Source organism: Vigna unguiculata, chromosome 1 (assembly GCF_037176805.1).
Source record: "Vigna unguiculata cultivar grain cowpea cultivar isolate G323 ecotype 2 chromosome 1, ASM3717680v1, whole genome shotgun sequence".
NCBI lineage: Eukaryota > Viridiplantae > Streptophyta > Magnoliopsida > Fabales > Fabaceae > Vigna > Vigna unguiculata.
This window is the reverse complement of record NC_140792.1, coordinates 8,127,916-8,200,004: the sequence shown is the minus strand read 5'-3', so window position 1 is coordinate 8,200,004 and position 72,089 is coordinate 8,127,916. Positions and strand designations below refer to the sequence as shown.

The window sequence follows — 72,089 nt, the reverse complement described above, 5'->3', positions numbered from 1 at the left end:
AGCAACGCAATTACAACAGCACGATCTAGTGACTGTCATCTTGTAGCAGCCGCTAATAACCATGGAGCTGGCATCATTTTCGCGCATTTGAACCTTTCGATTCAGATTAAATCACCACCGTGTGTGAGCCTCATCGAAAGTGTAGTTCGGAGCTATCGTAAACCACCTACGGCAGCCCGCCACCATCGCAACAGTCGTCAACCATGGAAGAACTCATGGAGAAACCCTAATGGAGAGAGAGACTTCCTTGACACATGGGAGTCTCTAAATGAGCTATCAAAAAGTCAAGACTGGTCAACCAGTCAACTCTGGGCAAAGGCGGTCAACAGTGGTCAAATTGTCTATTTTACGCATAATTAAATTAATCAACGCATGAAATTACCCTATTTAGCATGCCATTCAAATTTAAAATAAAGTTAACGCGTAAAGCTCCCCTAACCTGGTCTCTTTTGCTTAGAACTTTGAAAATTATCATTTGATCACCAATGGCGCTCCTTGGTTCTTCTCAATTCAGCCCCAAGCTCCCTTTAACACTCTCAATCCTCACAAACACTCAATTTTTCGTTCTCCCTTCTGCAACCACAATAACAGCCCACCAAAACCCTTTTTCTTACCTCTAATTAGCCTTTTAAAAGTGGTCTTAATGTGGTTTAATGGTCTAAAACGAAAATGCAATTAGACCATGGTTAATGTCATTTAATTGGTTGTCTCATGATGGTTTTCCATCCCTCCTTGGCTGCCCGGGTTTTTCCTCTACCCTTTCATATTCAAGCCAAAACTAAAATAGCCAAAAATAAAGTTTAATTTAGGTTCTCCAAGGCTTAAACCCATAACCACACCTATGCCACATCAATGCTAAACCATCATGCCAATTCATGTTTCTTGCTAACTAATATAATTCACGTATTATATCATTTCAACATGCTCAAACATATTATTAAAACAATAGTAATTAAATAACACATAAATGGCACACATAGGACTTAAACCCAAGTCCTATCACACAATAAAGTACTCTCAACCACTTGAGCTAGTACTTTTCCACATCATATAAATCAGAATTTAATGCCATAAAGGCTTTTACTACTCCCATTTATTAATTAATTATTTATTTAATTAATTAAATTTTACGGGTCTTACATAAAGTGCAGGACAAGATATTTTTTCTTTAAAGGTTGAGGGTAAAAGAATGAAACAATTAAGCTCAAAGAAGGTAATAACAAATAATTAACTGTTAGGTTGGATATTTGGCTAATTGGCTTAAACATACCAAACAAATGTATTTATCCTTTCTAACCAATTATGTGATTTTGTTAACAAGAATCAAGAAAAAATCAATTTCATGGCAATACCCCATACATCTCTCAACATACAAGCTCACAACACTCAAATATTCAAAATTCTGGTCTTACTCTCATGTTTGAAAACTGGCTAATTTCATGTAATAATACCAAATTATCCCTCATTCAAAGTATTCCACAAGATGGTCCAACTGTATGCACAATCAAAATATAAGAAAGTCAATGCTCAATAACATTTCACCACAATTGACATGAAAATAGTTAAATGCACATTTATTACTATGAGAACATGTTTAGCATAAGTTTAAGATGATGACAATGGTAGTCACAAATTAACATTATTACTAAATGAAATAATAAAGAAAAAGTAAACGTACTCAAAGAAAGTAAAAAAAAAAACTGGTTTGCCTCCTAGTAAATGCTTTTTTAATGTTTGTTAGTTTGAGTTTGGTATATTTTTGAAATCTTTGATGGCTATTGGACTGCTTATACTATTCTAGGATAACATAATTGTCAACACTCAATTTCATCCGGATTAATAAATTTATTTTTTAAAAAAATATTTTCTAGTTAATGGTAAATAAACAAAGGTGAAATAAAATTTTCTTCAAAGATTTTCAAACTTTTAGAAAAAAAAAAGAAAAAAAAAAGAGAGTTGAAAAAAAAAGAAAAAAAAAAGAAGGAACAGCCAAATTTGTTTTTAATTATCACACTCCTTTTCATGAGCCCAACAACCCAACGTATTTTATACTCTTCCTATTAGAGAAAATAGTGATATGATTCTAATAATTAGAAACAATATCTCTTCTAATTATTAGAATCAATATTAATATTACTGATGATTATTGATATTGTGTTATGATTTGCTACGATTTGATTATCGTAATGTGCTGCTATCATGACCAATTTCTTCCTTATATTGTTCATTACAATTAAGGGTGAGATTGCATTGATATTACAATTTGTGAATATAAATACGTACTCTGTCATATGAAATGGGATCGAAAAATCGAAAAAAAGAAGAAGAAAACATTCTCCACACTTTCTCTTTTCTTTCTCATCACCTCCCACATAGACACTTCTCATTTTTATCTCTCTTGATAGAAAAAAAAACACAAAAATATTAGAAAAGGAGGCAAGAAAAAGAAAAGAGAAAAGGTGAGGAGATATTGAAAATTTTTGAAGCTACGTCACTACTAGTTTCTTTTTTCTTTTAATTTATTTTTTTCAATTTTCATTATATTTTTTTAAATCATCAAAAAATATTTTTCTCCTTTCTTTAGTGTTTGTCTGGCCGCTCGCGTTGCAAAACATCAATTTAGACTTTTGCTTTTTTTCTAAAAAATATATATAGATCTAAAAGTAAAAAAATAGCTTTCTTTGTTTACTCTTTGATATTTATCAAGTTGCTCATGTCACAATGACATTCACATCCACTTTTAAATAACTTAAAAAAAATATTGAAAATTTATAAAAGATTAAAAAAATGAAGAAATAAAGCTTAAAAAAAGAATTTATTTCCAATGTTTATCCGGCCACTCCCGTCGCGTGACACCAATTTTAAAATAATTCAAAATACTAAAAAATTAAGTAAAAAGGTTTTCAAAATTATAAAAAAAAACAAATGATTTTTCAAATAGTTTTCTGAATTGTTTTCTCATTAAAGAACTATGTAACCCTGATTCTCCATTGTACATGGAGATACGTAGGAGCGAGGATTAATCCTTGATGGGCCCAGAAAACCAAAAAATTATTTTTGTTCCTTTTGTAAATTCATTTATTATTATTTTCGGGAAAAATAAATATTTTGGAAAACCACATGCTTTTGCATGTTTAATTAAAGGTCGTGTGTTAGGACGGACATTGTGTGGTGCTAATACCTTCCCCACACGTAACTGATTCTCGGACCCAAAATATGTTTTTTTTTCATACCTTGTCTTATCTTTTTGGTTTTTCTATAGTTTTCCAAGATAAATTATGGTGGCAACTCCAAACTCTATTTTTTGCAAATTTTATTTTTGGTTCGTCGTCGCCTCATGATTTTGGTTGCGAAAATAATTATGTGGAATCGGCTTCTGTAGAATTATGTAGACTCGCTAGTCGAGTAGATGCTCGCTAAGCGAATCCAAAGTTAGGGAGCCTCTAACTTTGTAGCCACTGGTGAATATGTGCTTGTTGAGAAAATACAAAGTTAGAGAGTTTATTGTCTTTGCAGTCCTTGGTTGAGTGAGTTTCAGTGATTCACTCGTTGAGCAAGTCATCTAGTCATTGGACGAGTGGGGTCTATAGGCACTACTCGTTGAGCGAATGGATGATTTTGCTGAGCGAAAGCATCAGAGTTTAGTATTGATTCTTATGCTCAATTTTGGTGTATTTTGTCAAATGTAGGTTATTGCTTAGGAAATGGTTGATGTATGAGATTGAATTGAGATTGGGTTTATGAGGTTTGATTTGAGATTGGTTGGTACTAATTCAAAGGGGATTAATAATGATTTACAGTAGTGTATGAATTGGTATATGGATTTAGTTTGGAAGTTATTCTGACGTTCTAATAACCATTCAATTTTCAAGTACAAAAGGATAGGTATGTGGTGAGAGGAGAACGAGGTCCTAGTCTAGAGCCTTTACCTTGGACAAAAATGTTAACGAACTAACCTTGTGTGTGATAGGGTGAAACCCATTGGCGCCAAATTGTTTTGCAGTTGGGAGAGCTTTCACCCTCCAATAAGCATTAAACATACTATTATTTTTCCCGCTTGGATTGTATTGTAGTGTGAAATAAGTTGGTTTGACTGAAAAATTACCTTCTTCATCACCTTTCCATACCCATATGTCCTATTTTCCTCTTTTGAATTGTTTACCTTTTATCATATGCATTAATTCTTGTTCTTGTGCAATTTCTCATGCCATTTGTCTCCTCCTCCATACTAGTTTTCATTCCCAATTATTTTCTTTCCATTCTCCAAGCTCCTCTATTGTTTTGTTCCTACAATTTGATATAGCAAATAACCTAGGGAATCTATGGCTGAGTGGTAAATCTCCAACCCATTTGTCCTCCCAAAACTTAATTGTAGTTCTTGTTCCCACCGTCCAATCAATGTTATTATCAAACCAATTATTTTGTTGCCTTCCCCAAATACCATACATAAATCACTCCACTTGTTATTATCCTCCTTCATTGTTTTAGTGGAATTAAGAGTCCTCTATGATCCGTACTTTGGATCTAATACTTCCTTCCAAAATCCTTTTTTTCCACCGCAAATCTTCATTTCCATTTCGCCAATAGAGATGTGTTAAACTATTCTATATCTCTCATGCCCAATCCCCCGTCTACCTTTAACTTACGTAAGGTTTCCCATTTTATCCAAACCACTTTTCTTTCATCATACCCTCATTGCCAAAGAAAATTTCTCTGAATTTTTATCAACATATTACAAACAATTTTTGGCATTTTTAGTTGATGTTAGGTATAAGGTAAAATAGATGACTATTATTAAAAGTGGGAGAGTAGATAATTAATGTTGAAAATGTGACCACTAGACAACTCCTATGAATGAAGTAGACAACTAGGGGAATAGGAAACTTTTGTGAGTAGATGGCCTTGGAAATTGAGTGAGTATACAATATAAGCATTAGACAACTAGGAGTAGACGATATAAGCATTATGTGACGCCCATACTACTATATTAAATAATTATTATTTGATAAAAAGATATAGAATTAATTTTTTTTTTGTACAATAAGATTTTCCTTGAGAGAACATTAATAATAACATAACTTCATATTCATATATAAATAGTTTACATCTCTGTAATTGTTCATGAAATATTACAAAAATATATTTGTATAATATTAAGAGTCCTACATCAGAATAGAAGATTATTTATATTTTCAATATCTCCTAAAGATATTAATAGAAATTATCCATGAGTCAATCTTGAGAAAATCCACAAATAATATCCCGAACAACTCTCACTGAACAGGTTCCTCTTTTGCTCATGCAACAAGTACATATGAAAGAAAAATATGAAAGGAGTAAGGTCTTTATAAGCCTTAAATATCAATCTTAATAAACTCAACAAACAATACAGACACTAGGGGACTGAATTGGACCTAGAACCACAAAACTTGATCTTGTTTTATCAGATATATGGATCCATATTCCACTTTTGATGATCCATTATGAACATTAAAAGTTACTTTGGGAAGTGATTAGGTAATTGAGTATTTCTCATAAAACATTGGTACAATCATAATTATTTCTTTCTCGAGAATATTAGCCATTTATAGGCCCATAAAGAGATATATACTCACTACTTAACCTTGGGGATGTCGAGCAGGTATCGGATAGTCCCAAGTTTGGCCTATGAATATCCTAGTCCAGTACGCTATTCTGAACTATCCAGATATTCACCTACTTGGTAAAACTTCCTTAGACCCCACCATGGTCCCAGCCTTTCATCCCGTAGTGTACCAAACTGTGACTTCCCAAATACAAACACTCAGACACTGGTTTAATCTCAACTTATTGAAACCAGACTTAATTCTTACTTAATTGACATACTCTTGGATATTTTCAAAGTTCATAAAATGTGATGACTATCAATCATGTCATTGTATAAACTGTACACAAAGATTATAAAATAACAATAAAATGTACATGTGATTTTCTTCTATCCAAGCTCACTAAATAAATTAATATTTCCTTTTACTTTATTTTATTATTATTTTTTTATTATAAAATAATGATAAAATAAGGATCAAAGCAAGAACTTTAAATAGATAATTAGATAAGGATTAGAACGTTATAAATAAATATAATAACAAAAATATAAATTAAACAAGACCAGTGCATAACTAGAAATATATGAAATGAAATAAATAGGACCAGTACATAACTAGAGACTAAATAAAATAAATAAACATGACTAGTGCATAATTGGAGATAAATTAAATAAAATAAATAAATAGGACCAACGCATAACTAGAGATAAATTAAATAAAATAAATAAACAATACTAGTGCATAACTGGAGATAAATTAAATAAAATAAATAAACAGGACCGATGCATAACTAGAGATAAATAAAATAAAATAAATAAATAGGGTCGGTGCATAACTAGAGATAAATAAAATAAAATAAATAAAAAGGACTAGTGCATAACTGGATATAAATTAAATAAAATAAATAAACAAGACTAGTGCATAATTGGAGATAAATAAAATAAAATAAATAAATAAATAGATTAGTGCATAACTAGAGATTAAATAAATTAAATAAAAGAAGGGAAGAGGACTAGTGCATAAATTAAATAAATTAACTAAACAAGATCATCAGTGCATAACTGGAGATAAATTAAATAAATTAAATGAACAGGATCATTAGTGTGTAACTAAAGATAAATTAAATAAAATAAAGGAACAGATCAATGCATAACTAGAGATAAATTAAATAAACATAAGAGGATAATAAATGAGAATAAGTTAAATGGAAGTAAACATAATAATATATGATTCAAAAATAAAGAAATGATTAATATAAAACCCATGAGCTTACCAATATTAATATAAAAGAGCTTAACCTCAGTCTCCCTTACCTTATTAGTTGGAGGAACACACTAGTAATACTTCTAGAGGACCAAGGTCTCTTTCAAATCTTTTTCTCCAACTTTTTCTCTCTTTCTCTCTCTTTCCTTCTTTCTTTCTCACTTAACTCACCTTTCCTTTCATTCTTTCTACATTTTTCTCTTTCATTCCATCCTTTTATAAGCAAACCATGTGCAAATTTAATTAATGCAAAGATTCTCTTCATTAATGAAGAGATAAGCTTCATGCCTTTTTTTTTCTCTTACGTAATCACCCTTTCCTCATTTTTTTCTCTTTCCTATCACATTCACACATACTTAGCTTCAAAGTGATAATTGCATGCATTAAATTTAATTTTATCACTTATTATTCTCATGTTCCTATATTCTTATCTTCTTCTTTTTACTTAATTTTTTTTCTTTCTTATCTCTTATTGTAGTCATTTATTATTATTTTTATTTTACTTATTCTTAATGTTTCTTAAAAAACTACTTAATTTCTTTCTCAATGTTCAAACTATATTTAGATATAATACAAAACACTAATAAAAACGCAGGATTTTCTAAGTCTTATATTTAGAGTAAAGATAAAGTAAATAATATAATTTATTAAAAGTAGGGATGTTACACATTAGACGATTGAGGAGTAGACGATGTGAGCATTAGACGATTGAGGAGTAGACAATGTGAGCATTAGACTATTGGAAGAGTAGACGATATGAGCATTAAATGACCTTAATAATAGAAGGACTAAGCAACATAAGTGTTAGACGATACTAATGACTAAAAGGAGTAGATGATACAATTTTGTTGGACAAGGCATAACAAATTTTAATAAGATTATCTTTTCAAAGCTTATCTGATGAATCCATTCTAAGCCCATTCAAAGGCCCAATTCCAAATCAAGGCCCAAGCCCATTAAAAGGCCCAATTACTAGAAGTATGATGAGAAAGATACAAGAGGGCCTATACCAACAAGAGTTCAATAAGCTTCATGGGCTTCACATGCTATTCTCTTGGGCTAAAGAAGATATTAAAATATGATGGACTTCAATTAAATTAGTAGCATAGTTTTTTTTCAATTGGGCCAAATGCTAGGCTTTGCTTTCCAAAATAAATGGCAAAAGTACATTGTTTCTAGCTTACAAATTGGGCCAATCCAAGCCCACTTTGGAAGCTTGGCTGAGAGCTACTTTGAGTGCACCTTTCTCACATTTACATGGTGGAAAAGCTAGGAAAGCATGACTTGTCACATGTCATTACATCCATAACTCACGAATCTAGATGCATGTACCTTGCCTAGCTCATGCATTTCCATTCCATTCTAACGTGCATTTGCATTACATTTGAGGAGGTTCTCTCTATTATAAATGGGAGATTCCTAGACTTGTATCTGGTTACTCTTGATTGAATGGTGAATGCCTTGATGTTGAGAACACTCCACAGATTTGCCTTATTGAGAGTCATGGCTAGGTTCTACTTAGTTTCCTCTATCCACCTTCATCTAGGATAAAATTTCATTCCTATACTTCTACTTTCACCTCTCCACACCATTGCTAGAAGGGCCTTCAACCTTGATTCCAATCCACTCTGCTACCTTCTATGGAGATTCTCCATCAATTTCTTATCTAAGGAGCTTCGTCAAGTAGTATCTTGAGTCACTCAACCCTTATTCGTCCATTTATCTCGGGTTTGAGTAAGTTTCTTGATCCATTCTAGTGTTTTGTGTGATTTTCGTGTTGTTTCTCTTCAACTTTCATGCCTTCTTCAAGTTGTCCTTCATTTCAACTGATTATCTTTGAGTCTACATGAATCGCATTGATTCAAATTGTAGATCTTCGTGGATAATGGGTTTACACTTATTATAGAATTCAAACTATTTTTGTAGCACCTTTGCTTGTGTTCTTTGATGATTTTAATCATTTAAATCGGTGAATATTCTTTGTTTTGCGTCTAATTTTTAGTTTTATCATATTTCCATGTTTTCTAGTCATGTATATTGCTTTGCTTGTCCTTAATTCTCAGTTTACACAGTCCAATTTTGTTTTTGAGTGTTGAACTCACGTTGCAACATCTCACAATAAGCAATGATCATTTCAATGAAGCTTGTGGATGTTTAAGCACAATTTTAGTCATTTGTTTGCATTTTCACCAATTGAATTGTGTGTTTTAGTGTCTTAGATGTTCTTACGTGGTTCATACTTGAAGTTAGATCAATTTCAAGTTCATAATATTCATTTTCACTCAAGAACATCTATGTTTCCCGAAACCATTTCAGTGCACCAGTTTTGATACATTTATACTGTATGCACACTTGCTATTTGTGATTTATCCTACACACATGCCTAGACCAAATCATATGTTGAGTAGGGTCTCTTTTACTTAAGATTTGGACGAAACAAACATAAAAAAAAGAATCATTCAAAAATGTTAAAAATTGAAATCATGATAAATCAATGAAGTAGAGGCTACTGTTCACGTTTTCTGGTCTGTCATTGTTTCAAAATCACTTTTCAAGTGCAGTTTGTGATGTTTTGGTGCATTGTTTTGTGCTCTTTTGAGTGAACAATTGAGTAAGTAGCAAAGTAACCTTGAAATGGACAAGTCTTGGTACTTAAAAAGTTCAAATAACTCATCTCGCTTACTTAGAGGTGAAATTGTGAAAGTTTACTTGCTACACTCTTTTGTCAAAGTTCTTAAATTGTTAAGATCACCATGAGCACCAAGCCTCCACAAGGAATAGGGTTACTCACCAAAGTGCCCAAAACCTTCTAAGAGATTAAAATGATAACCATGACCTTCCTCCAATGTAGATGACGAGGTTGAAGTCAATCCTCAAGTTCTTCATAATCTCTCTCAAGAGGTTAAGGACATTAAAGCTCAAATGGCCGATATGCAAGCTAATCTTCAAGTACTTGCTAATCAACTTTGACCACAACGTACACAACATGCCTCTCCTAGACCTTTTCGAGCTTCAACTAGACATGACTTTGTTCATGATGAAGAAGAAAAGGATGTAGATGGAAATTATTATAGGCGATCACCTCATGTTAAAAGGCAAAGACGCATCCTACCTCATCCCAAAGAAGTTAAGAAAGACTTGCCTCATTTTCATGGTAGGGACAATGTGGAGGCATATCTAGATTGGGTGACCAAATTTGAACAACTTTTTGAGAGTCATGTTGCCAACACCCAATTTTGTCCGGGTAAATGCATTTGTTTTGTTAAAAAATAATAATAAAAATAATAATAAAATAATAAAAAATATGCTTTTAATTGATGGTAGTTTTTTTTAATTTTGTACCATGAAAAAAAAAGGAAAAGAAGGGAGAATCTAATTTGTTATCACACCCTTTTCATGAGCCCAAATGTTTTGTACATACTTCCACCCACTGTTTGTTATTTACACTCCAAACATGACATTTCAGAAAAGGACATTTTATAATCTCTATTTGTTAGAAAAGGGTATAATATTAGGAGCAATTTTCTTCATAATAATTAGAATAAATATCTTGAATTTAGGCTTAAGTGATGTGTCTCATTTTTTTTAGTCAGAGAAGATATTATTTTAATAATTAGAAGCAAATATTTCCGATAATAATACTTTTAGAGAATGGTACGATTTTAATAATTGGAAGAAAATATTCCTGGTAATAATTAGAATCAATTATAATTTGATTAGGATCTTCATGTACCAGAAAATATATTATTTTAGTAATTACAGGCAATATTTTGTTAATAATTATAATCAATACACTGTATATTATGCGACCATTTAATTTCTATAATATGTTTCATCGGGACCAATTCCTTCCTCATATATTTAGTATAATTAAAGACTAGGATTTCAGTGGTACCCCAAGGTGCCTATAAAAGCACAAAACTTCTTCAATGCAAGACAGAAAAATTTGAAAAACCTCTCTTCTTTTTATTACCAAAGCACACACACAAAAGGGGGTCACCTTACTATCCTTTCAGTCGGTTTTGGTCTATTCGTGACCCTGAAAGGTAAATTCCTTTTGCTCCTAATGTTATTCATGTACTACTCAGATTCTCTTATAATATCAAATGTATGAGATTGACCTGTTCTATGACTAAATGTGTGTGGGGTTCGAACGTTAGATGATTTGGGTTTGGGTTTGTCATTGATATGTTCAACCCTTCTCTTTCCTTTTATTTGGAATGCCATTATCTTGGTAATTAGAAAGGTTTTTTTCGCAGGCCTTAATTCTCTCTAAAAAAAATAATAAATAAATAAATAATTATATTATTTCTTTTATAAGTATTGAATACTATGTCAAGTCTCGGACTTGCTTGATAATCAAAACACTCCTTCATAGGCTTTTAATTCTTTTTTTTAAATTAATAATAATAAAAAATAAAAATTATAAAATTATTTTTTGAATATCATGTCAAGTCTCGGATTTGCTTGATAACTAAATCTTTTATCATGTAGAATCTCGGATTCTCTTGATATATATAAATCTAAAATTTAGAAAATAATAATAATATCAAACAACTTTTTAAAGAACTACGTTATCCCTGATTTTACAAATGAAAATACGTAGGAGCGAGGTACAATCCTCGTTGGGCCAAAAAATTAAAAAAATAAATTTTGTTTTAATCTTTAATCTTTTTGTATGTGTTTATTTTTATTTTGTTTGATTTTTTGGGAATAACAAATATTCTAAACATCAAAATTCTACCTTGCACACTTAATTAAAGAGGGAACTGTCTTAAGACGTGCGTTGTGGGGTGATAATACCTTCCCTACACGTAATCGACTCCCGAATCCAAATTTGGTTTCAAAGACCATTTCTTTAAGGTTTTTCTATAATTTTCCATAATAAACTACGGTGGCGACTCCTCTGTACCTTTTAAATTATTTTTGCCGTTCCGCCGCGATCTTGGTTGCGACACATGTGATGGAAGAGGAAATGCATGTCTCCTTAGTAACCCTTAGCTTTCAAAGGCATGCTTTGAAGTGGTGGAATTCTTTAGTCCCACAAAGAAGGCGAAAAGGGCTTCATGATATTGACTATTGGTTTGATGATATTGACTATTGGTTTGATCATAAAGAAGCCTTTCATGCACGTCATGTTCCTTCTTATTACAAAAGAGAGCTCATGGATAAATTTCAAAGGCTCCAACAAAGGTCTATGACAGTATAGGAATATAGACAAAAAATGGAGTTGTATATATTGCGAGCTAGCATTAAGGAAGTTGAGGAAATTTCCTTGGCTAGATTCTTGAGTGTTCTGAACTATGCTATAAGAGATAAAGTTGAATTGCTCCCTTACAGTAGGTTGGATGACTTAGTTAAAATGTGCATCAAGGTTGAGCAAGAACTTTTAAGAAAACCTTCTCATAACGATTCCTCTATCTGATCCCAAAAATGATTTCAAAAGCATTTCAAAAGGGATTCTTCCAAAGCAAAGATGGCACTCACAAGAATCAAGCAAAGGTAAATGAACTTTCCAAAGGCGAGACCTCAAACAACAGAGGCAGTGAGATTAAATGCTTCAAGTGTCTAGGCCAAGGTCATATGGCAGCCCAATGTCCCACAAAAAGAACTATTGTGTTAAAGGGCCATGACCTCAGTAGTAGTCAAGATGAGTCTTCTTCTAGTGACTCTGAAAGTTCTCATTCATAAGGCTCTTCCAAAGAAGATGTTTATCCTAATGAAGGACACCTTGTCATTATTAGGATACTTCTCAATAATCAACCTAGTGTTCTTCTTAATGATTAAAGAGAAAATATCTTTCATACAAGATGTGATGTTTTGAAAAATACTTGTTCTTTTATCATTGACAATGGGTCGTGTTGCAATTGTTGTAGCACAAGGTTAGCAGAGAGGTTGAACTTAACTTTAATACCTCATCCCAAACCTTATAAATTTCATTGGCTTAATGAAGATGGGGATCTTAAAGTCAAGGATCAAGTAGACATAAAGTTTTTCATTGGTAAGTACAAAGATAGAGTTTTATGTGATGTCATTCTAATGGAAGCTTGTCATATTCTCTTGGAACGACCATGGAAATTTGACCGCAAAACTAGGCACAATGGTCATACACATGAGGTCACTTTCCTTCATAATATCAAGAAATTTGTGCTTCATCCTCTTTCTCATACTCAAGTGGCCAAGGACCAAGCTCAATTGAGAGCTAGGAGAGATGAAGACAAAACCAAAAGTTCCACTTTGATAGCCAAGAGTGAGGTAGGGGATACCCATGTTTCATGTCCCATGGTCATTCCTCGTGAAGTACTCTTAACTCAAAAGTCTTTATTCCATATGCTTCATGAAGAACAACCTTCATATCTCGTTTTGTGTCAAGAGACACTCACCAGTAGTTCAAGTGACTCTTCATTTAAGGATCTACCTCCTTGCATTGTTACTCATTTACAATTATTTGATGATGTATTTCCTAAAGATGGACCCCATGGGCTCTCTCCTATTAGGGGCATTGAACATCAAATTGATTTTGTACCTAGGGCTAGTCTACCAATAGACTAGCCTATAGGACAAATCCCATAGAAAAAAAGGAGATAGAGTCTCAAGTGCAAGACCTATTGGATAAAGGTTTAGTGCAAAAGAGTTTAAGCCCTTGTGATGTTATGGTGTTGTTGGTTCCCAAAAAAGATGGCAAATGGCGTATATGTTGTGATTGTAGAGCCATCAACAACATCACCATCAAATATAAACATCCCATCCTAAGACTTGATAATATGTTGGATGAATTACATGGAGCAAATATTTTCTCCAAAATGGGTATTTGTTTAAAGAAGGAAGAATTTGTATTCCTCGTGGTTCACATAGAAAACTTCTTATTCAAGAAATGCATGAAGGGGGACTTATGAGACATTATGGGGTAGCAAAAATTTTGATCATGCTTAAAGAAAAATTCTTTTGGCCTTATGTGAGGAAAGAGGTTTAAAGACATTGCTCTAGTTGTCTTACATATTTACATGCCAAATCTAATACAATGTCTTCTGTCCTTTATACTCCTTTGCCTATTGCTTCCACCCCTTGGGAGGATATTATGAACTTTGTCCTAGGACTTCCAAGAACTTCTAGGGGTGTTGATTCTATCTTTATTGTTGTGGATCGTTTTTAAAAAATGGCTCATTTTATACCATGCTGCAAAGTAGATGATGCTAGTAATATTGCGAAGTTATTCTTCAAAGAGTTGGTTTGTCTTCATGGTCTTCCCAAGACAATTGTGTCTAATAGAGATACGAAGTTCCTTAGTCATTTTTAGAGAACCTTATGGTCTCGACTAGGAACTAAACTTTTCTTTTCTACTACTTGTCACCCACAAACTGATGGGCAAACTTAAATAGATCTCTATCCACTTTGTTAAGGGTAGTCTTGAAAGGTAATCATAAATCTTGGGATGAGTATCTTCTTGACATTGAGTTTGCCTATAATCGTGTGGTTCATCGCACCAACAAGCTTTCTCCTTTTGAGGTTGTTTATAGTTTCAATCCTATCACACCTTTGGATTTAATACCTTTTCCATCTTCTTTTGATTTTGTTCATAAAGAAGAGGTATCTAAATCCAAGTTCGTTAAAAATTTACATGAAAAGGTGAGAAACCAAATTCAAACTCAAAATGACAAGTATGCCAAATACAACAAAAAAGGCAAGAAAGCTAGGATTTTCAATGAAGGAGATATAGTTTGGTTACATTTGAGAAAAGAAAAAGAAAGGTTTCCATATTTGCAAAAATCCAAACTTAATCCCTGAGGTGATGGTCCTTTTCAAATACACAAGAAGATTAATGATAATACTTATAAATTAGATCTTCCTTCCAAGTATGATGTTCATTCCACTTTCAATGTCACTGATTTGATTCCTTTTATAGGTATTGTGGATGATGATGATGATGATGAACATCAAGATTTGAGGCCAAATCCTTTCCAAAGGGGAGGAGACGATGAAATCGGCCCAAGTCCATTCCAAGGCCCAATTCCAAATTAAGGCTCAACTCCAAATCAAGGACCAAGCTCATTAAAAGGCCCAATTACTAGAAATATGATGAGAAAAATACAAGAGGGTCAAGATCAACATGAGTCCAATAAGTTGCACGAACTTCACATGTTATTCTCTTGGGCTAAAGAAGATATCAAAATATAATGGGATTCAATTAAATTAATAGCATAGTTTTTTTCAATTTGGCCAAATGTTAAGCTTTGCTTTCCAAAATAAATGGCCAAAGTACATTGTTTTCTAGCTTCCAAATTGGACCATCGTTGTTCAACTATTTATTTAGTACCGTAGAAGAAATCAATTAAATTAGTAAATATATAATTATGTATACATAGTTATAAAAGCACCTCAAAAGAGCATGTTAAATGCCATTTATCCTTCCTTATAAAAGGTAAGTATCCTTCTTCAAACATATTTAAAAGTTAACGTATCCTGAATATAAAATATTTTTTTCTTCAATTAAACACAATAGTCAAATTTACCTATAGCCTATTGAAAAATATAAAGACATTTGAAGTAAGACAAAGGCTTAATTAGTCGAATAGTACCCACTCTCGTTCAGAAGTTTTAGTTTGGTACCCACTTTTAAAAAAGTTTCAATTTCATCCCAAATTTTGAAAAAATGTTTTAATTAAGTCCTTTTTAGAAAAAAATTATTAATGCCGTTAATGGCGTGCTGTAACATCCTATTTAATAGCTTTTGTACTACTAAATAAAATATCATATCATGATAACCCAAAGCAGATAGTAAGAGAGGAGACTGATCTATGAGTATAATACCAATACAATCATCCAAAATTAACTATACCCGAACTAGTTATATTACAGCTGATACTAGTAAAAAGGGGTTAACAAAACACCAAAGTTCAACGGAACATAAGGTAGCAACTATTACTAGATATCCACGACCACAGATCAACTCCTATCAAGGATAGGAGTATCTTCGCCTGCACTTGTGTCTGGTCACACCAAAAAGGTGATCATAAAAAAGAGAGAAAAACACAGAGGAAACAAACATAGACAAGAAAGGGTAAGCTAACTTAATTAAGAGAAATCATGCAATTTAATAATAAGCATAAATCAGAACTTTCCACCTCCATCATAATCAATTAGGTTCTCATAATACAGTATAATACACACGACTCTAGACTAAAAATTCGGACTATGTAAGGAACATTAGAGCTCTTGGTGGCTTGCACCTATGACGGTTCCCAAACTCTACAGAGTATGGACACAAGGGGTTATCACGACCATTCACAAGGTAAGTCCCTTTCGCGTCTAAAACTTGATCAAGTCTAGAGACTAGGACCTCCTGCTACTCCTCACGACATAATCCATTATGCTCTAATTGAGCGTGAATGATTATTGGAGTTTCAGGATACCAACCAATTTAGGAGTCCGCATGTACTTACATACAATAACTTATTCTCTAGAATTTCCCTTGAATTCTAGTGCTACCACACATTCTGATTTCATACAGTCCCACTACATGTTCTACTAGTCACAGGAATTCAAGCATAGTACAACAAACATCACACTATATTATTCATGTTAGCTCCCAATAATTTAAAACAGAGGAAAAATCACAATTCTGCAGGGGAACTCGCTCAAGCTAGAAGGTCTCGCTTGGGCGAGAGGGTCACCCTCGCTTAGGCGGGTCACTCTCGCCTGAGCGAGACTCAAACAGTGGACAAATTTAAAACTGGGCGAATTCTCGCTCAGGCTAAGCTGTTTCGCTTAAACGAGAGAGTCTCTCTCGCTTAGGCGAACCCAGCTCGCCTAGACGAGACCTCGCGCAGTTCCAGGGGTGAATTCCTGGTGTTTTCGCTCAGGCGAGAACTACTCGCCCAAGCGAAAATACCAGGTTCCCAATCTGTTTCAACATGCAAAAACACAAGATTTTTGCACAATCCACTCATACATTCAATCATACCGATCAAACATTCATACAACACTAAGTCATGAACTTTCAAACCATTAGAAAGACTTCTATGCAAAAATTAGAGAAAATTGGCTAGCTTCCCTTACCTTATGAAATCCCCAAGAAGCAAAACGTTTTCAACAAAGGAACCCCTCAATCGCACATCCTAGGAAGTTAGAATGTATGAATTTAGAGTGAGAATACGACTTCAGTTAGGACTTTAAAGAAGGAGATGCTCCATCGTTCAAATTTGTAGAGAAAAGAGAAAGACTTGAAGTGAACTTACAAGAATGGGAGGGAAGAACAGCTTGAGTGAGAAATGCAACAAGAAGAGAGGGTGGATCAAAATGAGAATTTGCAGTTTTCTGGTTGGAGAGGATTGGAAAATTCTGAAGGTTGATGCAGAGTGTTAGTATTTAAGAGAGCATAGTTTCTATGTATGGGCAGTGGAGAGAAGAAAAGGGAAATAAAAGGGGTTTCACACGTGCCATATGTCAGCCTCTATTTTTTTAATTTTTTTAATTTTTTTTAATTTTTTTTAATTTTTTTTAATTTTTTTTAATTTTTTTTAATTTTTTTTAATGTTTTTAATTTTTTTAATTTTTTTAATTTTTTTAATTTTTTAATTTTTTTAATTTTTTTTTAATTTTTAATTTTTATTTTTTGAATTTTTTTTTTAAAAAATTGCCAAGTGTGAAATCCTTAGTGTGACACGTGACATTGTCAGTGCCACGTGGTAAGGTACCGCCACGTGGCAGGGTACATGCAAAGTGTCATTTCTTGATTTTAACTTAATCCTCGCATATGCCTATTCGTTTCAATTTAGTACTCATATATGTTTATTTGTTTCAATTTACTCTGCGCTCTATTTGTTTCAATTTTGTTCAAATATGTTTTTTTTCAAAATAGAAAAATATTCTCTCTCTTTTAAGACAAAATTTATTATTTATATAAATGTTATATTAATATTTGTTACTAAAAATGTCTTATAAAATTAAGTATTGAAATTTATATTAAAGTTTAGTGGTATAAGTCATGAATAACAAATTTATGTTTTGTTATATTGATATTTGTTTGGTAAATTTGTTATTCATGACTTTTATCACTAAACTTTAATATAAATTTCAATACTTAATTTATAAATCATTTTTAGTAACAAATATAAATATAACAATTATATAAATAATAAATTTGGTCTTAAGGGAGAGACAATATTTCTCTATTTTGTAAAAAAATATTTGGACAAAATTGAAACAAATAGAGTAGTGACTAAATTGAAACAAATAAACATATATGGGTACTAAATTGAAACAAATAGACACACGTGGAGACTAAGTTGAAATCAAGACAATGACAAATTTAAAAAAAAAATTCAAAAAAAAAACATTCAAAAAAGAATTCAAAAAAAAAAATTCAAAAATTCAAAAAATTAAAAAAATTAAAAAAATTCAAAAATCTAGAGGTTGACACGTGGCACGCGGTTAACGGTGTTAATAATTTTTTTCTGAAAAGGACTTAATTGAAACACTTTTTCAAAAGTTGGGACAAAATTGACACTTTAGGAAGTCCTCTAGACTTCACTCCCTGATTGCAAATCGTGGCTTAGGACCAAAAACAGGTGCAATTGTCTTGTTCTCTTTCAGCTGGCGAAGGGCTTCCATATACTGCCTGTAGACATCCTCGGCAGCTACCCTAGCAGCCTCCATTTGCTGCATCACCAATTGTTATTGCTCAAGCGACACTGCTTGTCGCTGCATAGATACTTCATGTTGCTGCATCATAATCGTACTCTGTTGGGTTATAGCAGCCATCATTGCTTCTATTGCCCTGGCGATATCGGGTATATCACCTTGAGAAGATTGAGGAGTCCTACGAGGAGATGCCATAATTCTCTGGCACACAGGAAAACCATTGGTTAGGCTTGATAAGACATGAATCTTAGCCAAAGACACTAGAAAGACACCACAAAAGCTAAGCGGACACCCAAGTCCACAGACTCTAAGGAATGACCGCTCTGATACCATAAATGTAACACCCTATTTAATTAATAAATCTAATTAAAGGAAATGTCACACAGTATAATATAAGAAGCAAGATCAAAGGAGTATAACATCACTCCTACAGATATCCAAGGTACTTATAGGACAATAATTTAGGCACACCATGATGCCAACACAGAAAAGGGTAGAAGGTCTAAAGTATCCCAAAATACAGTGTTAAAAATGTAATACATGGGCCACAACACTAACAACAGACATAATGTGTAGAGCCCAAGTCCATATGACTAAGCAGCAGAACCTCCATCACCCTAATGGCCACGAGGATTTCTCGCATCTGCTCACATCAATAAATTGATGATCATCGCAAGAAGAGAGAATCACACAAGCAAGACATACAACAAACAAAGGGTAAGCTAGAGTAGAAAATAGTTTATCATACTGTCACATACAATTTCACAGCCAAGATGCATATGTCAACCAATCATGTTATGACTTCCCAACCAATACACTAAGACTCAGACACGACTCATCCGGATATATATAATTAGTCGAATTCAGCGGATGCTTGCACTTATGGTGGATTTCCTTGCTCTACCGAGCTAAGTGTTACAATGTTTCATCCCCCACACACAAGGTTAGCCCTTAATGAGTTTTAGTCCTCTTGCTACCCTCACCACTAAAGTCAGTACGCTCTATGTGAGAATAACTGACTCTTTAGAGTGTCAGGATGCAACCTTACCTTGAATCCTTACTAAATTATATAGATGGGGCACCACCATGAACTCCTACTAACAAGGGTCATGGAATTACGTCCCGACTAATTGGGGCACCACCATGAAGTCTCACCTAGAAACTCATGGAATTACGTCCTAATCAATGAGGCACCACGACACTGTCGTGGAATTACATCCTAACCATATACAAATCATGTTCCACCAACCAAATAAATACTTATCATGCATACCAATCTCATGCCAAACTTTATAACCAACCTTCATTCATATCCCATATCAATTCCATACCAAACTCATCATATTCGATCCATGAACCAGTTCCATACATGCACATCATTCATTTCATGCTTTTAACATATTAATTCACCCAAACATGTGGCAAACATACCATGATTGAGAAGAAAACAGAACCTGGTGCATTCTCGTCCAACTTCTCACTCAGGCAGAAGAGTCTCGCTCAAGCGAGCTCCCTTCGCTTAGGCGAGAACTCAATAGGTGGAACAATGGTGTTGTCGCACTCTCTCACTTAGGCGAGACCTCCTCGCTTGAGCGAGATGGGCTCTCGCTCAAAACAGGAGCTTGTCGCTTGAGTGACAGCTCGCGCAACACCTGGGAGGGTTTTTTGCGCTTAGGCGAGCTCTACTCGCTTGGGCGAGATTATCAGATCTCATCCACTGTCCACGCAGGCCAGTACACAGATTCATCCAGGACAATATGGAATACGCATTTATATCATATTGAGCATCATATACACACCATAAACACGAAACAGAACTAAAAAACAAGCAGAACACATTCAAACTCGAAACCCTAACTTCCCTTACCTGGAAATAGCTAGCAAGCTTCTTTGACCCTAAGCCCACGAACGCAGCAACTCCTAAAGCATATTTGAGAGCTGAAAAAAATGACGGACAAATAGGGAATGAGGTTATAATACTGACTGTCAGTTGCAATCACGAAAACAAGCTAGGAATGGAAGAAGGAGAGTGAGATACAACTTACATGGAGAAGAAACGAGGTTGAGCTAGCTTGAAGCGAACTAAGAGCTAAACCCTAACAGAGGTTCTGTGAGGGAACAAAAGAGAGAAGTGAGGCACTGTTTTTGCAAGGAAGGCAAAAGTGATAGGGGTTTGGCTGCCTTAGTAGTCTTGAACACCCTATGGGCCAGCCCTTAGGCTCATTAGACTTTGGAGCAACCATAATAATAAGGACTAAAATATAAGTGAGCCTTACAAGAAGTAAAAAAAAATTTAAAAGTTAACTAAAAAGCATATAACAATAAATCTTTTATGATTTTGATAAGTACTTCTAAGGGTCAAGTAGAAGGGATTCAAAATTTATTTTTACATCATATTATAATTTTTAATATTCACTGGCGAATGAAATTGTTCTAAGAGTTGCGTTCATATTTATTAATACGTGTTGCGTGTTTTATTTTTAATTATTTATTCATTTTAAATAATATTTCATAATTTTAATGTCTAACTTTCTTTAATTAAAAATTGTGATCATATGAAATCAAATATATTTTTAAGTGACTTAAATTAAATTACTGTTCTTTTAATGAATTTCATTGAAATTTAAATTTTGTAGACACCTAATTGGTAAAAGATGACGAGACTTAATTTTAATATTTATTTCACACTTTTTCTCTTCAATTTTATCTTTTTTTAATCTCTCTTTAACATCATAAACATATACTATTACTAAAAAAAACATCTATTAACATATGTTTTAATTTTTTTACACATTTTATTTAAATATAAAAATTGTCCTGTTATTTTATTTTTTATATAAAAAATATTTAAATGAAAAAATTACTACTACTGTGATTCTTTTCGTACATTAATTATTTAAGAACAATTTTAAAAATTATTTACCACTATCGCAAAAACCGCTAATTAAATTAACTAATTTCTTTTATTAAAAGTGAATTAATTAGTGTTACTATTTTATATTTAAGGACAGAAAGAATGCCAAACGTCGTGATAAATTAATTAAATTTTAATATAATAATATTAAAATATTTATTATAATTTTTAAATATATGAAAAATCAAACTTGAAGCACCTTAAGATAAAAATAAAAATAAAAAAAACCTTAAGAATTTCCTATTCATTCATTTCTTGTGTGCCACTACAATACAACCAGCAAGCATGGCTTAGTTCTCACTATTCACTCACAAACACTATTTTCTTTTCCGCAATATTATTTCCTCTCCCTCGGACCAAAGAAGTCGCTAGAAGAATTAAAGAAAAAAGAAAAATAAAACAGCTAACAACCCAAGAGAGGGAAACGAAAACTCAACCGAACCCCGCGACGAGAGAGATATGCGATTGCGGTGGCGGCGGCGGTGGTCAGGGTTGTTGAGTCCCCGATCGACGGCCAATGCAGCGGTTCGGTGCGGCGGCGGACGGTGTCGTTGATGGACCTGCAGATGACTTGGCAGCCGAGTCTCCTGAGTCAGAAACGCAAAACCGGTCCTCCTATAGGGCTCCGTAACCTGGGCAACTCGTGCTACCTCAACAGCGTCCTCCAGTGCCTCACATACACTCCTCCTCTCGCCAATTTCTGTCTCACTCTCCAACACTCTTCTCTCTGTAACCGGCTCTTCAATTCTCGTTATTCTTTCAATTTTAGTTTAATTTCTGTGCCTTGGCCTAATTTCTGTGTTCCGTTTCGAATTTCAATTCAGGTGATTTCTCTGCGTCTACGTGTCCGTTCTGCATACTGGAGAAGCAGATTGCGCGTTCACTTAAATTGGATCTCTCGCACGACGCGCCTTCCAAGATCCAGAGCTGTATCCGGATCTTCGCCGAGCACTTCCGCTGTGGCCGCCAGGAAGACGCACACGAGTTCCTCCGGTACGTAATCGACGCCTGCCACAATACCTGCCTCCGCCTCAAGAAGCTCCACCGCAAAGGCGGAGACGCTAATGGAGGCGGCGGAGACGGTGGCGGGAGTACGGTGGTGAAGGAGATTTTCGGGGGCGCCTTGCAGAGCCAGGTGAAGTGTCTGTGCTGTGGATATGAGTCGAATAAGGTTGATGAGATAATGGATATCAGTCTTGATGTTTTCCATAGTAACTCGCTTCAAGACTCCATGCAAAAGTTCTTTCAGCCTGAGGTTTTAGATGGCAACAATAAGTACAAGTGTGATAGGTAAGTTACCGAGTGGGTACAAGTGCATGAGCATTAGTTTGCTTTTTAAATATGTGTTTGGACAAAAAGTTATAGCTCCTTAGCTCTTGCATGTTTTGTTCTCCAATGAGAATTGCAGTTTCAGTTCAACAATATGCATAATTCTTTAATGCAAACCTTCATTATGTGATCATGATGTAGAACTATAGTTCTGATTGGAAAACAACTATCGAATTGTATGTAAGCTTTTTCCTATTTGTTTTGTGTGTTTGTGGGTTTTAATTGTTGAAAGGATGAAAATGTGGATGATTGATGTTCAGTTGTAAGAAATTGGTGGCGGCTAAGAAGCAAATGTCTATACTTGAAGCACCTAACATCCTTGTGATACAACTAAAGGTTAGTTATATGTATATATTTAATTTTTTTGGTCGTTAGGATTAGTGGTGGCTTGGGGTTTTTGAAGGATGGTGTGTTGATGAAATTTGTATTGTAGAGATTTGAGGGCATATTGGGTGGCAAGATTGATAAGGCTGTTGCATTTGAAGAGGTTTTGGTTCTTTCTAGCTTCATGTGCAAAGCAAGCCAGGTATGTTCGGTTTTTGTTTTGAACTAGTTACCACTACAAAAGGGTGCGTCTGTTTTTTCCTGTGGAAGCTCACATTAATGATGTAGAAAGTGTGGTCACTTCAATTGTAGTCGTGTCTTTATCATAACAGCATCTGCTTTAGAAAATAATCAGAAATATATTTATACATCTTCACTGGTAGCATTTTATCATGTCTGCAATGTTCCATGCTCACCTAAATTCATTTTTTTTTCTTTTTAATTGAATTTTCGTTTTTATTTATTTTGTACTAATTTAGTACATTGTATTTATAGTTGTGTTGTATTTATAATTTTTAAGATTTACTGTAGACCCTTGTGTGCCTGTCATGTTGTTCCATGCTTTCTAGGACATGATACAAAGTGTGTAATCCATTCTAATGGTCTCCTAAAATTTGTTTTCTTACTCAACCAAAATGTCCATGATATTGATAAGGAAAAGAGTGTTGGAAAGCTGCTTTAGTTGCAAAAAACCCTTGGTCCACCCTAGTTGTGACTTCTTTGGGCTGCCTTAATTCTAGCTTCGGATGGGGTATGTCTAGTCTTCGCAGTTATGGCCATAGTAGCTAGAGATATGTTTTAATAAAAGTTATAGAGCTTGAGAAATCTCAACATTCAAACTAATTTTATGGTTTAGAGTCTTTGTCCTAATTTCTGAGATGGTATATCATAGCCAATCATATATATATATATATATATATATATATATATATAAAATTAAAAAATGAGAATGAGTGCAAGACTAGGAAAGGGCTACCTTATAAAAGCTGTACAAAATATAATAAAGAATTATTTAATGCTCCCCCAAAGTTGGAGTATATAAATTTTTAGCAACAAGCTTGGAACATAAAAAATGAATTCTAGGTCCTCTTAAAGACTTAGTTAACAACGACTTCATCCTTGGTTGTTATGACCTCCTCCTTCTGCAAGGTGCTACTATTGTTTTGTGGAGGGTACTCTTTGGGTTGCATCGAAGAGATGTTGAATGTCATAAGCAAAATAATCTTGGGTCTTCTTCCCAAAAAGATGTCTTGAAGCATTTTAGTATTTTCAATATATCAGTCTCAATTGATTGCCATGAAACAAACATGTTTGCCTTTGCCATCGAGATATATTTTCAGGGGGAATAACACTGATTTCATTTTCCAATTACTCATGGAATGCTTTGACAAGGAACCACAACATCTCTACTGTTGTTTTATTGGAGGTGGAGGGCGGTGTGTAAGATTCAAACGCTACAAATTGCCCAAGAGGACCATTGTGTGGGAGAGTGTGCCTTTTAACATTCCTTCATGTATATTCAATGTTAATCACGCCCTGTTCAGAATCTAGTATGAGATCCATTTTTGATGGATAATGATTACTGGAGGCCATTCCAACTATACTAGCCTCAATTGTCTTGGGCTTTAGACCATACATTATGCTTGTTTGCCCTCATTATCTTTTGTCCATATTCTTATGTCTTTAGGAAAAGCTTTGTCACCTAGATTGGTGGCAAACAATGATCGATAAGATGTGTGCTTTTCAAAGTAGTGGTACTTTGGAGTTGGTTCCTCTTTTGACTAACCTGATTTGTTGGGTGTTAGTGATTATATTCTCTTAAAACAAGACTACATGAATAACCTGATTTGTTGGGTGTTAGTGATTATATTATCTTAAAACAAGACTACATGGTAAAATTGTTAGCTCTAAATCTCGCTTGGTTGTCAAAGGGTACACAAAAATCTATGTTCAAGTTCATAGTGACACTTTCTTCGGTTGCTAAAATGTTGTCTATTTGACTTCTTTTCCAATGTAACTATTCATCATTAGAGTCTTTTAGCATCACATCAAGAATGCATTTGTATATAGTGATCTTGTCCAGGAAGTTACATGGAGCAATATCCTGGATTTTGCTCATGGGGAGTTGTCTGGTATGGTATGTTGTCTACTAAAGCCCCTATGTGGCCTCAAGAAATCACTTCGTGCATGGTTTGAGTTTCAACTATCATCCAACAACCAATGTGATGTTGATTGTTCTCTATTTTATTGTCATTCTTCCCATTTATGTATCTGTGTCATTGTATATTTGGAGGACATTGTTATCACATGTAGTGATACGGAGAGTATTGGACACTTGTGGTATTTCCTTGGTATAGAAGTTGCCTAGTCCAAAGATGATTTCACTATATCTCAAAGAAAATATGCACTGAGCATTGTAGAAGAAACAAGGATGTTAAATACTAAGGTTGTGGACACACCAATGGATCTAAGTGTAGAACTAGTACCTAGTCAAGGAGAACCATATTTTAGTCCCGAGAGATACTAAAGGTTAGTTGGTAAGCTAGGTTACCTCATTGTGACTCATTCTAACATCACCTTTGTTGTGAATGTAGTAAGTCGATTTTTAAATTCTCCTTGTCACAATTATTGGAATGCAGTCCTATTAGTTATAAAGTATATTAAAAATTCTGTAGGCAAAACATCCTTTATGAAGACAAGGAAAATACTCAAATTGTTGGGTATTCCCATGCTAACTCGGTGTGGTTACCAAGTGATAGACGCCCACTTTAGTGTACTATGTTCTTGTTGGAGATAATGTAATATTGTGGAAAAGTAAGAAACAAAATGTGGAGGTAATCTTGTCTTCCATGAGAGTACCAAACATATTGAGATAGATTGTTATTTCATAATTGAGAAATTGGAGTTTGGGAGAAGTCACCACTAGATTTTTGAACTTTAGTGACATATTCATATTTGTAGCAATAGGCTGAGATATTCATCTATTGTCTAAGAGGACCAATGATTGTTCATATGTGTAGCAAGCTGGACGTGTACATATTATATGATCCAACTTAAGGAGGAGTGTTATACTTAAAAAAAATAAGGAGTAAATTCTGTATAATGAAGAATATGTAGATTGTATATGTATTAGTAGGAACATCTTTATTTGTTCCCTATAATATCTTTATTATTAGACGATATCAAATTTCTTCTATTTATTTGATTGATTTCATTTTCTCAATATAAACAAAGTAATAAACTCAATGTCTCTCTTTCCACCAAATTGTGTTTATTCAGTTATGTTTCATATGGAAGATATGGTACACAAAAGGTCTTCCTTGTGAGATAAAAACTTTGCCTTGTTTTCTCAGTGCATGGGACATGAACAGTCCATTATCTTTTTGAATATAAAACTCATACATACATTGTGGTAAAATTTAATTGCAAAAGGTGTGGTTAATTTAGGACTTTGAACTAAATAGTGAAACATCAAAGAGGGAAAATTACTAATTATTATTGTGCCACTTAAAGTACAAAGACATAAATTGCTTGGTATGGGCCAATAAAGGTTCAACATTTTTCCAACCCACGTTGATATCTTTAAGAATGACCAGTGTATCATTGCTAATATTACCTTCACTCACACTCACAGTTTTAATGTTAATTTTAGTTCTTTTCTAACGGGCATCCTTACGTAGGATCCACAGCCAGAATATAAGCTCTTTGGCACTATTGTGCATTCAGGCTACTCCCCCGAATCTGGTCATTACTATGCTTATATAAAGGTTTGCTAACTTTTTGTTTATCTGTCTGTACACATTATGTAGCTCAATATGTCAATTTTATGTTGATCTCATTTCCGTTTTTGTTCATAGGATGCAATGGGTCGGTGGTATTGCTGTGACGATTCTAGTGTATCAGTTGCAACCCTGCAAGAAGTTTTGTCCGAAAAGGTTTATATTCTTTTTTTCTCTCGAACTAATCAAAGGCCAGTGTCAAGTAGTAATTCTATTGCTTCAAACGGTGTAAAGCCTTATTCCAATGGGAGCCAAGCATCTGAATTTTCAAAGGTTGGTGTACCACTGAAAGATGTGCATGCAAAGTCAAGTTCTGACCTATCTCCTTGGAAGGATATGCCACATGTAGCTAAGACAGCTAAAGTACATTCCAGCCCACGAGTTAAGTTTGACATTAATGGAGGTTCTACTTCCAAAAGAAGTCCTGCTCCTCTAAGTGTGAATGGGAAAGTTGATGTTTCTAGGAATCAGCCTTTATTAATAAATGGACATGTCAAAGATTCAGTTTCTTTGGAAAATGGTAAGAAAGATCCTTCATCATTACCTGCCAAGAATGGTATTGACAAAAATAAAGTTGATGTTGACAAATTCAAAAGAAAGGAGTCTACATTTACAAATGGCCACAGTGATAATCAGATGGTTGATATCCGTTCTGTAAAGTCGGATCCCAGGCAAGATACTGATAAAAGCAGGGTAGCAGGTAAAGGTTCTGACAACTTTAAGCTTGAAAACAATGGCCTCGGCAATAAACCCAAAATATTGGGGAGTAAGAGAAAGGTACATGAGGACCCATTCTTTTTACTTGCACATGATGGTCAGTCTCAAGCAAAAGTTCAAAAACTGAAGGACAAGTAAGACAGTATATCCAATTCCTTCTCTAAAATTATAGTTCAATGATTTTTTAAATGGTTCCTTGCTGTGCTTTATGTTTCTGATATATGCGGAAATAGCGCATCATATACTTTTTTGTCAGTGTTTCATAGCCTGGATTTTCAGACTTTTGTAGTTGGGTTTAGACTTAATTAGTTAATGCTTGTCATTTTTTATGATATCTTACTTTTACTGAGGCTTTGTTTTAATATTAATAATCTAGTTGGTGGGAAAGGGAATACAAAATTTTGAATCACACTGATAAGATCCAGGAAAATATGATAGAACAACCTACTCTAATTGTATTAATAACCGATGTTTCCGCTAGAGTCAGTAAGATTCAGAGCTGGGAATACAATTAGCAACCCCCCCTCCCCCCACTCTCTCTCTCTCTAACAACTTGTGCATACCCCACACCACTAATGCCAAGTCAGCTATTAGTTAGGCCCCAATTCTCTCTCCTTATTATGACAAAGTGTGATTCCTCTCTTTTGTCTCCTACCGTAATAATGTTAATGGATGTTCTTCAAATTTTTTTTTCGTTTCATAGTTTATGTCTCTTCCAAACCTTCAATGTCTGACATGCTAAAAATATGTTGTTCTGTTAAAAATTTTCAGAATATTAGTCGTCTTTTGATTTATGTTGTACTGAAATCTTCATGCTTGTGATTGGTCACACCCAAACTCGAATTACCAGTTAACATTTTATATGCCTGTTTCCTGTGACAATTAGTTAACATCTATATACCTGTTTCTTGTAACAATCGGTTATACAGCTTTCCATTCTGAAATATTTATTATGTGCGAGTCATACTGTTTTTAAACAAATATTCATTACATGCCTTATTCTGATACCATGTTTTCAAAACATTACTCAGTCTTGTGAAAGAGGCGAAGTCACATTTGAGATCCTGCGGCTGGACAAATGAGGTCTATGAATTTATGCGCTCTAGAAAGTTACGTGCACAAGAAGATGGAAATTTAGGGAATGGAGATGAAACAAGGTATTGTTGATCGTATCCTACATTATCACTCACCATTTTAACAAATTACCATTTAATTATATAAGGTAGTAATTTCCAATTGTGACTATAGAGGCCAGGGGAAGGGATGTAGTGTTCTAAAAATGTAGCTTATACTTATTATGAAGCTCTGGAAAAGTATGATTGATTACGAGATGATAGAGGAAACAATTATTTATAGCCATTAAAGAGTAATTCATGTATAACCAGGAATTCTACTTTGTTGTTGTCTTTGTTTGGAATCAATTTGTTGTAACCTTAATATAAGATTTCTATGAAACTAATGTTGGGTGGATTAATTTATGAAATATAGAAATATGCACTATAGAAGAGGAGTTTTACTTATAGATTAGTTGGTAGTGTACATAAAGTTAAAACTTTTTTTTTTAGTTGAGGTGATGTGAGGGGGGTTGGCATACGTGGTTAAGTGATTGTGAAGATTTCTTTTTGTTACTAAATACAGTCATTCTTTCATTCCATTTTTCCCTCTTTCTGGTTCTTGTATGGTTTGAAAGAATTAATTCTTTAGTTTAAGGAAATGAATGTAGCAGAATCACATGATACCATTGACTTCAATAAACCCAAAACAAATTCTATAGGGTATTATTTACCCTACTATTAGTTCAAGTGTTATAGTTCCATATTGCATTGGACAAGTTGAGCACTATACAAACAAGAAAGACTCAAACTCATTGTCTTAAAGCTTTTGGTTGAGTATAGTGTCATGATCTCTTATGTAGTTGGCTTGTGGCCGCTTAGTATTTTCCTAGTGTCTCCTACTTGGATTTTTCGATAGTAGTATGAAAGCTAATAGTCTTTCCTAGTGACTGACTCCATTAAGTTGGTTGTGGTACTGGTGTGCGAATGATCCCTTGTATCCTAGTAGTGAATATGAGTGATGTGCCATTGAGAAAAATGACAATGCATGTAAGAGTCTCACTTGAACTATGTAAGAAATAAAGAATTACTTTATTGATAACAATCACACCAATTACATTCTCATCATCTCCATTTGTAATGATCAAAACATTGAAGAAACAGAAGTCAAAATGTGTTGAAAGGAATAAGAAGATTTTGAAGATATTTTTTCCTAATTACTATTGAAATATTGATGATATCTTTCATCCTAATAAACTAGTATTTACAACACTACCCCTCAAGTCGGTAAATGAATATCAATCATCCCAACTTGCCTATAAGATTTTGGAATCTGCCTTGAGAAAACCCTGTAATAAAAATGTTCACTATCTGAAATCTTGCAGGGACATGATTTGTAACCACCATGTCCTTGTCAAGATTATCTTTGATGAAGTGTTTGTCAATTTCAATATGTTTGGTCTTGTCATATGTTGGACTAGATTATGAGAAATGATCATGGCTGACTTGTTATTATAGGCATAGGGATGTTCACCTTTATTTTGAGGTCATAAAGTATGATCTTCAACCATAGCCTTTCACACACCTTGAGTAAGGGCTCAAAATTTAGCTTATGCACTACAACGTGGTACTCTATCTAGTTTTTGGCTTCTCTAGGTCACTAGACTTTCTCCAATAAACATACCATACCCATATGTAGATTTTTTGTTAGTACCAAAACATGTATAGTCTATCTGCATTAGTATATATCTTCAAGGTCAAATGTCTTCCTTCAAGAATAACCCCTTTCCTAGGCTTGAATTCAAGTACAAAAGAATTTTGTCTGCTGCTTGATGTGTCCTGCTCTTGGATCATGCATAAACTGACATGCCATACTAACTGTGTAAGCAATGTTTGTTATCTTGTGCGATATAGGAGAGCGCTCTTCACTTCCAATTCTATGACTATGTTCAGTAGAAACTCCAAAAGTTCTACATCCCACTTATATATTGTCACTTGACCTTATTTCTAGTCAATGTTGGCTTTTTAACACACCCTAACACCAAGGATTTTGAACATATTGAGCCTGGGACTTGATATATATGGGTGGTTTGATAGTGACAGCGACAACAACAACAACAACACTTCCCTTCACAGTCGTGTTCGTGTAGAGGAGGCTCTGAGTGATGAGGGGTCTGTGTCCTCTAGCCGGAGGGATCTCGCCTTTAGTTGGCAGAGGGAACCGGAGATGTGCTCCACCTATATATAGAAATTTCAGGAATTGGAAATTGTGTATGGAAGTTTTAGAAATTCTTTTATAGACGTACCACTTGCGCATTTAGGGTCTAGGAACCTCCCCTATTCCACTAATTTTTCTGACTCCCAAAACTTGAGAACAGACCTATATATATATATATATATATATATATATATGTATATGTATGTATGCACACACACACATATATTTGTGTATATGTGTGTATTCATGGAACTAAAATGTTCTTCCTCCACAAATTGTACATTTTCTTGCATATCAAAACCTCATTAAATAGCTTAATGACTCAAATGTTAGCATGATACTTTCTTTGTTTTACACATGCCCGAGTCTCATTAGGACCAACAACTGTATCATTATTCATTCTCTTAGGAACTTTTACTTCAAACGCTGCCCTGCTTTTCCACACATTGCATGTCAGCAGGTTACTCAACCAAATATTTTTCAAAGCCTATATTCTCAATCTTAAGACTCCATCTATTCAACATGGGATAAGAACTGGATCATCTCTTTGTGATGTTCCTACCTTTATTTCATTACCGATTTTCTCAAGAGTTGGAGCTATTGTTAGTCATCCCTTGCCATGTGATCCTTCTGGCATCTTCTTTAGCAATTTCTTCCTCCATTTGCTATTCTATTCACTCTTGCCACCGCTCTATGGCATTGATTTTGACATGAACACACAAAATCAAGTCTCCCAAGTAGTTGTGTGCAATCCAGTCTCCTGGCAGTCTTCTTCCCTGCTTGCTGCTGTCTAACCACCGTCTGTCAAATGGTAGCTATTCTTTTATTCATATTTCTTTATAACTCATGATTTGTTTCCTTATTCAGTTATGGTTATGATTTAGTATTTAGTGTGTTATTTCTATCACATTGCAATAAAGGATGGCAACAAGCAGGGTGGGTGCGGGTTTTATTATCCCATCTTCATCTCCAAAGTTAAATTTAGGATAATGATATTTTAACCCACTTTTTTTTTATCAACTTTTAACCTACTACTTCAATCACCATTAGATCATTTATTTTGATTCTTTTTAGTGATGTTATGATCTAATGGTGATTGAAGTGGTGGGTTAAAAATGAGTAAAAAAATGTGGGTTAAAGTATCATTGTCCTTAAATTTATCTCCATTTCTTATTCTGGTTGGGTTTGAACATTTTATTCCATACCATTCCCATTGGGTGTAAGTAAATGTACCCATTTACACCTTTTTATTGTTTCAAATATTAGTCAAATAATCTTTTAGAAAAAAAAATCACAAAAAGAAAATATGATATATCATTCCTTCAATGTCAATGTCATGAAAGAAATTATAATTTTATATATATCAAATTACAGGATCAAATAACAATTGGTTAAAGGTATAATGATCATAGAAAAGAGGATTCTATGAAATTGAGGTCCGTGTTTCTTGAAATGCAATCCACCATATTACACAAAGGGAAAACTGTGTAATCAAGGTTAAAGTGAATTTTGTGAATTTTGAATTATTAGTCAAATAATTGAGAGAATAAAAAGAATTATGTAGTGAAAGAAAACTGTGTAATCATGGTTGTTTTAGTGCATGGAGAATATGTATATGCATCCCTGTCCGTGTACTCAATTTAAAAACATTGGCATTGACCATACCTATACTCCGGTCTATATAGATATTTCTAGTAAAAATCGGTCGGGTTCGGCCAATAGCGGTAGGGCTGAGTTTTTTTTTTTTTCCATCCCTAATTGCAATACATCACAATACTCAAGAAATATTACTCAGTATCCTCTTTTCTCAATTTCATCCTACAATTCCTAAAGTCCTTTAAGTATTTTCTTGAGCACTTTAGGCTGTTACAAAGCTTCATTCAATGAGTCCATAGTTCCTGTACCTGTCTTTTTCTTTAATAATTTCTCATTTGTAAATAAGCACAATGATGTTTGTGATTTGACTCGCTGGTTATAATCCTTGGATGTGCACTCCGAGCAATGCAGGAAGTCGTTAATTAGAGAGGCGCAGCTAGCTTTCAACACAAAGATTCCAGAGTCATTGAGAAAGGATTTGATTGAACGACTCAAACCTTCATCCAAGAAAACTATACAATTTTAAGGACCTTGATCTGAGCATGCGTACGAGGTAAACTATTAGTTTATGCTTATACGATTTTTCCGTTCTGTAAGTCTCTAAATCAGTTAGTGATTTGATATTTTCTGTCATTTTGAAAATATTGCAGCATGTTGATCTTGTCTTGATAGTGAGGCGTGGTGTGTATACTCTGTATTACTAATTATTGTAGTGATGGCGGTACCCTTAACTGGGATATTAGTTTGGGTTTGTGACATACTAACTCTTTGAGCTAGTGCTGGCGTAGGAGCAGAAGAATATGGAGACTTGTTATCGTCGAAGTTTGGCTTTGTTATGCTTCTAGTTGTTTCATGCATATTTGCTAGAAGTCCAGATTTCATGTCTTGCCACAAGTTTTCTTCTCTTTGTAGGCTATGAAGTTGTGTTGAATCTTGAGGAGAGCATGCCAGGAATTCTATTCATTCTGTACAATCTACTTTAGTCATATGTACTGGAGCAAAATCTTACTTTTCTACAAAATTGCTCAAAAAATTTTGCAGCGAAAATGTGGCTGTGCATCACTTTTGATACACGCGCTATCCAATGACTGTATATACTAACAAATTCATTCGCTATATCAATATTATCCGTTGAAAAAACATAACTTCCTCAAATTTGAGATTTGTGATTCAGTTTTGATGGACATCAGCGACTTTGTAGAATGAATGTTCGTAGAAGCTGCAAATATTTTAGTCCATAAAAGGAGTCTCCACTGAAATATTCAAACTCATCTATCAGACTGCTTGTTCATTTCAAATCCTCCTGACCAACTTCAAATTTCGTCTGCATTCATTATTCATGAACTATAGTGTTTTGCAAGTGTAAGCTGTGCGGCTAAATGATACAAGTGTGGCCGAAGAAAATGAAGATAAGAAAGATAATCAATCAAGATGTCAGTTATGATTTTTGCTTTCTGCACACCCATGATTACTAGCTGCACATCCATGTTATCAACGAAAAAGTAAACTCATTGTCATTATATACTCATTCTTGTTATTGTGTCTTCTTCTTTGGTGCATTTTTATTGTCATTATATAATCATTCTTTGATTATTGTCATTATATAATGATTATATACTTAATTTTTTTCTTAAAATCAACTATATTTAAATCACTAAAATAATTTCTTAACTCAAAATACAGCATATTTAATTTACTAGAAAAAGTGTTTTGCAAATAATAACCAAAATAGTCAAATTTATTACATATTCTAACAATATTTTGCTCGCAAGTAATTTCCTTCTAAGACTACATCATTAACATATTTCTTTTATATTTATTTCTTACTTTAATATTTTTTTTTCTATACCTAAGCTATTTAATAATTTTACTCAAGACGTGATTTCATACCTAATAAAATCAAATCTTATCACACTCAACCATATAAAATTTAGTTTTCAGTATACGAAACTAAGAATATGTTCACCCTCAACGACCAAATATTTGTATCATCAAAATCTTTATACTAAAAAAATCAGTATAAAAAAAATTATCAACCTCAACGACCAAATATTTGTATCATCAAAATCTTCTTTCCTCTCAATTTATTTATCATTTTTCTAATTCATTCTATAATGTCATGAATAATGTTTTCTTAATATACCACAAAACCTCGATCAAAAGATTTAGTAAAATTTAGTTAAAAAAATTAATTCATATAATTTACATTTGAAAAATTACATTGGACCAAAATTAGAATTAATCCTTATGTAAGTTAAAAAATAAGGATTAATTTTAATTTTCGTTTAAAGTTAAAAAATAAAAAGTATATTTAATCTTTTAAAAATTATAAAAACTAAAAAAGTAAGTATGTGAGTGATCTTGTCCCCTCTCCACATAGCCGCCACACCTCCATAAGCTTATGCTCCTCCACATCTCCATTACCGGAAGGTTGCGACGACTTGCATCTCCATTGGTGGAAATCTCCATCATTGCAAAGATCTGTACCTCCATAGCTTCAAGACTCCACACTCATTGCTTAAAGCTTACAGAGAAGAAGTGGTTCTTCCTTGCTCTGCGTGCCAGAAAGTGAGAGGTAACTGGATTTATTGTCTTTGCTAGGGATGGCAACGGGGCGGGACGAGTTTCGCTATCCCATACCCATTCCATCTCCGTAAAAAAAATTCATCCTCATACCCAAACCCAACGGGTATCAAACTTTTATCCCATTCTCATACCCACCGGGTAACGGGTATAATCTCGTACCCATATCCATACTCATTTTCTTACTACTTCAATATTAATTTTAATTAATTTTTATAAAATAATAAAAAAATTATGGTAAAGGAAACATAATATTACCAAATATTTAAGGATGATTATTTCTTCGATATCAAATACTTTAAAATAAATTATAATTGTTTACATTTTAGATTATAATATCAAATAAAATTTCATGAAAACCAAAATAATTATTAAATTTTCAAATATTAATGAAACATAGTTGATAAAATATAAAAAATATTTTTTAAAAAATTAAAAAAAACAAATATTCAAATTAAAATATATTTTAAATGTTTGTTTACTTCAATCTTTTAAATTCTAATAAATCTCTTTTTTATACACTAATAAAAGTTATAATACATCATTTGATCAAAATGATACAAAAAACAAATAATAATCATAATAAAAGTTTAAAATAAATTATAATTGTTTACATTTTAGATTATAATACCAAATAAAATTTCATGAGAACGAACATATTTATTAAATTTACAAACATTAATGAAACTTAGTTGATAAAATTTAAAAATATTTTTTAAAAAATATAAAAGGAAAACAAATATTCAAATTAAAATATATTTTAAATGTTTGTTTACTTCAATCTTTTAAATTCTAATGAATCTCTTTTTTATATACTAATAAAAGTTATAATACATCATTTGATCAAAATGATACAAAGAACAAATAATAATCATAATAAAAGTTTAAAATAAATTATAATTGTTTATATTTTAAATTATAATACCAAATAAAATTTCATGAGAACCAACACATTTATTAAATTTGCAAACATTAATGAAACCTAGTTGATAAAATTTAAAAATATTTTTTAAAAAATATAAAAGGAAAACAAGTATTCAAATTAAAATATATTTTAAATTTTTGTTTACTTCAATCTTTTAAATTCTAATGAATATCTTTTTTATACACTAATAAAAGTTATAATACATTACTTGATCAAAATGATACAAAGAACAAATAATAATCATAATAATAAAATTTTAACATAGATCTTGTATTTTTTGAACTTCAATTATGTTGGATACTGATAAAAAAATATTCATGACAATTACATTAGATTTTTATATTGTAGTAAATAAAAGTTATTTATACAAGTATAGTGAAAAAATTACAGTATAATTGATAATGAGTTAGAAAATAAAAAATAATTAGATAAAATATATCGAAATAGTATTCTACATAATGAAAATAAACAATAAATAAAAATATTAAAAATTTAACCAATGTTCACAAACAATTTGAGAGACTATTGAAAGAAATCGTACAAAGGAAAATAAATGTAAAATTAAGGGTATGATAAGTTGAAAAATATCTTAGAGATCTAAGAAAACTTTTTAAATATCAACATATATACTCAATGGTTGAGAAATAAAAAAAATTATTTTAGTGAAACAAAAGAGTTCTTCAAATGAAACAAAAACTAATAATAATAAGTATATGATTTTTTTTATATTACCTAGTAAACAAAATGTTTGTACTATTAAATACTTACATTGAGAGTATTAAACATTTTCATGTGAAAGAAAAATATACAATAAATAAAAATATTAAAAAATAATAGAAATATTCAAATATGAGACATAAATATTAAATATAATAGAAATATTAAATACTTACATTGAGAGTATTAAATATTCTCATGTGAAAGGAAAATATACAATAAATAAAAATATTAAAAAAAATAGAAATATTCAAATATGAGACATAAAAAAAATTTAATTGAGATACATCTTCTTAACATAATTACATAAAAGTTATTATAAGATGAAAAATATAATTGAGATACGAATGAGTTTCATGACAAACCAAATAATTAGAAGAAATAAATAAATAATATGTTATATTTTATATAATAAAATTATATAAAATTATTATTCTCTATATAATTATTATTATTATGGATTAGCATTAATAATAAATTAAGTTATTCGTTAATATTAATTATTATATGGGTAATATATATATATATATATATAATTTTGGGTATTCTGATAAACGATCTGTGATGGGGTTGGATTGTTTAATAAACGGTCTGTGATGGGCTTGAATAATCAGATACATTTTGAGAGGTCCCTGGTCTCTGCTGACGGGATATAAAACTGATACCCATTAGTCAGTTTTTATGTAACAACTAAAAATACTCTTACGTTTAGAAAATATCCATCAGAAAGAGAACAGTAACATCTCATACTGCGTGCTTCCATGGATCCTTCATTAGTTCCAGGTACACAATTTTAACTCATACTTGAATATATTGTATTATTGTATCTTATGCATATATTATTTCTATCAATTGGTATCAGAGCCTATTAAGATACAAAATATAATTATTCATTATTCTTTTGGAAAGTGTATCATGATATTGGAAATTTAATAGAGGGGATTAGTTACTGTTTAAAACCCTAATTATGTTCAAAATCCTAATTAAGGAAACCCCAATATTGATAAGCTTCTCTCTCGGTAAACCCAATTTTATGGGTTTTATGTTTGCACAGTGCAAACCTAATTGTTCTTGAAAATCCTAATTGGTAGCCATGTCTGTAAGGATCACGATGCTGCATCGGAGGTCGGTTTTGTTTGTGCGTGATCATCTTTTGTTCACTGCATCGGTGTAGATTTTTTCCGCACGGTTCATCGAAGGTCTTGATGGCACTGTTCACTGCATCGGCACTGTTCACTGCATCGGTGGTCATCTGTTCATCGCACTGTTCATTGCATAGGCAGTTTTGATGGCACTTTTTTCTATCTAACCGAAGTTGAACCCGTGCACCCAAATAGGTCAAACAAATGCATAACTGCTAAACAAATGCAGTTTTGATGGCACTTTTTCGGGGCCACTGTGCGTCGGTTTTTTTTTTTTTGAACTTTTCAAAGCATAATGGCCACGTGCACACTGTGGCTAACAACAGGACACCTTAAAAAATTAAATTAAATAAAAATAATAAAATTAAATTAATAATAATAAAATTAAATTAATAATAATAAAATAAAAAATAAATAAAAATTAAATTAATAATAATAACGATTATTATTATTATTATTATTATTATTTCATGCATTATATAATTTATTATATTTTTGTTAAGCATGATATAATTTTATATAATTGTTAACTCACCTATCGTGGGTACACTTGTATGAAATTTTATGGAAATGATATAATTTAAATATTTTTTTTAAATTAATTTGATATTACATTAATATTAATTATACCCTATCGGTATTTTATTATTAATGTATTTTATTTTTCTTGATACAATTTATTATTAATGTATTTTATGTGAATTATTTGTCTTGTACCCTATCGGTATTAGATTTCTTTTGGCATGAAATGTTCATTGTATTTTATTATATTTTATATTTTGTTTTATTTCTTATTTATTATGATTCGGGACCCTTAGGCGGGATCATAGTGAATGAGAAATAATTTGATATCATAGGCATATTTTGCTGTGTATTCAGAAACATTTATTTTGTTTATTTATACAATAAGTGTGTATTAAATGTTTCTTTGTTATTTTGATACCAGCTTCTTTGCCTATGCCATTGACTTCGGTCAAAACTTTAAATGGGACAAATTTTGAGGACTGGAAAGAATCTTTGGATTTATATCTAGCAATTACCAACATGGATTTTTCCTTGAGAGAAGCAGAACCTTCAGCTCTTACGCCTGAGTCCACTATTGTCCAAAGAGCTTCTCGTGAAAAATGGGAACACTCGAACAGGGTGTGCCTAATGGTGATGAGATATACCATGGAGAAGTCTATTCGACAGAGCATTCCGGATAATGACAATGCTAAGGATTTTATGAGATCAGTTGGTGAGAAGTTTAAGACTTTTGATAAAGCTCAAAAGGGTCAATATCTGTCACTTCTTGAGAAGACCAAATATGATGGTGTCAGTGGTGTTCGTGAGCATATGATGAAGCTTGTGCACTATTATAACAAACTCAAATCTCTAAAGGTAGATCTTGGTGATAGTTACTTGGTTTGGCAGGTTATGGAATCTCTTCCTTCTCAGTTTGATGTGTTGAAGACTTCTTACAACACTCAAAAGGAGGAATGGACAATTGATGAAATGATAGCTATTATTTCTCAAGAGGAAGCATCGATTAAAAAGACCAAGTCTCATAGTGTGCAGTTTACAGCTACTAATTCAAGCACTAAACCTGTGAAAAAGGGCTTCAAAGGTAAATCTCGTCCTGAAAAAGGGAACACAGGGAAAGCACTAGCGGTTTTGGAGCCTAAGAAGAAGTACTTCAAGGGGAATTGTGCCTATTGTAAGAAATTTGGACACAAGATAGCTGATTGTTATATTCTTAAGAAGAAGAATGCTGATAAGGAAGGTATACTCCTATATGCTCTAGCTTGTTTTGAATCTAATGTTATTGATGTTCCTCCCAATTCTTGGTGGTTAGACTCGGGTGCTACTATTCATGTTGTGAATTATTTACAGGGGTTCACAAGTCTGAGAAAACCAAGTGATGTCGAGTCCAAGATTATCATGAGAGATGGAGCTAGAGCACTAGTTGAAGACATAGGAGTAGTTTCTTTAAATTTACCTTCTGGACATGTTTTGTTATTAAAAGACGTTGCTTATGTACCTTCTATGAGAAGAAATTTGATTTCAGTTTCAATTTTGGACAAATGTGGCTACACTTTTGAATTTGGCAATGGTAAACTTGTTGTTTATTTCAATTCAATTATTGTTGGCTCAGGAGTTTTATATGATGGACTTTACATGCTGAATCTGAATGATATGTCTGTTAATTCTGTTATTGGACATAAGCGTAGTAGAGTTGATGAAAATTCCTCTATGTTGTGGCATAGACGTCTTGGACATATTTCTAGACCTCGGATTGAGAGGTTGATTAAAGAGGGTATTTTGCATGATTTGGATTTTTCTGATTTTGATACTTGTGTTGATTGTGTTAAGGGCAAGTTTACCGCAAAAGTAAGAAATACAGGAGCAAACAGAAGTGATAATGTGTTGGAGCTTATTCATACTGATATATGTGGACCTATCACACCCACTTCCATGGGCGGATATAGGTATTTTATTACGTTTATAGACGATTATTACCGTTTTGGCTGGATAGATCTCCTACAGGAAAAATCAAGTTCCTTGGATGCTTTTAAGTCTTTTAAAGCTGCTATTGAGTTGAAAACAGGAAAGAAGATAAAATGTGTAAGGTCTGACAGAGGTGGAGAGTATTATGGCAGATATGATGAGACTGGAAGAAATCCTGGACCTTTCGCTAGATTTCTTGATGAATGTGGTATTGAAGCTCAGTATACTATGCCTGGTACTCCTCAGCAAAATGGAGTTGCAGAAAGGAGGAATCACACTCTTTTAGAGATGGTGAGATGTATGTTGAGTCATTCCTCCTTACCAGATTTCCTTTGGGGAGATGCTTTAAGGACTGCTGTGTATATTCTTAATCAAGTACCTAGCAAGTCTGTTTCAAAGACTCCTTATGAACTCATGTTTGGGAAGAAGCCAAGTTTGAGACATTTCCATGTGTGGGGCTGTAAGGCGGAGGTGAGGCCTTATAATCCTCAGTTAAAAAAACTTGATCTCAAGACTGTCAGTGGGTTCTTTATTGGTTATTGTGTGGGTTCTCGTGGTAGCAGGTTTTACTGTCCTTCTCACTCTATGCGGGTTATTGAGTCTGACCGTGCGGTATTCTTTGAGGATAATTTGGACAGTGGGAGCAATACACCACGACCAGTCACTTTTAGAGAAGACCGTGTTGTTATTCCCGTGCCATCCATTTATCTTCCTGCAGATAATGTCATTCCAGTTGTCCGTGATGAAAATGAATTTGTTCCAGATCGTGTGGATGCCACAACACCTGTAGTAGATGAACAAATTCATGATGATGTTGTTGAAGAAATTTCTTTGAGGAGATCTCAAAGAGTACGCAGGTCTTCTATATCTGATGATTATCTAGTGTATCTTCAAGAGCATGAATATGATCTAAATAATGTTGATGATCCCATTACTTTTGAAGAGGCTATCTCTAGTTCTCATGGTGATGATTGGTTAAATGCTATGCATGATGAGTTAGCTTCTATGGCCCATAATGATGTTTGGGATCTTGTGGATTTGCCACTGGGTTGTAAACCAATTGGGTGTAAATGGGTCTTCAAGACTAAGCGTAGTCCAGATGGAAAAGTTGAAAGGTATAAAGCCAGACTTGTAGCAAAAGGCTATAGTCAGAGGGATGGCATTGATTATAAGGAGACTTTCTCACCGGTCTCTACTAAGGATGCTTTTCGTATTGTTATGGCTTTAGTAGCTCATTTTGATTTGGAGCTTCATCAAATGGATGTAAAAACAACTTTTTTGAATGGAGATTTATTTGAAGAAGTGTATATGGTTCAACCTGATGGTTTTGCTAAAAAAGGTAAGGAGCATTTGGTTTGCAGGTTGAAGAAGTCTATTTATGGACTAAGACAAGCTTCTAGGCAATGGTATTTGAAATTTGATCAGGTGGTCACTTCTTTTGGCTTCAAGGAAAATGCCTCAGATCAATGCATTTACTTGAAGAAAAATGGGAGCCATTTCATCATTCTTGTTTTATATGTTGATGATATTCTTCTTGCTAGTAGTAGTGTTGAACTTTTGATTGAGACAAAATTGATACTAAATAGCCACTTTGATATGAAGGACCTTGGTGATGCTTCTGTTGTTCTGGGCATTCAGATCTCTCGTGACAGGTCACGTGGCATTCTTGGTTTGTCTCAAAGAGGATACATAGATAAAGTCCTCAAGAGGTTTAACATGCATTCTTGCTCCTCATGTGCAGCACCTGTTCAAAAGGGTGACAAACTCTCCAAATCTCAGTGTCCTCAAAATGATAATGACAAAGTTGAAATGAAAAAAATCCCATATGCTTCCGCTGTTGGTAGTTTAATGTATGCTCAAGTTTGTACTCGTCCCGATATTGCTTTTGCTGTTAATGCTTTAGGGAGATACTTGAGTGATCCAGGTTTGGATCATTGGAAAGCTGTTAAAAAGGTCTTTAGATATTTGCAGGGAACTAAGGATCATATGTTGACCTTTAAGAAGTCTGATCAACTTCAGGTCATTGGTTATTCTGATTCTGATTTTGCTGGTTGCCCTGACGACCGAAAGTCTACTTCTGGCTTTATTTTTATGATGGCAGGAGGAGCCATTTCTTGGAAGAGTGTTAAACAAACTCTTACAGCTACTTCCACTATGGAGGCAGAGTATGTTGCTTGTTATGAAGCTACTTGTCAAGCTGTGTGGCTTAAAAATTTGATTTCTGGCTTTCAAATTGTTGAAAGTATTTCTAGGCCACTTGTGATATATTGTGACAACACTGCTGCCGTCCATTTATCTCAAAACAATAGAAGTTCTACTCGCTCAAAGCATTTTGATATAAAATTTCTATTTGTTAGAGAGAAAGTTTTGGATTATCAAACTCGGATTGAGCATACTGCTACAGAAAATATGTTAGCAGACCCACTAACTAAAGGCTTATCTGTTGGAGTTTTTCAAAATCATGTAACTCATATGGGTGTGGTTAAGTCTTTTGATGTATTGGGTTAGTGGGAGTCTGAGATTTACACTCTATATTATTATGGTTTTCATGAGATGTAAATTTGTCAATGACGTCAGTTTCGTTACATCTTTTCTCTTTCTACATAGAGAATTTATGAACCATTTTGGGATCACATATTTATTATGTTTGTTTTTTATTCTATATATTATCCATTATTTAAGAAATCTAAGCATATGGTAAGTATCCCTATCGGATATTATCTTTGTGATTTATGTTTATATTTCTTAATTGGTATTTGTACTTATGTTGCAATTGATATAATTAATTTATTTATTAATGTTATCCAAGTGGGAGAATGTTATATTTTATATAATAAAATTATATAAAATTATTATTCTCTATATAATTATTATTATTATGGATTAGCATTAATAATAAATTAAGTTATTCGTTAATATTAATTATTATATGGGTAATATATATATATAATTTTGGGTATTCTGATAAACGATTTGTGATGGGGTTGGATTGTTTAATAAACGGTCTGTGATGGGCTTGAATAATCAGATACATTTTGAGAGGTCCCTGGTCTCTGCTGACGGGATATAAAACTGATACCCATTAGTCAGTTTTTATGTAACAACTAAAAATACTCTTACGTTTAGAAAATATCCATCAGAAAGAGAACAGTAACATCTCATACAGCGTGCTTCCATGGATCCTTCATTAGTTCCAGGTACACAATTTTAACTCATACTTGAATATATTGTATTATTGTATCTTATGCATATATTATTTCTATCATAATATATATATATATATATATATATATATATATATGGTTACTTAATTAATTGTGAATATTTTAATAATTTAAACGGGGACGGGTATTATGACGTGGATACGTACATCCCATACCTATCCCCATACCCGGTTGAAAAAGTCGAGGATTCCCTATACCCATAACCAGTCAATGCAAGGATTCTCCGTCAAAACGGGGACGAGTTCGGACAATACCCACAGGGGCGAATTTATTTGTCATCTCTAGTCTTTGCCATGTATTATTGCTGGCTTAGGATTGGCTAAGGGTGGTTGTATTTGTCATAAGTAATCTTTGTTATTGCCATTTCTTCTTTTTTTAAGATTTGGAGTACACACCAGATTCTACGGTCAAACACGATGTTTTAGATTTGAACGATTTTCGAATTCTCCAATTCAGGTATCTTTTAAGTCTGAAACCTCGTGTCGAACTATAGAATCCAATATATTAAAAATCCCAAAACACATTACGGATTCCACCAATAAAGATGCAAGCTGTCACAATCTTCCAATAATGGAAGTGTGACTTTCGAGAATGGAGATGCACAAACTAAGTATGGAGCTGCGTAAGCTTATAGAAGTGCACCGACTATATCATGGAAGTCTGGTGGCTAGGTTAAACAAAGAGGGCAAAGTGACTCTCATATTTACACTTTTAATTTGTAATAATTTTTAAATTAAGGGGATTTAGGTCATTTACTTTTGGCTATGGAGTGAAGGAAGAAAATATGGAGGTGTAGGAAGAAATTGCCCTAATCTTATTGGCCTTTTTCAAAAACAAATAAAATGAATAAAATTTGTGCTTCTAAACTTCTTTGTTAATGCAAATACTCTTCGGGAACAATGTGTTTTCATAATCTGGATGAAATGCCGAATATTAATTTTCTGTGACTTAATCCGATTAATGGCTATACAATTATTGACCCTTTTTAAAAAATAAATAAATAATAAATAAAATTTGTGCTTCTAAACTTTTTGGTTGATGCAAATACTCTTGGTGAATGTGTTTTTACAATTTTTGGATATTTTAAGAGAGGATTACTAAGGAGATAAAATATGAATGAGATATGAGCTCAACCAACACATATAAAGGATTGACATTATCTCTGACCCAAAATCTTAAAGTGATGAGTTTGTGGACCTTCATCCTCATATGGTACTCAACTTTCTTATTTTTACTCAACGTAGAACTTAAACTCACACTTGAAATTTCAACCGGATGAAATGAACTCTCCAATGCCGAATATTATCATTTTATGTGACTTAATCCGATTAATGGCTGCACAAGCAGGAATGTTGTCATCCGTTGTTGGACGAATAAGAATTACACCTTCCCATGACCATCTTAACATGTAGTTGAGTATTCAAGTTGAAAGTTGGTCTTAGGACGGTCCATTTTTACCCCAATATAGAAACAAATTTGCTCAATTTTCCAAAAGATGTTAAAAAGCGTTTTGTTGATAACATTATTAAGCGTTTTGTTGATTTCCGGTATCTAGAATTACTTAAGATAGTCTAAAGGAAATCTTCCTATAAATATGAGACATCTCTAAACTGGAGGAGACACTTGAACTTCTTGACCTAAAATCACTTTACGCTTTTAACCATATCAAATAACATATTTATTATCACATTTATAGTTCTTACTCATACAGATTTTTTAATCAACTTGCAGAGAATAAAGTAACACAACAACAACAAACATGCATAGAAACTACATAGCTCGGATCTTCAAGTAGATAGAACTACAACTTGGGGGAGGTGTTGGATTGGAACTAAGCCTTAGGCTTGCGAAGAAGAACAACCGAATTGATCACATCATTTGTTGGGTGAAAGATGGTAAGAACCTCAAAATTCACCATGTCACGATCCTCAATAATAGGGTACAAGAAAGCTCTTGACCCTTTTGCACTTCTCACAAGCAAAACCCCTCCCTCTTTCATATACTTCCTTATGTGTCCCAAAATCTTCACTTTTGCTTCCCTATTGAGACCCACAAGTGCTGCCAAAAAGATGCAATCATATTGCCCCAACCTCTCTCTCACGTCCATGATGTCTTGTGTCACAAACTTCATCCTCTTCTCAAGTGCTTCATCGGAAGCAACAATCTTTCGAGCAACCTCGTTTGCCTTCTCATCAATGTCAAAGTTGTCAAAGTGTGTGGACTCCATGTGGTGAGTGGCCATTATGATGGAAGTGAGTGGCATTGGACCTGACCCCACAAAAGCCACTTTCTTTGCATTCACAATCCCGTTTTCTTTGAGGATTTTGTTTTCTATGTGTGCTAGTTTCAAATAGTTCCCATAGTAAGGGAAAAGGGTCACATTCTTGAAGGGTTCCGGTGTGAGGCTTATGAATGTTGAGAATTCAAACTCTAAGAGTCCCTCGGCATGGCCACTTAGGTTAATGAGGCTCTCACGCATCTCTTGCACCTCTTGAGGCAAGGCCTCAATGTCAATGGATGAAGGGAGAGTGCAAAGTTTCACAAGGTGAGTGAAGAGACTATTCACTTGCTTGCAAGGCCTAAGGGATTCAAGCTTTGAGATGCTTGCATGAACTTGCATAATTTGAGCTATGAGAATCTCTTCTGGTATTTGAGCTTCAATGTTGATGCTTTTGATTGAAGCCATTGGGTTGAAATGGTTTCAAAGATAAACTGATCAAAGTAATCACAACACTGAGGTTTTCTGTTTTCCTTGTGGAAGAAAGTGAGAAAGCTTAAACTATTTATAGTTGCATTGCATGGACATGGATTCAAAAGTTCAACCATTTGTTGGACATTATTTAATAACTATTTTGGCATTCTGAAATCTATACTAGTCAACTACAAAAGGGTGTTTCATGCCTTCAAGATTAACAATGTAAAAACCTGAATTCATATGATGTTGAAAGATAGGTGTTGTCTGATAATAATCTGAATATTTGGAATGATACAAAAATTTTATACATCACATGTAACGGTGAAAGACAGAAAATATGTCTAAGTTGGATTATTTGGAGCCTAAGCTAGCAACGTATTTACTATTTTTTATTTGGGTAAATTATTTGTTAAAAAATTATTTAATATGAAATGTCAGATTAACTAAGTAACTTTTTTTTTTTTTTTAATTTAGTAAGTCCTTTAATTTAAATACTATAATGTTGTTGTCCATTACGGTTTTATGGTTGGTATATACAACTTTTTAAGAAAATAATAAATTGAGAATTTTTACTAGAAATAATACATTGGAATTTGGGTTTAGAATAATATTTTTTAATGGAGTTTTTTCATTCTTTAATCGGTGATACTAATTAACGTTTTCCATATTGTTAATATATTAGTGCATAGTAAAAGACTTTACTCTTTATTCAACTACAAACGGTTATATATAATAGATTTGTCAGTTATATTACTCTCCTATTCAATTCGAAACTGTTATATTTCACTCCTATTCAATTACAAACGGTTATATTCAATTACAATATTGACAAAGCGTTGAATAAAAAATTGTGTATTTGTGGTAGTGAACCTTCAAGCGTGTGGAAGTTGCAAGTCTCATTAATAATAAATTGAAGGAAATGAACAGAGATGGCATCTTAAGTTGTGTTTGGTTCTTTTCACACCCTCTGTAGAATGAGAATGTTGAAGCATATCTAAAGCCTGCAATGTGTTCACACCAAAAGATGAATAATAATCTACAAATTATTCTGCGGCATGGAGCATGCAAGTCAACAATTGAAAATCTTTGAAATATCTTTTAATAAAATAAACTTAGGAATATATATAGAGTAATCTGATAAGATGTATAAACTATTGTTCGATCACATGCTACGCTATTAATCAGTTTAAATTATGTGTTTTTGAGAACACTTGTCTTCTGAAAATTTAAAAAGAATATATTAAATGTATGAACATTTTTCTGAAAGATCGTGGTTATCTGAATAGGTTGGTAGTAATTCTTGAACACATCTCCATTTCTTTACTCTTTTCATGAAGCTTCATTTTTATGTGAGACTCTTCTATATTTTTATAAGTTTTTTTTTTATTTATTTGATTCTATACAAAAAATTATTTGTAATTTTTAATGACAAACACATGTAATTATATACCAATTTGTAATCTATGTCATACATAATTTTAGTGTTAATTTTAAATGGAATTAAATTACAAATAGTATGTGCCATTATAGTCTGTACCTATACTTTATACTAAGTATGAGAATAAATTTATAAACGTATACTAACATAAATTATGTGTCACTATAATCAGTTTTTACGAATAAAACAAGTACAATCTAATATATAAATTTATCATTATATTACTATTAACATAAAAAAATATTAAAATTTTTAAAATTTTAATGTTAGTAATTTTTTTGTGATATATAATGTAACACTCTTATTAAATTATCTATTTATAAATCCAACGGACGACTTATACGATATATATAATTTTTCAAAAAACAACTTAAATATATATATATATATATATATATATATATATATATATATATATATATATATATATATATATATATATAATATTTACAAAAGGATTGAAAATAAAACCTTTAATAATTTCTACATATGCTTGCTCTTGCACTTGTACTTATATACACGTGTACATGATATTCTCAGAGCACACTACATAAAAATTATTAAATAGAATCCAAAGTCAAGGATAAAATTAAAGCATAATTTATAATGAACAATAGTAATAGCTAAAACTTAGAGAACGATTTATACTCTAATTCATAAATAAAGTATAATTTATTATTAATAATAGAAACTATTTTACATACCAATAATTTTTAATTTTAAAATGATATCTAACATAGTTTTTATCTCTAAATTCGATTGCTATTTAATAATTTTTTTTAGTGGCAAACCACTATACAAACAATATATACGGGTAAGTTAGTAAAATAAGTTTTCAATGTGAGAAAATAGAAGAAGTCATTTTAATTAACAATACATAATAATTCAATTTCATTCAAATACCAACATAAAAAAAAACTATATAGATCACACATAAATGTATAATATAGACAAAACTTTTAATAATTAAAAATGGCTTTCAACAATAATTCACGACCCATAGTTTATAAGGTTATCATCGTAAGTTGGAAGTAATTGATGATGACTACAATCATTGTTGTTTGAATTACTTATAAAGGCAATTTTAATCTAAATCATCGTTATAAGTGAAAAATACAAGGTAAAAAGATTGAGAAAAAGAAACACCGAAAGTAAGAAATATTAAGAACTAACCCACAACGAAAAAGGGAGGTGGAAGTAGTTGTAAGGTGAAGGGGAGAGGCTTCGATAGTTGATCAGGGTTGCCACGAGGAATGGCGAAAACACAATCACAAAGACAAGCAAACAAGCAACGACAACACGAGGAGGCCGGAGTTCGTGGAGTCTTCGTTTTTGTCTTTCTCAACATGAAAAAAGGATGGAGGTGACTGGAGAATGTCATTGAAATGGGAGAAGAAAGTGAGAATGAAGGCGTTTTTGTGAAATGAGACGAGCATTGCACATGAGGAAAAGAGAGAGTGGAGATTGAAACATATGATCACACAAACAATGACGGTTGTATGACTAACCGTCGTTATTTCTCACTTTGAGAACTTCTAACGATAGTTCTCCATCCAACTGTTGTTGTTTTCCTTAAATTTTTATTTTTAATGATGATTCCTACCCCAATTGTCATCTTTTCCTTCCAACTTCAATGACGGTTCCTCGTCCACCAACTTCAACGATGGTTACATGATGAAAAATCATCTTATTTGTTCAATTTCTCCCTTGAAAGAAAAGATAACTATAGGTGAGCTTATCAGTTTCAGAAGAGCTACTCCCATAATCAAGAAAATTATGACAACTTTGTAAAGAAGCATAAAGCAACAAAGTTAGCTTCCAAATATTAGTTTCAGTCGAATGACAACATTATTAGAGTTTGCTTAGCCGACTGTAATATGATGTAAGAGGTTAATTTTTCTTAAAATAGTTAAAAGGTATGAAATTATTTTTGCCCTTTTTAATAAAAAGATATTGATATTAGTATTGGATAAATGTTCTCTTAGCTGATATTAATAGAGTTCACTTAATGTTGCACACTAATAGAGTCGGCTTAGCCATCTGTAACCCTACACAAAAGGTTAACCTAAGAAAAATAAAAAAGAGTAAAGTTATTTTAACTTTTTTAATAAATAAATATTTATATTAGGGTCAAATTAGCATTGGCTTAGCTGACACCACTAAAGTTTGTTTGATTTTGGACACTAAAAGAGACAATGTAATCAATGTATTGTGATGTAACTATTTTTAATATTTTTTAGTAAGTAAAAATATTTATGTTAGTGTCGGCTAAGTCAACACGTACTAAAATAATTATTAAAATAAATACAGTGAACATTGTCTACGTCAATACTAAACTTATTTATTTTTAGTATTTATATTTATTTTAGTTAGCATAAAGCTCATCTTAATTTATATGTTATGAATCCATATTTCTTCATGACAATGAATAAGGAGTGTTGACCATTTTTAATCTAAAGTCCTAGATTTAAAGATGACAAATCTCTCCACTCATAACTTCCTCTTTCACTTTCTATACAAATCCCCCAAGACTCATCCCCTTTATTCACATTCATAAATCTCCTCATACTCATCTTTTTGATGCACAAACATCTCATTCGTTCAAAGGTATCTTATTGGTGAGATGGAAGGGAAATGAGAGAAAAGTCGTGGATTTAAAGATGACAAATCTCTCCACTCATAACTTCCTCTTTCACTTTCTATACAAATCCCCCAAGACTCATCTCCTTTATTCACATTCATAAATCTCCTCATACTCATCTTTTTGATGCAGAAACATCTCCTTCATTCAAAGGTAGCTTATTGGTTAGATGGAAGGGAAATGAGAGAAAAGTCGTGAGTTCGATCCCTCTACTAATAATTTGAAGAAATAAGGTTGATTTGGTGGGTTTAGAAAGAAAGGTGGGAAAGGTTGTGGGTTCAACTACCCCACTAACAAAAGTTAACAACTAATCCACACTTATGTTCTTCGATACTACAACTTTTCTTTTTCATTTGTACTTCTTAACCCATGTAAAATTAAATAAATTTTAAAAGAAAAGACGCATTGATTTGACCAATCGCAAATTACTTTATTTAAAAAGTCAATTGAAAAGATTAGTAATGAATTATTGTCATCTTAATTAACGGTCGTTAGAGTTAGTCTTTAAAAGCCGAAATTAATAAATTAGGATAGATAATCTCACACCCGGGTAATACAAATTCAACCCTATTAATTAACATCAACTTTTACTTATTAAAGTGTCAATAAGTTATTGTAATGAGATGAATCTTTACATTTGCAATCTCCAAACAAGGAATAGTGTTAAGAGAGTTGCTTTTTGAACTTAGTTTGAAGTTTTTTTTTTTGCTAGAAACTATCCCATTATTTGTAAAAAGTCATAAAATATAAAAAAAAAACATTATCTTTTAATCTTTTATTCCAGTATAGTTATATTCTGAGATGGTCGATGAAGTTATTACACAATAAGATTACGCAAAAGAAAAGAAAAAAACAATTGATTTTCACGAGGGGAACTCAAATTCAAATCTTTGTTCTTTCCTATGTAGCTTAAAGAATTAAATGACACACATAAAAGGAATGAAAAGTAGCACCAAATGAAATCGATCGCCGTTAAGTTGTCCACTATAATAAACACGCTGACATAGCAAAAACTTACTTAGAGACCCTTTATTAAGACTTTCTTACTCCATGTCCATGGCTTTACACATAAAGTAATTCACATCATCATCGTGGATTCTACTATCCTGGGGATTCATCTGTGCCTATGTTTCATAAAAGCCATAAACAATTACATGAACAGCCACATGAGGGGAAATCACAATCCAAAATCTGGACGATAACCCCAACGAACACTCAAGCAAATTAAACAAAAAAAATAATTCTAAAAGACTCAAAAAAGAAAAGAAACAGCACAATGTCATCATAACTTAAGTGATGTTAATCCGGTCAGAGAAACAGCACGTTAATGTCATAATCCAAGTGGTGTTCATTTTCCTTCCTGTTATTTTGATTCCGCCGGTGAGCACTGGAAACATTACCAAACCGTATGCTTCTCTTATTCTTCTTCTCACAACCACACAGGAAAAGTAACAAAGAAATTATCACATGATAGAAAAACTATTACGTATTCATATCTCCAATCAATCTATACGTGATACGTAGTGGAATTTTTAATTTGAAAAACAATTGATAAAACTTGAGTATATGTATCACGTGAAAATTGACTGTAACACGAAACTAGTAATGATTCCAAATCACACAATAATTTCTACAGGTATAATAGCCAAGAAGCTAGAATTTGTTCACCAAAATTGGCCTCTCTATAAGGCTTATAGAGGAAGAGCCACAAGATGGTGAAGAGAAGCGTTTGTCAGCAACAAAATCATTCTCTTCCTCCATGATGGTGTCAAGCATTTTCTTCACGCGGCACCTCGTCACTGCCACGAATCTTGGTGGAGCAACCTCGGTGGTGACCCTTGCAGTTCGCAACTTGGCCATGGGACAGTGAAAATGAAATGATGAACAAGATAGAATAAAGGGAGAGGTGGGTATAGATGGTGGTGAAATTGAAGAAACGAGTTGCATTTATAAGGTTGAGTAATATTAGTGTGGCGCATCGTTTTGGTCGAGATTATGTGGTGCTGTAATAGATAATGATTTCAATAGTCGGTCACATTGTGGGGCTACTATGTCTTTGGGGCAACCCTTAACTTTTCATTCCCATAAGGCTGGAAGTAGGTATGGCATTAGCTTTTTCTGACCAGAATGCCCTTCTTTTCGGGCATCTCCAAGCTTCTTAACTGCACGCGTAGGACTCCTAAGGTATTTGTGAATTGTACAATAAACTTGTACGTGTTACTCTAACATTTTTGTTAACACAAAAGTTATTCATAACTAAAAACTAAACTAGATTACTTAAAAAATAAATATAAACTAACTCCATATTTTGACCCTTTTTTTGACTTCATGAGGTGGCATGCGTAGGTGGCTTTTATTTTTTAAATTAAAGTTAATTTTATAAAACCATTTTAGATGCAGACGTGCTTTTTATTTTTATTTTAATTAAAACTTCTTTTGCAAAAAGACATAATGGACAATGGGTGTGGGCGTGAAAATTGAAAGGGCAAGAAATATGTTTTCTTTGTGCAGAGCCAATAAAAACGAAGAAAGGGGAAAGAAAGAAAGAAAGGGAAAAGGAAGAAAGGAGAAAGGAAGAAAGGAGAAAAATGGAGAAGACGTGTGTTGTAGTGAAATCGAAGAAGAAGAAAGGAGAAGACGAACCTCACAGAGTTAGGGTTTTTGGTGTTTCTTATTGTTCGATTTAATGTCATGGTTGGTAGCTCTATTTTTTTTTTGCGCTTCTGTAATATGCCAACACTTTTGTGGTTTTTTTTTTTTAAATCGCCGTTGTGGGTTTTTTTGTTAAGAAACTGAGATTTTGTTTTGTTTTTGGTGGCATAGTCGTTTGAGTCATTCTTTAATGGCAAAATTAATATCTATCTTGTGCAGGTGAATTACCACAACACTATAATCGAAGAAGAAAAAGGGAAAGACAAACCTCGCGACGTTAGGGTTTTTGGTGTTTTCCGTTGTTCGATTCAGCTGGTGGTTGGTAGGTTTGTGTTATTTTTTCGTTTATGTGATTTTGGTGCTTTTTTGTTGAATTCACCGTTGTGGGTTTTTAAGTTAAGGAACCGTCACTAGTGTAGTAAGGGCTTTTGGCCCCGGTTGTTTTTGATATTCTGCCCCGGTTCTAGAACCGAGGCATATTGGGGTGAGGCAAAAAAGGGTGGTTTTTGGCCTCGGGTGTCAACCGAAGCCATAGGGGGTACTTTTCTGCCTCGGTTCTCTAAGGACCCGAAGCCATAGGGGTACTTTGCTCACACCACCATTAGCACTGCTGCGCTCATCCTCGCCATCGAGATCGTCGGCAAACGCTGTCGCGGCCAAACCTTCACTAGCACTGAACGAGCAACCCACCACGACGCTCAGACCCATGCTACCACTGCACGATCTGAATGCGACAACGACAAACCACCATGAACCAGTAGAGCCAAGAGATCTAAAGATCTAGCACCTCCACCGTCGTTCGAAGCAGAACTTCAAGCCACTGTTACGGGCAACCCTACTACTGTGTCGCCATCACCACCGCAGACAAAGGAAGAGAGTGACCACCAAATCACGCCTTTGCCGTGAGCCTCGAGCATGCCTCTTCCGCTAATGACGAACCAAACACCACCGCACGAGAAAACAAAGACGAGAATGCCTCCACCACGCGCAAAGTGTTCGCTCAGGGACGAAGGTGAACAGTGCGAGGTTGCGAATTTAGGAACCTAAATAGGGCATATGGCCTCGGTTCAATTAATAACCGAGGCCTAAAGTCCCTTTATGGCCTCGGTCAATAAAGACCCGAAGCCAAATGTGACGGCACTGGTGACATTTTTGAAATTAGGGTTACTGGCTGACTTATAGGCCTCGGTTCTTTTTTAACCGAGGCCAAAAACCTCTTCATATTACCTCGGTTCAAAAACACCCGAAGCCAAAAGTGCTGACGCTGATGGCCTTTTTGAAATTTTGGTTACTGGGCTGCCTTATAGGCTTCGGTTCTTTTGCAACCGAGGCCTAAAACCTTTTACTACACCGGTTTTGCACACACCCGAGGCAATATAGTTGGACGAAATTACAAAAATGCCACCGCCTCCTTATAGGCTTCGGTTCCGCTATAACCGAGGCCTATAAGGCGAAGTAAAATGTCAAATCTGCACTAGTGCATGATTTTGTTTTGTTTTTGGTGGCATAGTCCTGAGAGTCTATCTTGGTGTGTATAGTGATTTGCCGCAAGGTATGAAATCTTCATTGTTAAATTTTAATGACAAGTTTTTTATTACAAATAATGCTTATTTCATCTTAATGAAGTCTTTCTTGGTGTGTATGATTTTTAATGAACTAAGTACTTTGATAGGTGCATGAATACTAGTTTTCTGAATAGGTTGATTAAAACTGTCTGATTTTTTTTGGTGATGACCTGTGTGCACATCAGTGATGACTTGTGCTGCATTTTTTGCAATAATGTGGTATCACTCAATTTTTTGAACTTCAATACTATATCAATCAATACGTTTTTATGGGGTGATTCACTTTCGATAATCTGTGTTGATTTGTAATTATTTCTTTCACGTGGTTTCATCTGCAAGTGGATTAAACATGTGTGATGTGTTGGTGATGGCTTGTGTGCACACAAGTGATGACCTGTGCTGCATTTTTTGCAATCATGTGGTATCACTCAATATTTTGAACTTCCATATTATACCAGTCAATAGTTGTTTATGGAGTGATTCACTTTGGATAATCTGTGTTGATTTGTAATTATCTCTTTGATGTGGTTTCATAGCCAAGTTGATTACACTTGTATGATTTATTGGTGATGACATGTTTGCTCACAAGTGATGACATGTGTTGAATTTTTTGAAAGCATGTGGTATGACTCAATTTTTTGATCTTTCATGTCATACTAGTCAATAGTTGATTATGAGGTGATTAAGTATGGGTAATATATGTTGATTTGTAATTATTTCTTTCATGTGGTTTCATACCCAAGTGGATTAAACATGTCTGATTTGTTGGTGATGACTTGTGTGCACACAAGTGATGACCTCTGCTGCATTAAGTGATTATGTGATAAGTGTTTTATGCACGAGTGGTAGTTGTTCAAAGTGAGAAGAATTACGTTGAAGTAAGTTTGAGTGCTGACATTGTGCTTACTTGAGTTATGTATTCAGGTGATAAGTATGAATGCAAGCAGTGAGCGAAGTGATTTCAGTGTTGACCGCAAGGTATGATATATTTTGGAGTTCAATTTATTTTGAAATTTGTTATGATAAAAATGACATAACTGTATTTTTTTTATTGTTCCATATTTTTTTTAGGCATTCATGCCGGACAAAATTGATTGGTAGTTTGAATAAGAAGTTAATAGAGGAACAAAAGTCATTTATTCGAGGAATGCCATTTGGATGATTGGTTAAGTTGAAAGAGTCTGTGAAAATATCTAGGAATCTTTTGAGTCCGTTAATTAGTAGGTGGGTGAAAAGGTTGGGGGGGGGGGGTTCACATGAGTACATAAATGGTTGGATTTACCTATTTAGATTTATGTCTTGGTCTAGGTTTGAGGGTGGTTGGTGAGAACATTGATTTAAACCAGGAAGGGTTAAATAGTGATTCAAAGAATTTATTTGGAGCTGCCAAACTTGTTCATATTGAAATGGTATATGATTACATTTTAAAACATATTAAAGAGCTTTGTTTAGAGCATTTTGGTAAGCTTTATGTTTTGTTAGCAATTTATGAGTTTTTGTTGCCCAATCGTAGTGGAACTATTTTTTCTATGTTGTTCAACATTATTGATGACCTTGGTAGTATTGGGAAATTTAGTTGGGGTCAAGTGGTGTATGAGTATTTGGTTAGGAGTATTTGTTAAGCTAAATTGTTCTTGAAGGAGAAACAAAGTACCAAACACTTCCATGTAGCTAGATGTGTTTATTTGTTACAAGTAGTGTATGTTAAATTAATTTCAAGCTCATTTGATAACTTTAAAATATTTGGTTATGAGTTTTGACTGATTTTGATTACAATGGTGGCAGTTATGGTCTTTTGACCATTTTTTGATTTCGAATTTAAAGGATTGTCAGCGCACAACCAAGTTTCCCAGAATCTTGCATTGGATGGAAATGAAAGTAGGGGACAATCTAATTAAAAGGAGTTTGACAAATAACACTGTAAGTTCGAGTTTTTTTTTGTATGATTTTTTTTTTGAAATGTGTCATGTATACTTATTGATGGTTGTTGTGAATTGATGCAGGTTGTTGTAGATGTGGCTGCCTCTGCAGAAGAGCTGATCAATTCCTTCGTTAAAGAAGGTTTTGAGGTTTATGGACGTCGAAATAAGGGTAGTAAAATAGTTAACTTAATTAAAGTTGTTAAACATCAAGAAAGTGTGCTAGGGGAATTGCAAAAAGAACTTTTAGACTTGAATGCAATGATGATTGAGAGGAAGAACCAACGTTAGCAGAATGAGGGCAAACTGAAGTTTTCTGAGTTGGGTGAACCATGTGTTGGTGATTTGCATACACCCAATTCCAACTACCTCAAGGGCTTTATTGAATTTGGCGATTCTGGTGAGAGGAGTCATGTCGAAGAAGTACATTTTCCAAATCAGGAAGCACAAGAATCCGAACATAGCAATATGTATGTGCGACGAAGGGATGGTCCTCGGATGCGTGTCAAGAGTTTTGCAATAAGAACTCCTTTTGCAACATATAGTAGGAGGAAGCACCATAAGTAGTTGATTTAGAAAATTTATGTTTGTTGTAGTTAGGATTTATATTGCTAACTTTCGTATTTTTTATGTGTTGACTTTGTGGAAGTGATTTATGACAATTTTTTTGTTTGGCTTACTGATTGATTTATGAAATTCTGAGTGGTTTATGTGAAGTTATAGCTGAATGTTGTTCATCCTAATTTTTATTGAGTGCAAATAAAGTTTATAGCATGTAAACAATTAATATGTATGTGGTCAGGAATTTAGTAATATTGGTTACCACACAGATCACAAATAAGTAATTATGTGCAAGATGTTGTTCACAAGTCAACACTTAATATATCATTGATCTACATTTAAAAATTTGAGAGTTATCATGTCTTGCATGCTTTACCAATTATAACACACCGGGTTAATATATAATATGTGATGTAGGACTTGTGAACCAAATAGCCCATACCAAAATTGATGTTCTTCAAAAAAGTTTACTCTAATCTAATACCATATTTTTTCTACATGTACAAATTTTTTGCCCCAGGTCACTACTTAATAATTCTTGAGTCATCATATAATTTTAATAGAGATAAGAAGAATATCATGTTGGAGTTGTGGATGAATTATCCCACACGAAGTTTGTTGATGTTCAATATGTTTCATATACGCAATTAAGGTGTTATATTTAATTAAATATGGACTACTTATTGACACTCTTACCCAAATACCTTATATTATGAGTGTGTACAAAATGTGAAGCGTAGATCAACACTTAATAGTGGAATGGTCAGTATTTAAAATTATCAGAGTTATGATGTTTTTCCTCTTTTATCAATTATCACACACCTAGTTTGGTAAGGTTTTTATTCGTAGAATATATGTTAGTAAGTTTTATTAATTAAAAGATAGTGGGCTTAGTAGAGACCACGAATTTTGAAGGTGAGCAAAATGTTTAGTGTAGGTCAGCACTTAATACTTGATTGATAAACATTTATTATTGTGATAGTTGGCATGTATGTTATGTTCCACTTGTACCACAATTTTCCCACAGCTTCATCATGGGCAATATCCTACATTATATTTTATTCAATTCATGTGATTAATAACATGCTTGCAAAAAATGCAACAAAAGTTTAATCAACCTGAGTATGAAACCACATGACAAACATAATTACAAATCGACACAGTTTACCCAAAGTTATTCATCCCATAAACAAGTATTGAGTCATACCACATGCTTTCAAAAAATTCAACACAGGTCATCACTTGTGAGCAAATAGGTCATCACCAATAAATCATACAAGTGTAATCAACTTAGGTATGAAACCACATCAAAGAGATGATTACAAATCAATAAAGATTATCCAAAGTGAATTACCCCATAAACAAGTATTGACAAGTATAGTATGATAGTTCAAAAAATTGAGTCATACCACATGATTGCAAAAAATATAGCACAGGTCATCACTTGTGTGCACACAAGTCATCACCAACACATCACACATGTTTAATCCACTTGCGAATGAAACCACATGAAAGAAATAATTACAAATCAACACAAATTACTTATACTTAATCACCCCATAATCAACTATTGACTGGTATGACATGAAAGATAAAAAAATTGAGTCATACCACATGCTTTCAAAAAATTCAACACATTTCATCACTTGTGAGCAAATAGGTCATCACTAATAAATCATACAAGTGTATTCAACTTGTGTATGAAACCACATCAAATAGATGATTACAAATCAACAAAGATTATCCAAAGTGAATTACCCCATAAACAAGTATTGACTGGTATAATATGATAGTTCAAAAAATTGAGTAATACCACATGATTGCAAAAAATGTTGCACATGTCATCACTGGTGTGCACACAAGTCATCACCAACACACCAAACATGTTTAATCTACCTACAGATGAAACCACATGAAAGAAATAATTACAACTCAACACAGATTACCCAAACTTAATCACCACGTAATCAACTATTGACTGGTATGACATGAAAGATAAAAAAATGAAGTGATACCACATGCTTGCAAAAAATGTAGCACATGTCATCACTTCTGTGCACACAGGTTATCACAAAAAAAAAAAAACAGACAGTTTTAATCAACCTATTCAGAAAACAAGTATTCATGCACCTATCAAAGTACTTGGTTCATTAAAAAGCTACTTCTACTTCAACTTCAACTAATTTCACATCCAAAGTAAACCCAACAATGAACAATCATCTACTTCAAATGCACAAAATCAAAACTTTGGGTCTGTTAAACACTAAAACAAACCCTAACACAACAAATAGAAAAAAAAAATCATCATACCTCCAATCTCGTACAACCACCGTCGTTCGTAGACCTGCAACCTTCGAAAACAATGGTTGAACAACCTAAACCCAATGGAAGAGACGCTTCGATAGAACTCCTTTTCACAGCAAACGCTCGTCGTCAACAAACCCCGTCATCAACAAACCCCCGTCGTTCGCAAACCCTAACCCTTTCAAGGTTTAGCCGCGAGAGAGAATCCGCCACACTATGCTATCTTCTGTGCTCAACGCCTTTTGCTATCTTCCTTCGTCAGACGAACCACTCGAAAAACCATTGTCGTTGTTGGTGAGAAGAGAAACTACGATTGCCACAAAGAGAAGGGGTGAGAAGAGAAACTACAAGTGTGCGGGAGAAAAGAGAAATTGTTCAAATTTTCGAGTAAAAGCCACGTCTGCATCTAAAATGGTTTTATAAAATTAATTTTAATTTAAAAAATAAAAGCCACCTACACGTGCCACTTCATGGAGTCAAAAAAGGGTCAGAATATGGAATTAATTTATCATTTTCCAAACACATCTGCCAAACTATAGAAACTAAAACGTGAATTTAAGCTTGAAAAAATATATTAGAATTTATAGATAAAATACAGAAATTAAAATGTAAGGAAAATGATCATTAAACTCATAAATATAAATGTATAAGAATAAGCTTACTGTCTATTTGAAATTCCCAAAAGAATCTTATATGCCCTTAGGCTTACTTGAAATTACATTCACCAATTGAAACAAACTGAAACTCTACCTATACTCAATTCAAAAGCCAAAATTCAAAATAAGGTAAAATCTCATAATTCTAAAACAGTTAAAAGCAAACAAAAAGTCCTACCACAAAAGGTAATGTCTGCATGAATCAAACGATGTCATTAAGTTCGTTGAAGATTATAGTTTCTAAGAGATCATTGCTGATTTTAACATTTCATCAAAACACAAGTGCAACAGTTCCAAATTTCAGATTATATACTGGAATTGTATAATAATTTTACTTTTTATATTGTCACAAAAGGTATATCTTGAGATTCATTTTCACTATACTAACAAGTTTTATCTTAAGCAGGGCATAACTGGAGCTGTGAGTTTGACTCATGGTCTATGGACTATTCTTAACCCATTCTTTAATACGTATTCTTTTAAGGAGCTACCAAATGAGGAGACCTAAAAGAAGTCCCATCTCCCAAAAGGTCCTCTAAAAAAAGATTAGGGTTTGAGTCAAGGTGGATTTGGTCATACTATAAGACTTTAATTAACTCCTAAAAACAACACCTTTAGTTGTTAATGGTCGAGTTGAGCCCTCTCTGACAAAAGGTCAAGATGGGTTAACTCGAGTCGAAGATCGAGATGGACCGGTCTAGCCGAAGGTCAAGATGGACCAACCCAACCGGTCGTGACGAGTCATCTCAGGTTAAAGATCAAAAGGGATCGTCACAATCTAAAGACCGAGATAGACTATTCATGGCCAAAATTTGACACAGGTCGTCTCGAGTCAAAAGAAGAGACATTCCAACCCGAACGAAAATTAGATCGATCATGATTGAAGGTCAAGACATGTAGGCTTGGGCAAAGGTTAGACTGATCATGACTAAAGGTGGAGATAGGAAGTCTTAGGTGAAAGTTCGAGATGAGTCGCCTTAGGACGAATGTCATGACATGCCAACTCAGGCCTAAGGTTGAGACAAGCTGACTCGATTAAAGGTTGAGACGGGTCGGCAAGATCAAAGTTCGAGATGGGTCTTCCTGGACCAAAAGTTGAGATGGGTCGACCAATATTGAAGGTCGAAAGGGATCGTCCTGGGCCAAAGGTTGAAACAAGACCGTTTCTGACTGAAAGTCGAGATAGGGCCGTTTTTTACCGAAGGTCGAGACAAGTCGTTTCAGGCTGAAGGTCGAGACAAGTCAGTCTGGACGATTCGAGTTGAAGTTTTGGTTTGCATACTAATTGTTGATTATATGCCCAATAATATATTTTTAAAAAAATTATTTCTTATTTCTAAACTCTCGTGGATAGGTCCTAACCCATAAAGATTTTGTGGACATTTTTACTCATGAACTTTTCCAACGAAAGGTCTTGTGGTTTGGTGGCTCCCATCCTTTTAGTAAAGTTCAAATCCTATGGAGTAGGTCAAATTGACAACTCCATACTAAAATACCATATTTCATTTTTTTTTATGAGTTTTAATATGAGTTTAGTTTGGTAGGATATTATATCGCATGGATGTATAACCAGTGGAATCCGGAATCATTAATATCTTGGCACTGTGTACCTATATATGTTTGTCCGTCGCAATTAGTTCATATAGTGTTAACTTAATTGTAAAACAACCCTAACATACTTATCTTAATTGTAAAATGAGCGTAATCAATAGTAATCAATTGGAATTTCAGAAAATGTCTGTATAAATGAATGGACCAAAGATCTTATCCTTTGTTCTCTTGAATGACTTACCTAACTTAAATGATTAAGATGTACACAGAAATTGCAAAGGTGAGTTTACAAAAACTTCCCCATATTTCTGTAAAATATAGGTAAAAGTTAAAAACTAAGTTTTATTAAAACCTCATCCAAACAGAACTATCGTCAACTCGAGAAGACAGGAGTTGAGACCCAGAAACGGAATTTCCATAGTGCAAGATTTTGATATCCTATTTGGGAAACGTCATATTCACATTCTTCACCGATAGGGTCTTGGCGTGCTGCTAGGTACGGTTTTTAAAAGAGGTGATTGTGGTGCAAGTTGCTTAGTATTAATAGCAGTTTTTGTCTCATAGCTTCTACGCATTAATTACAAAAAAGTGGGTATCTAGAGCAACATTACATGGATTTCTGGCATGTTATGAGGGACCATGGAGAATGTGGTTTGAAACCCTAACCGAACTAGCACGGCGTTGGTAGCATAGTGAAATTGATTGTTTGGTTCCTGCAGCACGAAAGAATAGTTTCACGTGGGGTGTAGTGTAGTGGCTGTAGCTCGTCATCATTTTACCACATTTTCAATTTCTGATTCAATATTGTGCGTGTGTGTGATAAATTGTGATGACAATATAAGGTTACCAGATCAAGCTAAATGACGAGAGATTGGCTATGAGCAGAGAGCTATTAAATGTTGTTGCGTGTTCTTCAGGTACTCTCATCATTGTGCAGCTACAACTAACAATAATGGAATTATATATCTAAGATTCAGAGTAAAAGAAAAATAACTAGGGTTTTGTTGCATACTTACTAAGGATTCTGATATATTTAGGACGTTGTCTCATGCAAGAATTGCTCTAAGTATTAAGGTTCTATAACAGAAATTATTCATGAGAACATTCAGTAATAAAGAAAACTGTTGAAGGGTATATATGGTAACCCAACAACAGTGTTGGAAGGGGTGAAAGTTGAAAAATTATTATAGTTTTTTCTTATTAGCACACTTATTTGTAGTTTATGTTTAATTCAATATAAAACTTATCAATAATTATGTGTATAGAGTTTACTGTGCGAGAAATCAAGAAAGGTTAAAAAAGACATCACACTACAAAAATACCCGAAAATAGCTTCCACTTATTCGAGTCCGTCAAGTAAAAGGACTCGAATAGCATCACATTAGTGGTCCTTGCATAGAAGTAAAATTCAAAATAAAAATATAAAATTTTTAGAGTGGGTTGAACCCACTTTAAAATATTATTTAAAATTTAAAAATAATAGAAAAGGTGATAAGTTCCTAACCCCTATCATCGATAGAGACTAATGACACATGCTTAGGGAGAATCAACATGTTTAGAAGGAGAGTTTTTTTCACCTTCTTTTGATTTAGTTTTATGTTGACTTTCCTAACGTTGACTTTTGTTGACTTGACTTTGGTTTACTTGTTGACCTTAGTTGACTTGTTGATCTTAGTTTACTTGACATAAGTTTACATGTTGACTCTTTGGTATTTTGTTTTGTAGGAATAAGCTAGACTAACTTGGAGTAAGGGAGAGACGTGCACTTGGGAACACACATGTTAGGAGTCTCTTTTGGAGAGCTTGGAGAGCAAGTTTGACCTTTTCTTCTAGAAGGTCAAAGGTGTCACATATGCAGGCTTGGAGACCAAGCTAGGGTTGTCTCTCCTTTTCAAGACACCTCCTTTAGACCTAGTTCCTAGAAACTTAGTTTTGTGTTATTCTTAGCATTGTATTTTTGAAAGGAGGCTCTTTTCCATACTTATAAAAGGGCCTCCTCTCCTAGGTTATTGTAAGGGTTGAATATTTTGAAGTTATACACTGTATATTTGACCATTTGTGAGAGTGATCTTGATATCGCTGTTGTTAGGCGATCAAATTACCACTACTTAACTTTAGCAACTTCAATATTGCCAAGTTAGTAGTGAACAAACTAGTTAGGGTTAACATAACCTTGAGTCGTCTCACAACGAATACAAAATTGATCTCAAATATTTAATTCTTATAAAAAGTGCAATTAAAACTAGAAACTATAAAAATATGGGGTTTTGATACGCAAAGAATAAGTGACACGCAAATAAAAGATCGTAAACATAATAATAGTAAATAGGTCAATTCCACTGCTTTTTCAAAATAAGATTCTTCATCGGTTATCTAGAGATGATTATTAAATTAATTATTGTTGTTGATTTACAAATCAATAAATGTAAAGTCTCAATTCACTCACTTTTAATCAAAGTACAGTCTCAATTAAAAATGAGAATTTTTAGATTATCCATAGTAAATTCAACCAAAGTACAGTCTCAATTAAATTTTACTATCCCTAATCATGTCTATTCCTTTGTTTCCTCACCAAATAGAAAACTTAATTAATCAAAGTAAAGTCTTGACTAATTTTAGTTAAAGTAATTACCTCTAATCAAAGTACAATCTCAATTATTGGCAAAAACTTATTAATCAAATGAAAGTTTCTAAATAAAATCAAAGTAAAGTCTTAATTGAATTTAAAAACCTTTTCACTCATATGATTAGCATGCGTGTAGAATTAAAATCATTATTTTCTATTCAATTAAGAAACAAAGGACATAGATAAACAAAAACCACAACAATAATCAAAAGAACAAATAAATTAATTCATCTAACCTCATAATCCAGTTAAGAAATTACAGTGGAATCAACACTAAACGCTTAGCCCTCCATGGCTTTGATGGAATACATGATAATAATATGATGAAGGAAAGAAAATAAAGGGAAGAAGGAGAGATGTGGTGGATGACGGTATTTTCCAAAACTAGAGAGTTGCTAAGTGTGTAAAATTGTGTCTCTTCTGCTCCCTTAAGTCTCGTTATATAGGCTTCAACTGGACTTTGGGCTTTATCTGTTGGTTGCTAAAATATTTTATTTTTATTTAATTAATTAGCAACTTAATTTCTGTCCAATTTCCAATTCTGCTCCTCTTATTTAATCATTTTTACAAAATTGACCAGAGTTTGACCAGTTGACCAACTTTGACCCGTTGACTGCCTATCAGATGCTGACATGTGGCGGTGTATTTTCTCTCTCCAAAATTAGGGTTTGCTCTTACACTGTTCACCCTCGCTAAGTTGCGCGGTTGACGATTGATGGTGGCTGCTCCGGCGTGGCTGCTCCGACGCGGTGGTGATGGTTTCCTGCTATTGCGTTTGCAGTGCTGCACTCACGGGTTGCTGTCAAGGTGTGTGTTGCTGCTGGAACGGGTTCTCACACTCATGTTCGCGCTGTTCCGACGTGGTGACTGGTTGCGTGCAGGTGGATCATGCTGGCTGTGAATCTGGATCGTCTTCAAGCACGAGAGATGGAGGTTGCAAGCGTTGCTACGCAGTTGGCTGAGATGGTTGACGCAGATCTTACTGATGCGGATGAACATGTGCGCGAAAATGGTGGTGTTGCCAGCGGTGGTTCCTGTTCGAAGATGGTGGTGAAGCTGCGGTTGTCGTGGCTGCCGTGGCTTGAATGGTGCGCTGCTGGTACGAGTCTCGCAGGTGCAGGCACAGTGGAACGCAATGGAGGTGCTGGAACGTGAATGGTGGCCGACGGGAAGGAGATGAATGCTGCTGCAGCTCCAGGCGAGGTTGAGCGTGAACTACACGAGGATGATGGTGGAGTTGCGGTGGCTAGTGCAGGTTCCATGGCTGCCGGCGAGATTGGCGGCGGCGGCTAGGGTGGCGGCTGCCATGGTGATGGAAGGAGATGATGAAAATTAGGGTTAGGGTTTCATTTTGAGAGATGGTGACGTGGCAATATCTGATTGGTCAATTTGGTGAGTGGAGGATTATGACACGTGTCAGCTTATGGTTGGCCTAATTTGAAAGGTGGGGATTGCCACATGGCATAATCTGGTTGAGTGGAGTTTAAGTGGTAAGAGAGGTGCAACTCAGTAAAAACTGAGGGTGCATAACAGGTTTTTGGTGGTCCACTTTAGAAGGAGTGTGTAAATAAAAACATTGGGTGCATTTAGCTCCTGACTATTTCTTTTCCGAATTTGCTGATTTAGGACCTATTTTGTAACTTTGAATATTTCAAATCCACACTTTTAATGACCCAAATTAAACTCAGCTGCATTAACAAACGTTAGCATATCCAATAATATTTTATGCAACTAAAATAAATTTTACGTCATTTTTACCTTACGTACTCAATAAATCCAATAATCACAAATCCTAATTAAATCAATCTTTAAGCACAGAAAATTTAATTAAATCCCCAAATTTAAACATTAAATGAGGGCAAAAATTTGAACTCATCAACTCTCTTAGGAGTGTCATCTTCTCTTTGTCTTATCTTGAGAATTGCTTTTAAGTGGTGGCACACACCACTATTATTGAGTATGGTAAGCCTTGTGCCCCTTCAAGTGGCATGTCATCACCATTGAGCCCCCTCCCCTTTTCTTGTCTTCCATCTCTTATAATTTTCTTTTCTTTAAGTTCATTTCAATTCACGTATGTTTATGTATTTGTGTTCTTATTTTATTTTCTTGTTAAGTGAATCTTTTTTTTTCTTGAGCTCTTAAAAGTGAACATTCGTATCTAGATAACCTTGATTATCTTAATGTCCATTTTAGATATTCTTATAGCTTTCTTAATCACCATAACACCATATATTGATAATGCTAAAATAAGTTATATAAAAAAGAGAAATGTTGACTGACATGCAGAGGTGAAAATTAGTATAAAATTTTATATTAAAATATATAACGTACACTCATTTATACTATAAACTAGTATTTTGACCCATGCAAGACACGACATTATTTTCAAATTCACTTAATTTTGTTTTGTTCAAGTTATTAAACATTAACTTTAACATAACTATATCGTAATTTCAAATGGTGTAAATATTTAATTATTTATTTTTTATTTTACATAATATTTAAAATTTTATCATTATTATATTAGTAATATGATGTTATTGTATTATTGTTAAATAATATTATTAATTATAATATATTATTATATTTGTTAAGAACAGACAAAATCTTTCTAAACTCTTATGTTGCTAGAATTTATTCTCATCTTAAATTCAAATTCTTTGAAGGTTGAGAATAAGTGAACGTTCTTTAGAGGTATTAAAAGAGTCCATAAAAAAGACTTCATTTTACAATTTTTATTTTATGAATTTCAAATGCAAATTTTGTTACCACATTTTTACTATTTTATAATTTCAAATTCAAGTTTGGTTACCATATAACTTTTATCTTCAAAAACTTAAACAATTTATCATATTCACTTCAATTGAAAATTGAATTAGCCTCCCTTTGAAAATTTTACCCCATTTAGTCACCCAACCTTAGAAATTCTTGGATTTAGTCATTTTTAACCAAATTTTGTTATGTTTATTTGACGTTTCAAATGATTTTTCTGATAACATTTGAGTTGTTTACACCACTTGATACATCTTCCGCTTCAATGTTAGCTGAATAATAAACTTAACAAAATTTGGTTAAAATGACTGAATATACAAACTAATTCCAAAATTCACCTAAATGACCATATTGCATTACTTGAAGTGTTTCTTTTGTTTATTGTATTCGGTGATTGATTTTGATCCACAACTGGAACAATTAATTTCCATTAAGCATACTAAATACCATATAACAATACTATATGTCAAATGAAAAAAAAAAGACAGCTACTTTTAATGTTAATGTCGCATGTTCATTGCATAATAGGGTAATGATAGCTACAAATATGCAATAATAGCAGTATAACCAAGAGCTTCAATTTACAACTACATCAACTCAATGGCTAGAGTTTATTTTTAGTTAATGTCCATTTTTACCTCTTTTTGTGTGTTTATTGTCATGAAAAATAAACTCTTTCCTAGCTTTCATCTTGTTATACCCTTAAGTTTAGTGTGTTTTGTATTGTTTTGTGTTTTAGTTGTTTTATGCTTGTTTTGCCTCTAATATCTCTTTTAAGTGTGTTAAATAAGTTAATAGGAAGGATTTGTGGTGGAAGAAAACAAACAAGAACTCAAGGGAGCATGATTGGACAAGAAAAGATTGATTTTGAAGCAAATACCCAAGTCGAGCGCCACTGGAATCATGCCCAGTGCTTCAAATACATAATGTTGTCAAACTGCCTAAGGCTGAGCGATGGCAAACTGGGGCTGAGCGCCATTCAGTTCGCAAAATCTGGTGTTGAGCGCTACCGAGACAAGGATGAGCGGTGGCTTGCTAACATATCAAAAAATGGGTTTTTAATCTTGTTTCTCATGAGGGTTTGGACCATTCCTCATTTTGCACAATAGAGAAACACTTTTCAGTACTTGGAGAGCCTCTTAGAGGTTCTGGGGGTGTTGGGAAGCTCTCCCACTTCTCCTTGGGTCTTCTCCTCCATTCTTAGTGGTTTTTCCCCCTTTTGGGGTTGGAGAGGAAGATGGGTTACAAATTGGAGGTGTTGATGCGAAGGGGAGGCACAATTGGAGCATGGAGAAGCTACTAAAAACCTTGGGAGAGGGCTTGCATCTTCTCTTGGGTTTCCATTTCTTCCTTATCTCTTCAATTTGTAAAACCTAGGTTCTCCACCATGGAGAGCTAAACCTATTTGTTGAGATTAGATGTAATAAACTGAATTCTTATGTATTGTGTGATGTTAATCCATATGCTTTTCCATTTCTATGTTAGTATTTGATTTCCATGCTTAATGTTTGCTTTGGTTTGGCCACCCATGCATGATTTGTGGTTCTTGAGGTGTTGGAAAATGTCTTTTGAACCTAGAACTGAAATTGAATGCCTAATGGAGCTTGTATCTAGGGATAAAACATAATTCATTAGTAATCTTAGGACTCTTGAACTTAATGCATGATTTCACTTGTTGAGGATTTAAGAAATTAGAACATGATGAGTTATCATAGACTCAAAGTCGCTAGGAATAGGATTTGAGTATTCTTGTGAGTTGATTTTGACTTGAAATTGGAATTGAGATGTTTGTGAATGCATGAGAATAAAGTGAATGCAATCTAGTCTTGACAATAGTATATAATCTATGTTAAATTTATGTTGCACACCAACTATTTGATAAAATATCGAAAAGAGTTTCTTTGTGTTTTGTGAGCTTTGTTGTCTATTTGAGTTGTGAATTGTGAGAGTTGTCATGTGTTGCACAAGTCCCTGTAGAGAGATTGATATTTATTACTTGCTACGTGCGACCGGTGCACTTGTCATTTTTCACCTAACACTTGTGTTGTGGGGTTTAATGCTTGGCTATTTGTGGATTGTTTTTGAAATGTGGAATGGGTATATTGTTATTGATTATTGTTTTTTTTTTGCAGTTCATAGGATTTGTACAAGTGATGGTTGGGAAGAGTGAACATAATGAAAATGTGATTTCAATGTGTTGTTGATTCTTTGTACCCAATATGCAAAAAAAAAAAATATTTACATTGGGGTCTTTATGAACAAAAAAATTGTCCATCATAGTTAGATTTCACAATAAAAAAATATGGCACCACTAGTGACTGACATGTGGGGTTTTTGTACAATAAATGGACAATATTGTAATGAACAGAAAACATGTTATTTCTACCCAATATGTGTAAGTTTTGAAATGGTTAAAATGCCAAGAAAAAGGGTTGAATTGGCTAGTTAAAAAATAGGATGACTTTTAAAAGCTTAAAATTGTCTTGAATTGAATCAACCCAACCAATAAGTAAGGATGTAAACTCTTATGGACTGGACACTTTTAACTGTCGATTGATTTTACTAAACAAATGTTGTATTGATATAATTAATCGATTGAATCAGAAAAACAGTCGACTAAAATACTAGGAAAAATACAGAAATGCAGATTCGTGATTTAAAGCAAGATAGTGCAATATATCAGTCAAGATAGGTTCCAATGAGTTATATAAACATTATCAATGTTACAAATAACACCAAATCACTCAAGAATGGTTTAGATCACAATTCTTTAAACTTTAAATGATAATGCAAGAGAGAAGAGTTAGAGAAAAGAGTAATGCACAAGATTTTTATACTGGTTCACTTAAACCTGAGCTATATCCAGTCTGTCAAGGCAACCCAAGCCTGACTTTGCACTATTTCAAAAGATTTACAAAGTTTACACTCTTACACTTTCAAAATTTTGAAAACACACACAAAAGACTCTTGAATCACACAAGAATCACAATAGCATAACAAGACACCTCTTGTAGACCTGGAAAACCACGAGGCACAAACACAAAGCTTGAGAAAGATCAAACCTCCGCATAACCCTGGCTACCACAACCCCTTCTCCAAACTTCAAACACCAAGTAAAATGCTCCAAGAATTGATCCAAGATCAATCTTCATCTGCTGCAATCTGTATGCTCACGAAAGAGAGAGAGAGAATTCTTACATCTCTTTCAAAAAATGGTCTTCTTACATCTCTTTCAAAAAATACAACTCTTATAGTCAAACTGTTACAAAATTCAACAAGTTGATTTCACTTAACTTAAGTGAAATCAATTGATTAAAAAATAAATCAACTGATTGAATATGTCACAGTTTAAGACTATTGTAGCTAACCTTTTAATTTGTTAAAAATCCATTCAACAGATTAAAAGACACATTTTAACTTGTTGAAAAATATTTCAACAAATTAAAAGATACAATAAAGACCCTATACAAAATGCTAAATGGTCTACAAAGTGAATTACAATCTTCAAGCTTGTTTTCCTAATGATTGATCCATATGAAGGGCATGCATATAAGGCTTGATCAACTCGAGCAAAATTAAATCTCCATAACTTCATCAATGTAGGCATAATTTCAAAGCAATGACTTCAAGTTACTTCAACAAAACTTCATCAAATCTTCATGGAACACACCATACAAGCTTCGCATGTAAAAAATATAGGCCATCAAAAATCACATTGGACTTTCCATGACAAAAAAAAAACTCAATCAGAGTGAGTCTTAAAGGAAAAGAAAATACGGCAGCAACACTAACCCATATATAGGGACCCATGTATAAATAAGTGGGGAGTTGAGGTGGATGTTTTGACAAATTGTAGATAATTTTTTAATCTTTAGACAATATTATAATGAACAAACATGTCTGTTGAGGCCAAAGTTTGAACCTCAACACGAAATAACTCTAATTCAGCCAAACATGTTTGTCGTTACATTTATCTGTTCCAACATGATGACTGGATTTTTTTATGAGATTTGGATGTTAAATTATTTATTTATATTGGTTTTTGTAGATATGATTGTGACATAATTGCTCTTAAGATGATGGAGTTATAGGATGGTGTCAAAATGTTTGATGGGAATAACATGCTTGACTTCACCAATGTAAGTTGTTGAATTCACTAAGGTGTTGGTATATGTTGTTTAGTTATAGGTTTTATTTTTGTCTACACCTATATGTTGTGGGTTGACTGAAGAATAAGTTTTTGTGCAGGAACAACTTCACCATATTCGGAAGCAATACATATGTCAAAAGATACTACATAAAGATAACACCAAAATGCAACAAGTTATACGAGAATATGATTTATTAATTAGGAGTTAGAAGTTATTCATGTACATTTATTGCATTCTGCACATAGTAATTTAGAAGGATGACAATAAAAGACTTTTAGGGTATAGAACATGCAATTAGAAGTTCAAGTGAATTGTATTTATTCGTAAATGAAAGATGTATAAGATGAAACAATGTTATTAAGAATATTTTATCCTGACTCCAATAGACAACTTTTTTGTTATGGGAATTCCAATGTCATTTATTATGGCTCATATGGGTAGATAGAATATGATGTCTGTTGATTACAAAATGTCTACAATTTGTTCAAAAATTCTAGCGCAACTCCTTGTTTATTTTCATATGGATCCCCACATGTGGGTTACTATTGCTACAATATTTTTTTTTTCGTTAAGACTAACTACAATAGAATATTTTTTTTGTCATGGGAAGTCCAATGTAACTGTGTATGGCCAATATTGGGTAGATAGAACATGGTGTTTAGTGACTACAAAACTGTATACAATTTGTTCAAAAAACCCAACATAACTCCCCAGTTATTTCCATATGGGTCCCCAGATGTGGGTTACTACTACTACCATATTTTTTCCTTTAAGACTTACTCGAATAGACTTATTTTTTGGTCATGGGAAGTCCAATGTCAATTTTTATGGCCAGTATTAGGTAGATTGAACATGTTAACTTTTGATTACAAAACTATGTAGAACTGGTGCAAAATACCCAATGCTAGTCCCCACTTCTTTATACATGGGTCCCCAAATGTGGATTAGTTTTGGTGCCATATTTTTCTTTTCCATAAGGTTGACTCCAATGGACTTCTTTTTTGGTCATGGGAAGTCCAATGTAAATGTTGATGACCCATATTGGGTATATAAAATATAGTGT

The 72,089-nt window shown here is 33.4% G+C and overlaps 5 protein-coding genes across 6 annotated transcripts; 3 read left to right on the top strand and 2 right to left on the bottom strand.

Moving 5' to 3' along the window:
• The first annotated feature begins 12,699 nt into the window (after positions 1 to 12,699).
• Positions 12,700 to 13,400, top strand: LOC114187834 (uncharacterized). The gene is made up of 2 exons (XM_028076214.1): positions 12,700 to 12,730; positions 12,802 to 13,400. Exons 1-2 carry the CDS (start codon positions 12,700 to 12,702, stop codon positions 13,398 to 13,400), a joined length of 630 nt encoding a protein of 209 aa, XP_027932015.1.
• An 8,306-nt stretch (positions 13,401 to 21,706) lies between these two features.
• On the top strand, positions 21,707 to 33,572 carry UBP25 (ubiquitin-specific protease 25). Of its 2 annotated transcripts, none has more exons than XM_028070113.2 (9): positions 21,707 to 22,131; positions 22,227 to 22,692; positions 22,992 to 23,067; positions 23,165 to 23,257; positions 26,745 to 26,822; positions 26,913 to 27,685; positions 28,583 to 28,708; positions 32,829 to 32,970; positions 33,068 to 33,572. In XM_028070113.2, exons 1-8 carry the CDS (start codon positions 21,957 to 21,959, stop codon positions 32,941 to 32,943), a joined length of 1,902 nt encoding a protein of 633 aa, XP_027925914.1. In that variant the 5' UTR covers positions 21,707 to 21,956; the 3' UTR covers positions 32,944 to 32,970; positions 33,068 to 33,572. The 2 variants fall into 2 exon arrangements, with proteins under 2 accessions (XP_027925914.1, XP_027925907.1); XM_028070106.2 differs by having other exon boundaries at positions 21,708 to 22,131; positions 26,736 to 26,822.
• Positions 33,573 to 38,739: 5,167 nt separating this feature from the next.
• LOC114182013 (uncharacterized) lies at positions 38,740 to 39,685 on the top strand. The gene is made up of 2 exons (XM_085670306.1): positions 38,740 to 39,546; positions 39,657 to 39,685. The coding sequence occupies exons 1-2, from the start codon at positions 38,742 to 38,744 to the stop codon at positions 39,683 to 39,685; spliced, it is 834 nt and encodes a 277-aa protein (XP_085526432.1). The 5' UTR covers positions 38,740 to 38,741.
• Positions 39,686 to 45,158: 5,473 nt separating this feature from the next.
• Positions 45,159 to 46,245, bottom strand: LOC114194913 (nicotianamine synthase-like). Its single transcript, XM_028085319.2, has one exon. It carries the CDS (start codon positions 46,179 to 46,181, stop codon positions 45,327 to 45,329), a length of 855 nt encoding a protein of 284 aa, XP_027941120.1. The 5' UTR covers positions 46,182 to 46,245; the 3' UTR covers positions 45,159 to 45,326.
• A 4,971-nt stretch (positions 46,246 to 51,216) lies between these two features.
• LOC114163964 (uncharacterized) lies at positions 51,217 to 52,223 on the bottom strand. Its single transcript, XM_028048380.2, has one exon. It carries the CDS (start codon positions 52,214 to 52,216, stop codon positions 51,923 to 51,925), a length of 294 nt encoding a protein of 97 aa, XP_027904181.2. The 5' UTR covers positions 52,217 to 52,223; the 3' UTR covers positions 51,217 to 51,922.
• Between the last annotated feature and the right edge of the window lie 19,866 nt (positions 52,224 to 72,089).

Coding starts and splice junctions, on each gene's coding strand:
- LOC114187834 (XM_028076214.1), top strand. CDS start 12,700: ATGGGTCGTGTTGCAATTGTTGTAGCACAAG. Junction 12,731..12,801: donor TGCAATTGTTGTAGCACAAG/GTTAGCAGAGAG, acceptor GGCTTAATGAAG/ATGGGGATCTTAAAGTCAAG.
- UBP25 (XM_028070106.2), top strand. CDS start 21,957: ATGGACCTGCAGATGACTTGGCAGCCGAGTCTCCTGAGTCAGAAACGC. Junction 27,686..28,582: donor GTTCAAAAACTGAAGGACAA/GTAAGACAGTAT, acceptor AACATTACTCAG/TCTTGTGAAAGAGGCGAAGT. Junction 28,709..32,828: donor GGGAATGGAGATGAAACAAG/GTATTGTTGATC, acceptor CGAGCAATGCAG/GAAGTCGTTAATTAGAGAGG.
- LOC114182013 (XM_085670306.1), top strand. CDS start 38,742: ATGCCATTGACTTCGGTCAAAACTTTAAATGGGACAAATTTTGAGGAC. Junction 39,547..39,656: donor GAAGAATGCTGATAAGGAAG/GTATACTCCTAT, acceptor AATTATTTACAG/GGGTTCACAAGTCTGAGAAA.
- LOC114194913 (XM_028085319.2), bottom strand. CDS start 46,181: ATGGCTTCAATCAAAAGCATCAACATTGAAGCTCAAATACCAGAAGAG.
- LOC114163964 (XM_028048380.2), bottom strand. CDS start 52,216: ATGCAACTCGTTTCTTCAATTTCACCACCATCTATACCCACCTCTCCC.